We start from the raw sequence: 72,089 nt of genomic DNA on the forward strand, positions 1-72,089 counted from the left end.
TCTGTAACTATCTGTCTCTCTATAGATATAGATGATATACAGGTACACACACACACACAAGTTCATACTGATACATGTGACTAATCCATTACCACACGTATCCATTTAACTTTCTCTCCTCTTATTATTTTTTTTTAATTTATTTTATTTATTTTTGGCTGCATTGGGTCTTCGTTGCTGCACGCGGGCTTTCTCTAGTTGCGGCGAGCGGGGGCTACTCTTTGTTGCAGTGCGTGGGCTTCTCATTGCGGTGGCTTCTCTTGTTGCAGAGCACGGGCTCTAGGCACACAGGCTTCAGTAGTTGTGGCACGCAGGCTCAGTAGTTGTGGTGCACGGGCTTAGTTGCTCTGCGGCATGTGGGATCTTCCCGGACCAGGGCTCGAACCCATGTCCCCTGCATTGGCAGGTGGATTTTTAACCACTGTGCCACCATGGAAGCCCCTCCTCTTATTTTTAATTTCTATCTCTGACAGTGAGAAACCTGGTTCTCCTTTATGCATAATTTATTTACTTATTTATTTAACTCTAGTATATAGTTAAAGTAGTTTCAGAACTTCTATCATGTACTCCTGTGAGAAACAAATTTCTCCACCAGAACATAACATTTCTGTATAGTTCTTTTTGTCTTGACCCTTATAATATCCAGTCACTTTTTCAAAGCAACTTAGGTCAGCTCTTTTTTTCCCCTACCCTTTTTATTGAAGTTATGGCATACATCTATAATACAGGAGATTCATTTGCAACAGTGTGCTTTCCGTCTAGGGCTCCCCTACATCTTGATTTATATATTTTTTTAATGGACATAGAGCAAAAGTCACCCTTTGTGGTGTACAGTTCTGTGAAATTTGAAAACATTCATACAGTCATGTATCAACCACCACAGTACCATACTGAAGAGTTCTATCACTCTAAAATTTCCCTTGTGTGGCCCCTTTGTAGTCAACTACTCCCCCCATCCTCACCCTTGAAGCCTCGTTTATATCTGTGTAGATTAACCTCTACATAATGTCATATAAATGGAATCAGACAATACATATATTTTTGAGTCTGGCTTCTTTCACTTAGCAAAATACATTTGAAATGCATACATGTTGTTGTGTGAATCAGAAGTTTGTTCCTTTTAATTACTGTGTAGTATTCCATTGTACAGATGTATATTAATTTATTTTCAGATGTTAAAGCAACTGAACATTCCTGAGATAAATACCACTTTGTCATAGTGTATGATGATTTTTATATGTTGCTGGATTCAATTTCCTATCATCTCGTTTAGTACTTTTGCATATATATTCATAACAGTTAGTGGTCTGTAGTTTTCTTCTGATGTCTTTGACTGGTTTTAGTATCAGGGTAATACAGGTCTTACGATGAGTTGGGAAGTGTTCCTTCCTCTTCTATTTATGGAAGAGTTTGCTAAGGATTTGTATTAATTCTTCTTTATATGCTTGGTAGAATTAATCAGCACAGTCATCTAGGCCTGGGCTTTGGGGGGCAAATAATTATTTTTTATTATTATTTCAATCTCTTAACTTATTATTATATTGGTTTATTCAGATTATCGGTTTCTTTTTGAGTCAATTTTGATAGGAATTTGTCCATGTCATCTAAGTTATCTAATTCATTGACATACAATTGTTCATAGTATTCCTTTTAATCATTTTTTTCCTGAGAGGTCAATAGTAATGCCCCTCTTTCATTTCTTTCTTTCTTTCTTTAAATTTTATTCATTGTTTTTGGCTGCATTGGGTCTTCATTGCTGCACGCGGGCTTTCTCTCGTTGCAGCGAGTGGGGGCTACTATTCGTTGCGGTGCGCGGGCTTCTCATTGCAGTGGCTTCTCTTGTTGCGGGGCACAGGCTCTAGGCTCACGGGCTTCAGTAGTTGTACCACGCAGACAGTAGTTGTGGCTTGCAGGCTCTAGAGCACAGGCTCAATAGTTGTGGCACACAGGCTTAGTTGCTCCGCAGCATGTGGGATCTTTGCGGACCAGGGCTCGAACCCGTGTCCCTTGCATTGGCAGGTGGATTCTTAACCACTGCACCACCAGGGAAGCCCACCCTCTTTCATTTCTGGTTTAAGTAATTTGAGTCTTCTCTTTGTTTTTCTTAGTTAATCTAGCTAACGGTTTGTCAATTTTTTCGATGTTTTCCAAGAAGAAACTTTGGGTTTAACTGATTGTTTCTCTTCTCCATTTCATTAATTTCAAGTCTAATCTTTTTTGTTTCCTTATTTATGTTCACTTTATGTTTAGTTTGTTATTTTTTTCCAGTGTCTTAAGGTAGAAGTTTAAGTTATATATTTGGGAACTTCTTTTTTAATATAAATATTTACAGCTATATATTTCCTTTTAAGCACTGTTTTACCTGCATCCTATAAGCCTTGGATGTCATATCTTCATTTTCATTCACCTCATTGTGTTTTCTAATTTCCTTTTTAATTCCTTCTTTGACCCAGTGATTATTGAGGAAAGCATTTTAAAATTTCTGTATATCTGTGTATATCCCAAATTTCTTTTTGATGTTGATTTCTCATTTTATTCTACTGTGATCAGAACACATACTTTTTATTATTTCTTTTTTTTTTTTACATTTACTGAGATTTTTATGGCCTATCCTATATGGACCATCCTGAGGAAGTTTCACTGTGTATTTGAGGAGAATGTATATTCTGCTGTTGCTGGGTGGAGTGTTCTATAGATGTCTGTTAGGTCTAATTGGTTTATAGCATTTTTCAAGTCTTTGAATTTTCTTGTTGATCTTCTGCTTTGTTGTTCTATGCATTATTGAAAGTGGAATATTGAACTCTTTAACTATTATAGTTGAATTGTCTATTTTTCCCATCAGTTTTCATAGTTTTTGCTTCATGTACTTTTAGTCCTATTGTTAGTTCCATATATTTGTAATATTGTTTTATCTTCCTGATGGATTGACCGTTTTATCATTATAAAATGTCACTCTTTACCTCTAGTAACCTTTTTTATTTTTAATTCTATTTTGTCTGATAATAGTATTGTTATTGCAGCTTTATTATGGTTGCTATTTTCATGATATACATATTTTTATCATTTTCCTTTTAATCTTTATATGTTTAAACCTAAAGCATGCTTCCTGTAAACACCATACAGTTGGATCTTTTAAAAATCTAATCTGACAATCCCTGCCTTTTGTTTGAATTGTTTAATCCATTTATATTTAATGTTATTATTGATATGATTGAATTTATTTCTGCCAACTTACTTTTTCTTCAAAAAAAATATTTATTTATTTATTTATTTGGCTGCATCGGATCTTAGTTGCAGCACACGGGATCCTTAGTTGTGGCATGTGGAATCTTTAGTTGTGGCATGTGAACTCTTAGTTGCGGCATGTGGGATCTAGTTCCCTGACCAGGGATGGAACCTGGGTCCCCTGCATTGGGAGTGCGGCGTCTTAGCCACTGGACCACCAGGGAAGTCCCTCTGTCAACTTACTTTTTGTCTGTCATATATCTCATGTGTTTTTTGTTCCTCTCTTCTTTTCCTCCATTTTTCTTACATTAATTAAATATATTCTAAAGAAGGATTTTAATTTATTTAATGACTGTTTCATTATATCTTTTAGAGTTATTTCCTTTGTGGTTACCCTAGGACTTGACATATACATCTTAATTTATTGGGTTCTATTTCAGATTTATACTAACTTAATTCCAGTGAGATATAGAAACATCACTCCTATATAGTTCTATTCCCTTTATCCACTTATTGTGGTATTGTTATACATGTTACAACAAAAATGTTATAAACCCATCCACTGTTACCATTATTACTTTACATAACTTTACGTCTCTTATGTAAAATGAAAGAAGGATAGCAAGTATATATTTATAGAATTTATTATGTTAACCTTTTTATTTATCACTTCTGGTTTTCTTCATTTCTTCCAGGGGATTTTAGTTACCCTCTGGATTTGTTTCCTTAGCCTATTGCAGCTTTGCTCCCACCCATCTCCTTTGTGTTTTTATTGCCAAATATATTTCTTTTCTCTGTTATAAGCCCAATAATACATTATATATGTACTGTTTTAATTAGTTGAGAGAAGGAAGGGGAAATAAATATACATTTGAACTGTGTTTTATAATTACATAATTAACTTTATATGTGCTTTTTTTCCCCAGTGGATTCAAATTACTGTCTGGGGTCATTTGCTTTCAGAAGTAGAGAACTTCCTTTAGTATATCTTGTAAGGTGGGTCTGCTAGTGAAAGGTTCTCTCATTTTTTTCTTTATCTGGGAATGTCTTTATTTTGCCTTCATTTTTGAAAGATAGCTTTGGTGAATACAGGATTCTTGGTTGACTGTTTGTATCTTTGAACAGTTTGAATATACTGTCCTACTTCCTTCTGACCTCTATTGTTTTGGTGATAAATTAGCTGTTGATCTTATTGGAGTTCTCTTATAAGTCAGGAGTCATTTTTTTTCTTGCTGCTTTCAACATTTTCTCCTTGTCTTTGGCTTTCAGCATTCTCACTATGTTGTGTCTGTTTGTCAGTCTCTTTCATTTATCCTATTTGAGATCACTGAGCTTCCTGGATATGTAGATGAATGTTTTTCATCAAATTTGGGAAGTTTTCAGACATCATTTCTTTGTATTTTTCCCTGCTCCTTTCACTCTCTTTTCTCTCCTTTTGGTATTCTCATTATGTATATGTTGGTGCAATTAATGGTGTCCCACATTTCTTTGAGACTGTTCATTTTTTTTTTCTTTTTTTAAATTAATTTTTATTGAAGTATAGTTGCTTTACAGTGTTGTGTTAGTTTCTACTGTGCAGCCAAGTGAATCAGCTATATGTATACATATATCCCCTCTTTTTTGGATTTCCTTCCCATTTAGGTCACCACAGTCATTATTTTTTTCTCTTTCTTATTCAGATTACATAAAATCTATGAATCTTAGAGTTCACTAATTCTCAAATCTATTGTTGAGCTCCTCTAGTAAATTTTTCATTTCAATCTTTCTATTTTTCAGAATTTCCACTTGTTTCTTTTTATAATATCTATCTATTGATTGATTGTTTTTCTATTTGGTATAATAGTGTCATCATACCTGCGTTTACTTCTTTAATCATAGGGGTTTTTTCATTCTTTGAACATATTGGCCACATTGAAGTACTTGTTAAATTCTACATCTGGTTACTCTCACAAGCAGTTTCTGTTGCCTGCTTTGCTCCCCACATGTGGGTCATATTTTTCTGTTTCACTACATGTCTTGCAATTTTTTCAGATAATATATTTTAGCAACTCTGAGTACTGATCCTCTCTCTCTCTGGGGCTTATTTTTGTTGTTATTTGCTTGTATTTTAGGGACTGGCTGAATCATTTCAATCATGTCTATTTCCTCCCTGCTATATGATGCCTCTATGTTGATACTCAGAGCGTACAGTATTGGTATGCCCATAGTCACTCTGGGATGACAGTGGTTTTGGCAGTCCTCTCTTTACTGTCTCCTTACCTGAACATACTTGACTGGTTGATTGCTTTATTGTTTTTGACAATACACTGGGGCATAAGTTGCTCCACAGATTCATGGGATTAAATTTGGGCTCCTTTTCAGATATAGGGTTTTTTTGTTTGTTTTTTTGTTTTGTTATTTTTTGCGGTACATGGGCCTCTCACTGCTGTGGCCTTTCCCGTTGTGGAGCACAGGCTCCAGACACGCAGGCTCAGCAGCCATGGCTCATGGGCCCAGCCGCTCTGCGGCATGTGGGATCCCCCTGGACCGGGACATGAACCCGTGTCCCCTGCATCGGCAGGCAGACTCCCAACCACTGCGCCACCAGGGAAGCCCTCAGATATAGTTTTTGAGGTCATTGTTTGACATTTGTTTGGACTCCAAGAAGACTCTACTTAGCTGTCTCTTTTCCTAATTCTCTGGTAGACTAGCTGGCCTAACATTTAGCTTATATCTCTAATGAATCTACTGACCTCCTCTTAATTGTTATTCACTACAACCTCCATTTTTTATAGCACCTTTAGCCTTCAAGTTCACACTGAACAATGTGTGACAAATGAAGTCAGTTCCTTTGGAAAGAGTTTTGGAGCTCTCTGTTTTAAGGCCTGCCTCTCCCCCTGGGAAAATCTCTGATACAAGGCTCTGGAGCTAAGGATGGTGACAGTAGCACAGTTCTCTCTGAGTGACACTGCTACTATAGGAGCTGTACACTTGCCTCAGGATGGGCAGTTCCTTCAGGTCTTCCTGGCTTGCCTCTCCCAGGAAATTGAGTCCCCAGTATTCTTAGCACACTATGCTGAAGGTAGAGCCTCCTTATGATGAATGGGGGAGGAGCAGAGGGAGCTCCCACCTTTCAGCTGCACTCACTTGGAACTTAGCCTGAGCAACAGTCAACTCAAGGCAGGATGAGAAGTTTTGTCTCTCCTGGGAAGATACTGTGACCCTTCAGATGTGATCTGGGGGAGAAGGAGACCTGTGTTTTTGACTGCACCCTTCTGGAGTGGAGCTTCCATCATGCTAAGCTGGAAGTGGGAAGGCAGGAAAAGAATCTTGGTTCAAATGCCACAGATTCTCATAGTTCTTATTGTTATAGTAGATTCTCTTTTAAAAACGTTTCTTCACTTGCTGTATGCCCTTAGGACCATTTCCAAACAATTTAAATGATTGTATTTTAGGAGAATAACTTTTAACAATTTCACTGGGAAATGGTTCCTCAGAGTTCCTCATATTGCCTTGCCAGAAGTGGAACACCGACCATAGTTATTTTTAATTTCCTGTCTGATGGTGTCAAGATCTGTGTCATTTCTGATTATTGCTTTGCCTCTTCAGAATGTTTTATTTTCTTTCCTTTTTGTATTTCTAATAATTTTTACTTGGAAACTGGATTTGTATAAGACAGTAATTACTGAGATAAATGGAGTTTATTATTGGAGATGAGCCTGTCATTCCTACAAAGCTTTTAGTGTGAAGTTTGCATTAATCTAGTTAGAAGTTGGGCTGAGTTTGATGTTTTCTTCCTATTTGGCTCTGAGTCTTTCCACTTGGTTTTGCAGTTTCCCTTTGTATTTCTCCCCAAAAAGAATCTGTTTCTAGCTGTTCTCCACTGTTATTTTTACTCAGTGTTTGTTAGTGTGGTGTTGAGGGCAGGGACGAGCACTCTCTGTTGTTCTGATTGGGTCTTCATCTTAAGCAACCACTGTGAACCTGAGTTTTGGTGGTGTAATCTTCACATGTGTTCATGCCTCTCCTCCAGGTATAATGCTAAGCCTCCCCTCATAGAATTTTTTGTTTTTCTCTTTCCCTTTCCTAGCTGCAGTGGGTTTCTACCAGTGACTTTAGGATATGGGTTTTGTTGTCCGTTTCCCTGCAGATTAAGTCTTTAGTTTACTAGGGGAGATAGGTCTGGTTGGAATTTCAGCAGTGACTGCTATCTCGCTCTCTTAGCTGGCCTTATGGGGAAAGCTCTCTCAAATTCTCCCTGATCTTCCCTGAGAACACCTAGTGGGGTTTCTGGATTAAAGCTTGAAAGAGAGTGCAAGCTCTTTATGTCTGTGGACTTCGGGGACTGAACACTCTCATGCTAGCCTTCAGTCTTTAGAAATTCATTAGAAATTTCAAGCTGAATTTTCCTACTGGTCTACATGGTGATTGGTGGTATCTATTCCAGATAAGCAAATGCTTGGGTCCTATTTCTCCCTACAGGAGTCTCTAGATTTTGGGATAATCATTTGCCCTGTGACCTCAGTTCTCTAAAGGTTTTAAGAAGATTTGTTATTTTGGGGACTTTCCTGGTGGTCCAGTGGTTAAGACTCCATGCTCCCAGTGCAGGGGGCCCAGGTTTGATCCTTGGTCAGGGAACTAGATACTGCATGCCGAACTAAGACCCAGCACAGCCAAATAAATAAATATTTAAAAATGCAAAATGTTATTTTGCATTTATCCAACATTTTTTCCTGTTGTAAGTGTGAGTAGCATTCTTTTCAGCTCTCCATTTGGAGCTGAAACCAAAATTTGCGTTGTTCATTTTACAACTTAAATATAGCATTTGATTTAAAGTTCCTTTTGGTTCCCATAAGCAGTACAATCTCTTTTGCTCTTGTGCCTTGCACTGGACAGGGAGTTGGGGCCTATTTCAGAAACATTTCTCTCATTATCCCAAAAATATTCTTGTGTCTGGGAGGATAGTGAGGGAGAAGCAAGGTAGATATTCCTTATTATATGGCTGTCTTTAGCAACACTGGCCATTGTCTGTTGGCTCAAGGTGAACAGGTGAAAGGTTAAATAGTCTGGAGACTATTCCTATCATTGGAATGATGGGAACTCATAAATTGTCAGTCATAAAGCTTTTCATTTTTTTCCTGTCCTCTTTCCCTTTGAGGTATGAAGGAGAATTTTATAGAGATGGAAATAAAACTCCATAGCCTAAACATGTAAAGAATTTCTCATTTTCAGCTACAAACTAGGACTGACCAGATAATTTTGAATTTAAAGTAGAAGGGTTGAACCCTTCTCTCAGAGTTCAGTGAAGTAGCACCCAGAACAATAGTGATGGTGATGCAGTTGGACAATAACCCCAAACAACCTTGCTCAGACTCCCAGAAGGGCCTTGGTTGTGCCTGGGCCTATTTTAGTGGTTTTGTGGTGAATTCAGTTCTGTATCTGCCTGATGCCGTGCTTCTGATGTTTGATTCAGCCCAGTCCCAGAAGTACAGGAGACAGCAGGCAAAGGGAGCTTACAAAGGTATGTGGTCCTCCAACTCAGGAGAAAACAGGTGTTACCACCTGTTTGAATACCCTCATGTGTTGTAGGCACAGCATCTGATTTGGGTACTAAGGCAGTCAAGCTGTGAACTGGCATTAAATGCCTTTTTAAGGCATTAATGGTGGAAGAAGAAATGCCACTGTGAGCCTTGCTCTTTAGGTCTGTCATCCGAAGAACCATTACTACTATTCAGACATCCTAAAGGATTGGCTGGGCAATAAGGTGAAGATAAAATTCAAATCCTTAGGTTCCAATCTAGGCTCTTCCCCTTACAGGTATGTAACCTTGTATAAATCACATATACTCTTTGAGCCTCAGTTTAGTCACCTATATCGAAGGCACAATAACACCTCTCTCAAAATTGCCTGTCAAAATTAAAAGAGCTAGAAATATGAAAAAATGGACTGTGAACAGTGATGATTTACATCACTTCTAGGCCACAGTGTAGAAAAAGGTGTGTGAGATCTCCGTGTATTCTTTTCCTCTGCTGCAGTGGTATCATGATTAGTTTTGATCTCTGGGAAACTAGGGGGAGCAGAACCTCTCCATCCCCAATTCTCATGAAGTGTGAGAAATAAACCTTTATTGTGTTAAGCCACTGATGTTTTGGGGTTAGTAGCTATCCTATCATAAGCTTAGCCTAACCTGACAAACACACAGATGGTCCTTAGAGTTAAGCAACAGAATCACTGGAATTCTTGTTAAAATACACTTTATATGTGGGAAAACTATATTGGGAGGCAAGTGATTATGATAGTGGTGATTATGATGGTGAGAGAGTACTACTCAAGTATCATATCAGAAAGTCAATAGGTAATAACTAAACAAGTCAAGAAATAGCAGTTGTTAAGTCATATGTCTGATAAGGAACTTGCATCCAGAATAAACAAAGAACTGTTACAACTCAACAATAAAAAGACAATCAACCTAATTTAAAAATGGGTAAAGGACTTGAATACACATTTCCCCAAAGAAGATATACAAATGGCCAATAAGCACATGAAAAGATGCTCAGCGTCATTAGCCATCAAGCAAATGCAAATCAAGGCCACAGTGGGATTCCACTTCATACCCACTAAGATGGCTATAAGAAAAAATACAGGCAATGACAAGCGTTGGTGAGAATGTGGAGAAATCGGAGCCCGCGTACACTGCTGATAGGATTGTCATATGGCACAGTTGCTTTGGAAACAGTTTGGCAGGTCCTCAAAAAGTTAGAGTTACCACATGAACCAGCAGTTTCACTCCTAGGTGTATACTCAAGAAAATTGAAAACATATTTACATGCAAAAAGTTAACACTGCTTTATGATATATATGAAATTTGTTAAGAGAGTAAATCTTGAGTTCTCATCACAAGGAGAAAAATGTTTTTCTTTTTCTTTTTATTGTACCTATATGAGATCATGGGTGTTAACTAAAATTATTGTAGTAATCACTTCACAATATATGTAACTCAAGCCGTTATGCTGTATACCTTAAATGTATACAGTGATGTATGTCAATTACGTCTCAACAAAACTGGTAAAAAAATTAATTAGAAAAAGAAAAAATGGAAAAAAATACTTTGCTTCTTCCAGCAGAAATGATTAACTAGTGTATCAAATACTACATACCTGTGTTTTTTTTGAATCAGAAACAAAACAAATATATAACAGTACCTCTTCATAAAATGAATCAAAGCATTCAAATGAAGTTAAAGCAACTTTGGACATAATCATCAGCATGCTCTGAGGTTATCTACGTAATAAAGTAAGGCAGAACCATCATTTCTGTACTTTAAAATTTTATATTTTGACTTTTCAATAGAGTTTATTTTAAAAGACAAAAGAAAATGTACACGAATGTTCAGTACTGATATGGATGTGGACGGACCTTGAAAACAGTATGCTACATGAAAGAAGCTAGACAACAGAGGCCATGTACTGTATGATTCCATTTCTATGAAATGTCTAGAATAGGCAAATCCATAGAGACAGAAAGCAGATCAGTGTTTGCCAGTTGCCAGGGAGAGGAGGGACTGGGAGCACCATTATGTGCTAACGGGTATGAGCTTTCTTTTTAGGGCAATAAAAATGTCCCGTAACTGAATAATGGTGATGGTTTCAGAACTCTGTTAATATACTGAAAACCACTCAATTGTGCACTTTAAGAGGGTGAATTTTTGTGAAAAAAGAGTGAATGTTGTGATATGTGAATTATATTTCAATAAAGGTGTTGAAAAAAGAAATAGCAGGACTTCCCTGGTGGCACAGTGGTTAAGAATCTGCCTGCCAATGCGGGGGAAATGGGTTCGAGCCCTGGTCAGGGAAGATCCCACATGCCGTGGAGGAACTAAGCCCATGAGCCACAACTACTGAGCGTGCACGCCACAACTACTGAAGCCCACATGTCTGGAGCCCGTGCTCCACAACAAGAGAAGCCACCACAATGAGAAGCCCACGTGCCGCAACTAGAGAAAGCCCACACGCAGCAACAAAGACCCAACCCAGCCATAAATAAGTAAATTAAATTAATTTTTAAAAGAGAAAGAAATAGCAGCATAAGCATATTCTTCTGAAATATGGAGGTAAATACCGGAAGAAATCAAAAACATTTATGGTAGTTGCTTCTGGACAGAGAATGTGGAATGATGAGGCAGACTGCAGTTTTTAATAATATATTATTTTACACTATTGGATTTTAAAATTTAATACATATATCCATAAAAATAAAAATGAGCTAAAAACAAAGGATACCTACACAGAGACATTTTTTAACAACTTTATTAGAGTATAATTGCTTTACAATGGTGTGTTAGTTTCTGCTGTATAACAAAGTGAATCAGCTATACCTATACATATATCCCCATATCTCCTCCCTCTTGTGTCTGCCTCCCACCCTCCCTATCCCACCCCTCTAGGTGGTCACAAAGCACCGAACTGATCTCCCTGTGCTATGCGGCTGCTTCCCACCAGCTATCTAAAATACCATATGCTAATACATATATATGGAATCTAAAAAAAAAAAAAAAAGGTTCTGAAGAACCTAGGGGCAGGACAGGAATAAAGACACAGACGAAGAGAATGGACTTGAGGACACGGGGAGGGGGAAGGGTAAGCTGGGACGAAGTGAAAGAGTGGCATGGACTTATGTACACAGAGACATTTTGAGGAAAAGTCAAAAGAGATTCTGATACATTGGATCTGAGGCGGGAGCCAGGATTCTGCATTTTCAACAAGGTAGGTGTTTTCGATGCAGTAGCTAGCAAACTTTGAGAAACACTACTATATCCAATGTTAAAATTATTTAACAATGGATTGTGGTATAATCCCTCTCTTGCTGTGTTCCTTTTGGAGTGGCAAGTTTCAATTGCTAAAAAATGAAATTACGAGCTCAAGGTTATGTATTCAATCAGGGACAGAACTGGGCCAAGAATTGAGGCCTTCTGACTCAATAATTAATGTATTGATTTTTAAGCTTCTATCATGTGTTGTAGGTACCAAAATGAATAAGATAAATTATTTGCTTTGAATAGGGCAAGTCTAGTGGGCTAATTATAATGCCTGAAAATGCATTAATTAAGATTTTACAAAGCATTTTTGCACATTTCATGTCAGGATTAATAAAACTATAACGTGAGAAGGGGGACCTTCTCCATAGTTCAGTAGGGAACATAGTGGGGTGTAACTCACTAGAGACTCCAGGGAAATCAAAGGGGCTTTGTTACCTTGAGGACTTCAGCTTACCAGCAGCAGTGGGGCCCTTAGGATAGTACAGGACACATGAGAAGGGGGAGAGTGTCCTTCAGACACAGCATTACCTGGGGGAGAGTGACACCCACCTTTCAGCTATCTGGATTTATTTATGGACACATGTGAGAGCTCCCTCAGCCCTCTCCCAAACATTTGATGGGTTTCTGGTCCTGCTAGTGCAGGGGAGAGGGTAGGAACCAGCCTAACACAGTTCACACACTCAGCATCTCATCTGATCTCCACAGCCCTGGAAGGCAAGCTTTATCCCCAATTCACTGATGAGAAGACTGTTCCCTACGGCAGTGCTTCTGTAATAACTGCCAGGTTGATTCCTCCAGCTGCGAGTCCCAGAGATAATGTGTTTTACGCATCATTTCACATCCTGACAACAGGAATTTTAAGTGTCTCCACTACCTTCATAAACTCACTGAGCAGTTGCTTTGATTGCTTGGTATTTTCCTATGTTTCAAATATTTTATTATTTATTTTATGAAAAAAGTAATCTGTGTATTTTAGGAGGAAAAGTACAGGTGAGAGGATAATCTCTACCACCAGCACCCAGAGAAAACCATTATTTTGCTTTTGGTCTACTCAGTTTCAGTTTTCCCTGTACATGGATGTATTGTGTAACTTTTTTGTTTTATTTTTTCAAAAACGGGCGGATGCTGTATATGCGGTTCTGAAAACTGGTGTTTTTCTTTATTGTTATTTTACAGTGTACCATGAACATCTCTCCATGCACGTGGGTGAAAATCCCCTACTGAAACACAGAGAGCACTGTAGTTGGATCAAAAGGCTGCTGGTAACGAGAGTGACACCTAAAGCAAAGTATCAGCTTAAGGTTAAAGCACATAGCATGGCAAATGCCTGCCAGGGAAAGCAGGGTCAGCGACATTCCCATCAGAGGAGTCAGCATTGAAGGCCAAAGGCATTAAAGATATGGGATATCATGTAAGCCCCTCTGGCCCCTACCTCCGCCCCTCATTCCCCTGACACCCCGTTGGCCCCTTGGGGTGAATGGATCCTGTACATCTGTTTGCATCCAATGAAAACCACCCATTTTCTGTCTTTTCCTTAACTCTTCCTGAGCCCTTGACATATCTGCACATTCTCTCATCATCTCCTCACTGCCCAGATGCCTTCCTGTAAGTTGTCCTGATAGTCCTTGGGGGAATCGTCCGTCCCCCTGTCCATTTTTCTTTTTGCTTTATGGGGCACATAGTCTTCAACCGCGCGCTTTTCGGCAGCCCGCGGCTGACTCTCTGGCTTTGCCTGGGATTCAAGCTTGCCATCACCGTGTGGTTTTCCCTCAGCTTCAGACTTGCCCTGCTTTTCTTGCTTCCCCTCGTCTTCTGGTTGTCCCTCGTCTTCTGGCCGTCCCTCATTCTGGAGCTCCTGCTTATGTTCTGACTTCCCCTCCACTTCTGGCTTTTCTTCCTCATCTGACTTTCCTTCATCTTCTGTATCTAGTGCATCTTTTGACTTTCCCTCATTGGGTTTCCTTCATTTTCTGGCTTTCCTTCATTTTCTCTGTAGACCTTCTCCATGTTGAGATTTGCCCTCCTTTGCCTGTCCTAGGAGACAAAGGAGACTGAGGACTTAGGTGCTGAAATACAGGTTCTGCCCATACATTTTCTCCTTTCTTTCCCAGTGTATGCAAGGTTGGCACACATGCTAACATGAGCCCACCTTGCAGACACTTCCACAGGTGCTTCTCCCTACATTTAAGTGGGCTGTGCTGACAAGTGTATAAGAGCAGATTTGTCCCTAAACTTTGCTCTGGCCTTGGCTATGCCAGTAACAATTTTAACTGGGTGGTCCCAACTTAGACTGACCCGCAAGAAACCTGGCCAATTTCTTTTTCCCCTTGTCTACAGTTGTAAGACTTGTAGAACTGCAGATACAACCAGACAATGGCCAGTTCTCAGATATTAGAGATACTCTGTTATCTTCAAGGACTTCACAGATGCCACACCTGCCAACTCTCACTTCCTTGTTCTCCCCACTGTCTTCACCAGCCATAAAGCACCAGGTTCCCTTAGGGTCCTGACAGAGACCATGTATTCTGAGACCGGAATAGGGAGGCTTGGAGGAGGGGTGGCAGGTAGTGAACTCCCCAACTTCTGCTCAGGCTTTAGTCACTCCTACTCCCAGGGGTCCTGGGGCAGTTGCCCTCTTCCATTGACCTGCACTGATACTGCAGGTCTTTCCTTTCCTTGTCTGGGTTGGTGCCTACAACCACAGACCCAAAGACCTGTAGAGAGACAGGAGACAGATGGTGAATGAGGGATTGAGAAGTGAATGAGTGGCAATGAGGATATTGATTCTTTTCCGACTCTAGCTGTCAATACTTTTCCAGCTCCTGCCATACCCTTGCCCTTTCCCTTGCTTCTCTGATCCCCCTGTACAGCTCCTCCCTAACAGCCTCCTTTTTTTTAACCACTGAGAAATGGCAGAGAGAGATTATTTCCAAAGTGTTTCTATGTTTCCCAATCTTCCTTCCAAATTTCTATCTCACTTTTCCTTGTGAGGTTCAGGACAGTGATGTTCAGAAGGCATATCCAGCTTTGCTCAGGTCTCTACCTTCCAAACCCTCACCCCAGGGCACCCAGATAGAACGAGCCCATCACTCATTCTGAAAACGGTGATGGTAGAGTCAGGGAGCATGGCAGAAATGTCCAGAGCATTCCTGCTACCCCTTCCCTTTCCACATACACAGAAAGACCACATTTTCCTGCAATGCAAGAGACAAATTATTTCCAAACTCATTAAAACTTTTGGTCCATGTTACCTCCTCTTGACTCTCCCTAGTTCAGGAGTCACTCTTGCCCTATAGGGAACTGGTCTCCAGACTGAACTTCAGTCCCCCTCCTCTGTAGCACCTCTCCTGCTCCCTTCCCCCTCATTCCCCTCCCCCCACATCCCCCCCTGCAAAAAGGACAAAGGTGGAGACAAGCAGGCCTGGCCCCTTGGCAAGGGGGTTTGCCCTCCCCATCCTGGGTTCACAGACGTTGCCCTCCTCCCTCCACCCTGGAAGGATCAGGCCATTTCCTCTCCATCCCCCTCCGCTAGCCTTTTCCCTCTGTCAGATGTCCCCTGATAACCTGCCTCCTAAGAGATCCCAACTGGTACCCATTCTTATCCTCTGACCCCTCTCCATCTCCTCCCACCAAGCCCTCCATCTCTTGCACCAAATGTATGGGCATCAGGGAAGGGGTAGAGAGAATCTAGTCCTGGACCTGCTCTGGTCTTTGCCTTCTGCCACCCCCACCCCAGGTGTCCACAGGAGACAGTGAATTTGTGACCATCTCAGGGAGATGCCTCCTTCTCACATTTCTTGCTGCCATAAGCCAGTACTTATCCGGGGAAATAAGAGATGGTACCCAGACCTCTCCCCCAATACTCACACAATTTTCTGCGCCAAAACAAATAAGGGTGGGAGGAGGGTGACATCTGGAAAGCAGACCAGATCCTGTGTAGCCTCTGTCTGTTACCCCTACCTCAGGTGTCCCCTTCCCCACTCCGGCTAGTACCGACCTGCGACCTTGTGGGGCTATAGGGCAGTTGTCCCCTTGGTCCATCAGTCTGAAATCTATCTTCCTCCACGGAAATAGGGAGCTGATATCTGGAAGAGAGGGACTTCTGCACGCGTTGGCTCCCGATCACATGAAGGAAACGTCACCAGTGGGCTCAGGTCCCTAGTTCTCCCTCCTGTAGGAAGTTCCTCAGGAGTCAGCCCACTTCTTCCCTTCATTGGCCCCCTCCCACCTCACCCTTCTTCAGTAACCTCCCCTGACCGCTTGAGGCCCTGTCACTCATTTTGATTGTGGCTAATCCCAGAGGTCAAATGGGGCCCCTTCTTCCTGTGGTATGTATTTGTTCTTCTGTCTTATCAGGGGCTGCGTCTTCTCCCAGGGCTACTGGCCCCACTGATCCATCTCTGAGGAATTTCTTTCTTTCTCTCGTTTGATCTCAAAGCGCCTACCCCCTCCATCTACTTCTCCACTCTGACACTGGTGCTCACTCCTGACTTCCAGACCTTCACATAATAGGTACAGGGTGCATTGGTAGGTAGGGAAGCAGGTAGTTGAAATAGGGATTTTATTTTCTTCTAAATAATTTTTTTCAGTTTTATTTAACTTATTTCCCTCACTGTGCGTTATTTTTATAAGCAAAAAGTTAAATAAAGCTATTTTCATTTGGGAAAAAGAACATGTTTAAGGTAGAGGAAAAACCCAACATCCCCAAATTGTGAGAGCAACTTAAGTTCCTAATATTAATTTTTACTAGAAAATGGATTTGATTGTCTACTTATAAAAGAATTCCTTAAGTTTTCATAAATAGCTGGTTCTGTCATGTTCTACCGAAAATACATGTATTTAATGTTCCCAAACAACAGCTGAGTGGTAAGTGCACTTGCTGGAACATGATGGCTAACACAATATCAGTCTTGAAAATTTGGTCCATGGCTATTTTCATTCAGAGGTTTAGCTGTGCGGCAAGGCAGCTGAGGATCTGAGGGGTGCCGACATGGTCTGATCTTCCTTGCCCTATCAAGAGGGGAGGAATATGGTGTCCCGACCCCTTCTCACCTTTCAGAGCCTCTCATCCTTTGCATTCAGGCACCTGACTGTTGCTTACCCAAAAATATACATGGAGAGGTGACCAAGGTGGTGACTTCAATAAATGCTTTTGGCTCCTTCCCTCCATCCCCCAAATTCCCACAGAGATTATGCAACTCCAGCAGAGATGGGAATGCTGTTCTGACAACCGGAAACCAAAACAGATCCCTTCTAGACCCCTGCAGCAGAGGGTTTCCATAAAGCCTGTAGAAGTGATTGTTGGGGGAGAGCCTCCAGACCTGCTTGCTGTCTACCCTTATTCCCAGTGCCCAGGTGGAAACTTCCTTGACCCTGTCTACTGCTTACCACCTAACTAAGGAGATGCAGCCTGCTGGGTCTTTCAACTCTATTATCTCTACCTCCAGGGCACCTAGGAGGAGCCTAGCCACGCTGAAGAGTTGCTGCCTGCCAGTCCACACCCACCCTGGTGCTTTCGCAGCCAGATTTAGACCAGTGTCTAAGGAACTCTGACAGGCTGACCATACTGATTGACCTAGACCAGGTGTTTTCAGCTGAGGAAGTCTGTGGACCACCTGAAATAATATGCAAGGTAGCATATGCTTAGAAGGTAGTAGAGTATGTAGACTTATGAAAAGAAGAGTTGTACCCTAGGAGCCTCAGAAACCCTGATACATGAGCAGGTTGACATCATGAAGAAGCAGAAGCTATGAGGTAGAGAAAAGACAGAAGAAGAAGGAGCTACTTGGGAATGAGACAGGAAGGAGAAGAGACAAATAGCAGCTGAGCTATGTTAGAGGGAGAGCACTTACTCCTTGGGTTCAGGCATTCTTAACTAAAGAAACCCCTGGAATTATGTTCAAAATAATGTGCATGTGTGTGGGGTGGTAGGGTATACACATTTTTACTGGGTGTGTACATTTGCCTAGGATAGGATCCATTGCTTTCATTAGATGCTTAAAGGGGTAATAATAAAAAAAAAGGGGGAGGAGGTCAACTGGCCTAGAAAATATATTTTCATACACATCTTTTTTTTCAAATAAGACTATGTCTATTTCTTAGGAGAAATTAACAAAACAATTAGCCATTTTAAAGTGTACAACTCTGGCATATAGTACATTCATGATGTTGTGAATCTATCACCTCTATCTAGTTCCAAAACATTTTCATCAACTCCATACCCATTAAGCAGTCACTCCCAATTCTCCTCTTCCCCTAGTACCTAGCAACAACTAATCTACCTTCTGCCTCTATGGAATTATCTACTTTGGATATTTCATATAAATGGAATCATTCAATATTTGACCATTTGTGCCTGGCTTCTTTCACTTAGCATAATGTTTTCAAGGTTCATTCACATTGTAGCATGTACAGTATTTCATTCCTTTTTATGGCTGAATAATATTTCATTGTATGTCTATATCATATTTTGTTTATCCATTCAAACATTGATGGATATCTGGGTTGTTTCCACCTTTTGACTATTGTGAATAGTGTTGCCTTAAACATTTGTCTATAAGTTTTTATGTGGATGTATGTTTTTATTTGTCCTGGGTATATGCCTAGGAATGGAATTGCTGGGTCATATGGTAATTCTATATCTAACTATTTGGGGAACTGCCAAACTGTTTTCCACAGTGGCTGCAACATTTTGCATTCCTACCAGCAATGTATGAGGGTTCCAATTTCTCCACATTCTCCAAAGCAATTGTTAATTTCCATTTTTAATTTTTATAATCCTAGTGTGTGAGAAGTGTCTTTGATTTGCATTTTCCTAATGACTAATGATATTGAGCATCTTATCATGTGTTTATTGGATATTTATATATCTTCTTTAGAGAAATATATATTCAACTCCTTTGCCCTTTTTTTTTTTTTTTTTGCAGCACGCGGGCCTCTCACTGTCGTGGCCTCTCCTGCTGCAGAGCACGGGCTCCGGACGTGCAGGCCCAGCGGCCATGGCTCATGGGCCCAGCCGCCCTGCGGCATGTGGCATCTTCCCGGACCGGGGCACGAACCCGCATCCCCTGCATTGGCAGGCGGACTCTCAACCACTGCGCCACCAGGGAAGCCCCTTTGCCCATTTTTAATTGGGTTGTCTTTTTGTTGTTGAATTGTAGGAATTCTTCATATACTCTGGATACTTATCAAATATATGATTTCCAAATATTTTCTCCCATTATGTGGATTGTCTTCACTTTCTTGATACTGTCTTGTGATTCGCAAAACTTTTAAATTTTTATGAAGTGCAATGTATCTGTTTTTCTTTTGTTGTTCATGCCTTTAATGTCATATCTAAGAATCCACTGTCAAATCCAAGGACATGAAGATTTATCACTTTGTTTTCTTCTAAGAGTTTTAAAGTTTTGGCTCATATATTTAGGTCTTGGGTCCATTTTGAGTTCATTTTTTTAATACGGTTTGAGTTCATTTTTCTTTATGGCTTTATAAGATTTAAAGATCCTTTTGATGGCAGTGCACAACACACTGTCACGCAAATGAATAAAAGGCATTTTTACAAAAAAAATATATTACAATTTACCCCCTTGATGTCTTGACACCTGTTTTAAGTTCAGTTATTTGGGATATTTGATGGCCAAAATAGTACAGGATATTTACAGAGAGTAGGGAATAAGTTGCCCTAAACAGCATAGAAAACATTTTATTGTGAGAATTAACAGAAGGAAAACAAATAGAAGAATGAGGAGTCTTTGTAGGCCAGCCATAACCAAATTCCCTATTTATATGGCATTAGCCAAGAAAACAGATCTGAAGTTTTCAGGGTCTCTAACAATATTTTTGGTAGACTTGAAAAGTGTTATAAATATGAATTATATATTTTATGACAAAAAAATCTTGGTGACAAGTTCAGTAGTTATGTTGTTGGAGTGTACAAACTGATAGTTTAGTAAGACATATAGAAAAAGTTAGTGGTATTTATAGCCAAGGAGAAGGGGTAGTTGTGTTCATGGTCAGAGACGTAAGACAGGAGATAGTGGTGGAAAGTTGGAGTGGGGGAGTAGGATAAAGTGCTAGAGAGTGGGAGGTCCTCTTCCTAGGTGGTTGAGGAGCGGTCTAGGAGGTAGTTGTCCCCTGAGGAAAGCAATAATCTCCATTAATTTTTATAATGGCATTAATAGTACTGTAGTAACCTCTATAAGATTTCCCTTTAGGCATAGGAGTATAGAGGTGTACACCTTTTGGCAGAGAGCAACACATAAACCAGGGTCATTGGCTAAGTAAATTATGAACTCAGGACATGTAATAAAATCGCTAAAATCAAAGGGAGGAAAGCAATAAATTTATTGTGTCCAATTTGTCAGTGTCTTAGGAAAAGAAGCACATAGGCATTGCCAGGACTCTAGTCTTAGTGACTGGCATGAAGTCTTTCCCCATTGAATGATCTTGGCATTCTTGTCAAAATTCATTTGACTTATATGTGAGAGTTATTTTGGGGCACTCTATTCTTTTTTTTTTCTTTAATTTTTTAAATTAGTTTCTGCTTTATAACAAAGTGAATCAGTCATACATATACATCTGTTCCCACATCCCTTCCCTCATGCATCTCCCTCCCTCCCACCCTCCCCATCCCACCCCTCCAGGCAGTCACAGAGCACCGAGCTAATCTCCCTGTGGGGCACTCTATTCTATTCCATTGGTCTATATGTGTCTTTATGCCAGAATTACACTGTTTGATTACTGTAGCTTTATGGTAAGTTTTGTAATCAGGAAGTGTGAGTCCTCCAAACTTGTTCTTCAATTTCAAGGTTGTTTTGGCTATTTAGGGTCCCTTGAGATTCCATATGAATTTTTTTTTAATTTATTTTTGGCTGCGTTGGGTCTTTGTTGCTGCGCTCGGGCTTTCTCTAGTTGCAGAGAGCAGGGGCTACTCTTTGTTGTGGTGCACTGGCTTCTCATTGCGGTGGCTTCTCTTGTTGTGGAGCGTGGGCTCTAGGCATGCGGGCTTCAGTAGTTGTGGCACATGGGCTCAGTAATTGTGGCTCACAGGCTCAAGAGCACAGGCTCAGTAGTTTGGCGCATGGGCTTAGTTGCTCCACGACATGTTGGATCTTCCTGGACGAGGGATTGAACCCGTGTTCCCTGCATCGGCAGGCAGACTCTTAACCACCACGCCACCAGGGAAGTCCTCATATGAATTTTAAAATAGATTTTTCTATACCTGAGTAAAACATCGTTGGGATTTTGATAGGGGTTGCACTGAATCCTGTAAATTGTTTTGACTAGTATTGACATCTTAACAATACTGTCTTCAATTCCACAAACACAAGATGTCTTCCCGTTTATTTGTGTTTTGCAATTTTCAGTGTAAAAGTGCTTTTCACTCTTGCTTAAATTTATACCAAAATATTTTATTCTTTTTGATGCTATCGTAAAAAAATTATTCCCTTAATTTCCTTTTCAGATTGTTCACAGTTGGTGTATAGAAACACAACCAATTTTTATGCATTGATTTATCTGCAACTTTGCTGAATTCATTTCTTAGTTCTAACAGTTTTATTGAGGACTCTTTAGGGTTTTCAACCTATAGGATCATGTCATCTGTGAACAGAGATATTTACTTCTTCCTTTCCAATAGAGCATGGAATTTTTTCTCACCTAATTGCTTGGGCTATGCCTTCCAGTACTATACTGAGTAGAAGTGATGAAGGTGACTTCCTTCTCTCATTTCTGATCTCAAAGGAAAAGCTTTCAATTTTTCACCACTAAGTGTGGTGTTAGTTGTGGGCTTTTCATAGAAAGCATTTACTATGTTGAGGTAGTTTCCTTCTATTCTTAGTTTGTTGAGTGTTTTTATCATGAAAGAGTGTTGAATTTTGTCAAATGTTTTTCCTGCAACAATTGAGATAATCATGTATTCTTTCCTTCCTTCTCTTAATGTGGTTTATTACATTAATATATTTTTATATGTTGAACAATACTTACATCCAGGAATAAAGCCCACTTGGTCGTGGTGTATAATCATTCTAATGCACTGCTGAATTCCATTTGCTAGTACTTTGGAATTAATATTCATATGGGATATTAGTCTGTAGTTTTCACTTCTTGTAGTGTCTTTGTCTGGATTTAGTATTAAGATGCAGCTGGCTTGACAGAATGAGTTATAAAGTATTCCAAATTTTTTGGAAGCATTTGAAAAAGACTGGTGTTAGTTCTTCTTTAAGTATTTGGTATAATTTACCAGTGACACCATCCTGTTCTGGGCTTTTCTTTGTTGAGAACTTTTTGATTATTGATTCAATCTCCTTACTCATTACTGTTCTGCTCACATTTTATATTTCTTTAGTATTCAGTCCTGGTAGGTTGTGTATTTCTAGGAATTTGTCTATTTCATCCAGGTTATCCAATTTGTTGACATACAGTTGTTCACAGTCCTCTCTTTTAATCTTTTTATATCTGTAAAACTAGTAGTAATGTCCCCTCTGTAAGTTAATTTTAGGTACATAGATATTCTTTTTCCCTACTCAACCTAGCTAAAGATTTTTCAATTTTGTTGATCTTTTTGAAGAACTAACTCTTGGTTTCATTTTTTTTCTCTATAGCTTTTCTATTATCTATTATATTTGTCTCTGCTCTAATCTTTATTATTTCATTCCTTTTAATAGCTTTAGGTTTAATTTGCTATTTTTTTCTACTTCCTTGATATGTAAAGTCAGCTTTTCATGTGAGATCTTTTTTCTTTTTTAATGTAAGTGTTCATAGCTATAAGTTTCCCTCTAAACTCTGCTTTCACCGCCTCCCATAAATTTTGGTATGATGTGTCATTTTCATTTGTCTCAGATATTTTCCAAGTTCTCTTGTGATTTCTTCTTTGACCCATTGGTCAAAGTTTAATAAACTTTTCTTGAGTTCCTTTGGAACCCAAGATCTCTGGGCAGTCCATCTTCATCTTTCTATCTTCCAGTGTTTTCCTATGCTTTTTGTTGTGATATATCTATGGTTTTTCAGTTGTAAGATGAAAGGTGCAGAAGGGATGGTGTGGCTCTATCTTATCCAGAACTGGAAGTCTGCAGGTCAGATTTTTGCTGTTTAATAAAGTTGAATCCAGCTCAGGTCTGGCTATGGTCCTACAGCTTCTAAGATGTATGGCAAGACACTTGTACTCTCTTAGCCTGTGTCCTTATTTATTGTTGTAGAGAGAGTTCTTAGGATTTCTAACAATCTGTCTCTATCCATCTCTGAGAATCAAAATGTCTTTTGACGAGAAAGGATACATTTTGATGAGGTCCAATATATTGATCTGTTTTCTGTTAGAGTTTGTTTTTTTGAATTCTAATTTCAAATTTTTTACAAACTCAAAGTCCCTAAGAGTTTCTCCTATTTTTTTTCTAGAAATTTTATGTTTTACCTTACATTTAGGTCTTTGACACAGTTTGACTCAACTTTTTATATGATGTGAGATAAAGTTATTCTAATTATGATGATAATGATGGTGATCATGATCATGATCACTAATAAAGGTTCAATTGGAACTAGTTGTTCCAACACCAATTATCAAAAAGAGTGTCTATTCCACCATCAAATTGCCTTGGAATCTTTGTCAAAAGCTTATATGTGTGAATCTATTTCTTGACTATTCTGTTCCATTGATCAATTTGTCTATATTTATGCTGATACCACACTGTTTTGATTATGGCACCATTATTATAACTCTTGCAATAAGGTAGTGAAAGTTTTCCAAAATGTTTCTCTTCTCAAAGTTGTTTGGACTATTCTCAGTCCTTTGGATTTTTTAATGTAAATTTTAGAATCAGATTGTCAGTTTCTGTTAAAAACTGTTGTGATTTAATTTATGTCATGAATGTTTTATAGTTTTCAGTGTGCAGATCTTACACATCTTTTGTCAAATTTATCCCTAAATAATTCATATTTCTGATATTACTGTAAATGACATGTTTTAAATTTTATTCTGGCTATTCATTACTTGCAGAGAGCTGAATATTTTTCCTTAAAATTCATGTTCACCCAGCACTTCAGAATTTGACCTTATTTGAAAATAGGGTCTTTGCAGACATAGTTAATTAAGAATTGAGATGAGAGCATATTGAATTAGGATGGGCCACAAGCCAAGGAATGCCTAGGGCCACCAGAGCTGGAAAAGGTAAGAAAGCATTTTTCCCTAGAGCCTTCAGAGAGAACTTAGCATTACTGACACTTTGATTTGGACATCTGGTGTACTGAACTGTGAGAGAATAAATTTCTCAGTTTTTTTAAAGTCACCAAGTTTATGGTTATTTGTTAACAGCAGTCTCAGAAAACTAGAAATACAACTAAATTTGTATACTGATCTTTTATCCTGCAACCTTTCTAAACTCACTTATTAGCTCTAGCAGTTTTTGTATATTACATAGTATTTTCTACATGGACTATCATGTTTTCTATGAATAAAGATTTTTCTATTTTTTGCTTTTGCAATCTGTATGACTTTTTTTTTTTTTTTTTTTGCGGTACACGGGCCTCTCACTGTTGTGGCCTCTCCCGTTGCGGAGCACCGGCTCTGGACGCACAGGCTCAGCAGCCATGGCTCACGGGCCCAGCCACTTCGCAGCATGTGGGATCCTCCCGGACCGGGGCATGAACCTGCATCCCCTGCATCGGCAGGCGGACCCCCAACCACTGCACCACCAGGGAAGCCCTCTGTATGACTTTTATTTCTCTTTTTTATCTTATTGTACTAGCTAGAACTTCTAATACAGAGTTGAATCTAATTTGTGAAAGTGTCCATTTTTGCCTTGTTTCTTACCTTAGGGGGAAAACATTTAGCCTTTAGGCACACATCATTATGTAGGTTTTTCATAGATGTATTGTATCAGGTTGAGGAAGTTCTCTTCTATACCTGGTTGCTGAGTATTTTAATCAGTAAGAGATTTTAAAATTTTAGCAAATGTTTTTTTCATTCTCCCTTGAGATGATCATATGTTTGTTTCTCTTTTATGTCAATATGGTGAATTATGATTTTCAAATATTAACCTTGCCTTGAATCCTTGGGATAAACCTTACTTGATGATGGTGTACTGTAATTTTTATATATAATTGAATTAGATTTTACTAAAGTTTTGTCAAGAATTTTTACATATATGTCCATGAAGGAGATTGATTTGTAGTTATCTTTCCTTGTAATATAATTGTCTGGTTAGTTATCTGGGTAATTCTACCCTTGTAGGATGAGTTGGGAAGTATTCCATCCTCTTCAGTTTTCTAAGGATTTGTCATATAATTGGTGTTATGTCATCCTTAAATGTTTGGTAGAATTACCAGTAAAGCCATCTCGACCTATAGTTTTCTTCAGAGGAAGTGTTTTAAATGAAATTTCCATTTACTTAACAACTATAGGCCTTTCTTCTATTCTAATATAAATGTTTATACTATAAAATTCCCTGAGTGCTACTTTTGCCACATCCCACAAATTATTATATGTTGAGTTTTCATTTTCACTCAGTTCAAAATATAATTTCCCTTTTATTTTCTTCTTTGAGTTATTTAGATCTATATTATTTCATGTTAATTTAAATATTTGGGGATTTTTCAGAGATCTTTCTGTCATTAGCTCCTCGTTTAATTCCATTGTGCTCAAAATAGCATACATGTTATGATTTGAATCCTGTTAACATTATTGAGGCTTATTTTATGGTCCTGAATATGGACAATCTTGGTAAATATTCCACGTGCATGTGAAACAAATATACATTCTATTGTTGTTGGTGGCAAGTTCTACAATTGTCAACTAGGTGAATTGGTTCATAGTGTTGTACTTGCTGATTTTCTGTCTACTTGTTCTATCAATATTTTAGAGAAGGTGACTGTAATTGTGGATTTGTCTGTTTATCCTTGTAGTTCTATCAATTTGGGCTTCATGTATTTTGAAGCACTGCAATATATGAATGTTTATGATTGTTTTGTCCTCTTGACAAACTCACCACTTAAAATTATGTAATGACATTCTATGACCATAATTTCCCTGGTATTATTCTTTTCTCTGAAATTTATTGTAACTGATATCAATATAGTCACTCAAGCTTTGTTCTGACTGGTGTTAAGATTGTACATCTTTTTCTATTCTTTTACTTGTAATCAGTTTGTATCTTTAAATTTAAATTAAGTTTCTTATAGGCAGTATATATTTGTGTCTTGCTTTTCTATACAATCTGACAATGTCTGCTTTATAATTGAGGTCTTTAGACCATTTACATTAATGTGATTATTGGTATTGACATGTTTGGGTTTTAATCAAGTATCTTGCAATTTGTTTACATTTGTCCCATCTGTTCTTTGTTTTCTTTTCCCTCCAACATTTTTTTGATTGGATATTCTTAAGATTCCATTTTATCTCATATGTTGGTAATATACATTTTTAACATTTCAGAACCTACCTTCAAGTGATATTAAGGTATAGAATAAGAACTTTAAAATTGTGTACTTCCATCCCCTATCTCCTGGCCTTTGTGCTACTATTGACATACATTTTACTCCCACATATTATAAATCCTACAATATACAGTTGGGGGCAATCCGAAGGCTCATGTTGTTTCCCCTCCCTCAGAGAACTTTTCCCTCCACTGTCTGATGTTCAGCAACTGAAAATTGTTATTTTATATATTTTGTCCTGATTTTAGTTGTTTTAGTTAGGGAAGTAAATCCAGTCCCTGTTACTCTATTTTCATTTGAAGCATAAATGTGGCTTGATGTCTCACGTGATGGTTAATTTTGAAGGCTTTATTTCACTTCTAACCAAAGTGCATTTCCTATGTATCTCGACTCCCTGGAAGAGTCCCGTGTCTGTGCACTCTTCCTCTGGCTAGAAAATTCAAACTGCATTGCTTTCTTTGGTCACAAGGTGGCCCTTAAGTTTATTTTCTGAATTTCCTTCAATAGAATTGGATTTTTTTGTTTTTTTGTTTTTTAAAGAAGATGTTGGGAGTAGGAGTTTATTAATTAATTAATTAATTTTTGCTGTGTTGGGTCTTCATTTCTGTGCGAGGGCTTTCTCTAGTTGTGGCAAGCGGGGGCCACTCTTCATCGCGGTGCGCGGGCCTCTCACTATTGCGGCCTCTCTTGTTGCAGAGCACAGGCTCCAGACGCACAGGCTCAGTAGTTGTGGCTCATGGGCCTAGTTGCTCCGTGGCATGTGGGATCCTCCCAGACCAGGGCTCGAACCTGTGTCCCCTGCATTAGCAGGCAGATTCTCAACCACTGTGCCACCAGGGAAGCCCAGAATTGGATTTTTAAAGAAAAAAAATCAGCAATTATTTGTATTCAACTGTTATATTATCTGCATTATTATTTCAATTTTGTTAGAAATACATAAGGATTCAAATATGTATCCTTGTTTATCATTTGCTGAATATCACTAAATCTATACTTACTCAGTTTTTCATTCATCAGATATCTACTAGATATGTATGATGTGCTAAAGCTCCAATGACCCAATCCATATCTACATCTCAAAACTTTCTTGAACACCGTTTTTCTTTGATAACAAAGGGAACACTCTCTAATCTCACTGCCTTCTCTTTGCTACATTTTTTAGGCATTTATGGGAAGAATTTGTCTATCTCTTTTGTGGAGAATGGCCACTGTGAGGGAGAAAAGGATGCTCAACACATAGAAATGATGTCAACAGGCAAATGCAGCCAGACCTTAGATATAGCTGTTTTCCTCAAAGGAACTTCATGCCCTGCTCCTTTATTGTCTTTTGCTCACTTTCTGCTGGTTGTTTGTTGCCCAAGCATTTTACATGGAGCCTGACCACTCACATACTACTCCCTTAGATGCACTTTCAGATCCAAACACTCTGTTAAGAGCCAAGGGAAGCTGGTTAGCAGAAAGCATTCTGTCCAGAGACTAGAATCCTAAACTCATCATTCTCCGAGGTTGACAGGGCACCTTGAATCTACCTATATACGAAGAGATGTACATTTTTCTGGGCATATGCATGTCTAACCTATCAAGGTATACCATGGATTCACTCACATATGAGCTTCCAATTTATTTTCATGAAGGAAATGCTGAATATCCTTAGGCCAGGAAAGCCAGAATGCTTCTGTTTTCCATAGAAGCTGGTGCAAATATTGGCAATCAAGAGCGGTAAGTCTGGGAGACTTCCCTGGCAGTCCAGTGGTTGAGACTCTACACTTCCACTGCAGGGGGCACAGGTTTGATCCCTGGTCAGGAACTAAGATCCCGCATGACGTGGCTAAAAAATAAAATGAGAAAAAGAGTGAGAAGTTTGGTAGGGCATAAGCTTCTCAGTTCATCAATTTTCCTGTCTTTTCAACTTTAGCCTTTCCCTCTATAAACTTTTGTCTCACATGAATGTAATACCTTGTGTCTCAAGCACCTGGAGGAAGGAGGGCTTTGAAATTGATTAGGCATCTGATTCATGATGTCTGTGATTTGCTGTGTTACATGTCATTTTTACCCGCCTAGCCACTTTTCCCTTTGGTTTCCTAAGTGCTATTGTGATGTTATATTCTAGAGCAGGGTTACCAAACTTTTTCTGTTAGGGCCAGATAATAAATATGTAGGCTTTACAGGTGGGCCATACCATTTCTTTCACAACTACTCAATTGGCCAATGTAGGTCAAAACCAGCCATAGATAATATGTAAATTAATAAACATGTCTGTATTCCAATTAAACTTTATGGACACCAAAATTTGAATTTCATATGATTTCTACATGTCACAAAATATTATTGATTTTTTTTCATCCATTAAAAAACATAAAATTTATTCTTAGCTCATTGGCCAAAAAAATAAGCAGTAGGCCAGATTTGGCTCATGGCCTGTGGTTTGCCAACTTCTGTTCTAGAATTCTAAGTTTATTTCCACAAAAGAAATAATATGCGGGCTTCCCTGGTGGCGCAGTGGTTGAGAGTCCGCCTGCCGATGCAGGGGACACGGGTTCGTGCCCCGGTCTGGGAAGATCCCACATGCCGCAGAGCGGCTGGGCCCGTGAGCCATGGCTGCTGAGCCTGCGCGTCCGGAGCCTGTGCTCTGCAAGGGGAGAGGCCACAACAGTGAGAGGCCCGCCTACCGCAAAAAAAAAAAAAAAAAAAAAGAAATAATATGCATAATATGTATTTCACCTACTTAACACACTGCAAGGCAACTTTTTTTCCCCAAGTTCTACTGGAACACTTAAACCCAAGAGTCCTCCAATCAGTCTTCTCATAAAGATCTCCACATTTGGGTATCCACTGAATTCACTGACATGATCTCCTGGCAACCAACTCAATATAGGATAATTTTTCACATTCATAGGCTTCACGGGGGTGGTGTGAGGAGGCACTGTCTCAAATTTTAAGTGAGCTGTTCCCTCACACATCTTGTATAGTCTCACGAATTATGGAGGTTTCTTGGGAAAGAACTACACCTAAGAAAGACCCAGACAGGCCAGGTCTTTCCATGAAGCTAAACGGGGAGAGGGGATTTATCCACAGTTTATAGAACAGAGTGAAGATTCAATTCATTGGGAATTCCAGAAACATAGTGGGACTTTCTCACCTTAAGGATTCCTGAACATCAACAACCTGTGGAGATGGTGAGAATAGGGCACAACAACAGAGGAATGGACTTACCTACCCCTTAGCCTATTGGACTTGTTTGTGAGTATAGGGAAGACCTGGCTTTGGGAACTTCCCCAAATAGCTGAAGGTAATATCTACAGGGTTGGGTCATGCATATGCCACTGGGAATGAGCTTAAAGAAAGCTTACAAACTTATTGCCTCAAGTGCACACAAAAACCTTGGGAGGTGATTATTATCTTCATCTTGCTGATAAACATAATGATTTTTAAAGAGGTATGTCTCATCATTATTAGGTTTATACTTCTAAATAAGACACCAAGGTAAGCTAAAACCAAGATTCTGTGACGTTCTTAGTAAGTGCTCACATTGCTTTTATCAGGTTGTCAAGCTCTTTCATTAAGTAGTATGTGTTGTTTTGAAAAATGAGAAAATAGAGGGAGTGCCCTGGCAGTCCAGTGGTGAGGACTTGGAGCTCTCACTGCTGTGGCCCAGGTTCAATCCCTGGTCTGGGAACTAAGATCCCACAAGCCGGGCAGCGTGGCCAAAGGAAAAAAATAAGTACATGGAGGATATAATGTGTGGGTTGCCAGGACCTCAAATCCTGAAAATGAGGATGCCCTCTGAGAGTTCTAAATGGATGAATCTGATAGACAATGAACATGGCTTTCCATCTCTGTGAATAACACAATAAATTATCTGTGGATGTGATACTGAAAACGTTGGGAAGATCTAGTACTCCAATCAGCATCATTTGGGAGTTGTCCAATGCAGGTAAAAAAAGCAAAGAGCGAGAAAATAGAGATAAGAAAATAAAAATCATTCATAATTCTACCGTAAAGAGATACTTTTACTTTATATATCCTTAGACTATCTATTCGTATATAAAATATATACGATTTTAAGGGAAAAAAACAGAAAATGATTTTTTAAACTGCTTTATTAACGTCACAATATATAAAGAACATCTCTCCATGCAATAGGTAAAACTTTCCTGCTGACAGAAACTTACAGATTGGGTCAGAAACACAACATTCAATTAGAAGCTGGTAATAGGAGACCCACAAGAAACAAGTAACACCAAAAGGTTTACAACAAAGGTACGTCACAAACATGTAAGTTTAGGAAGCAGGTGTGTCTCCCTACTAACTTCAGGGACAACATCAGGATTCAAGGCATAAGGCAAAACTCATCATGATGGTCATGGTGAGGGGGGTCAGTGCTAACTGCCCGCAGACTATGACTCGACTGCTTTTCCCTCAGCTTTTCCATCAGCTGCCTCACCTCCTCCCCAATCCTTTCCATATTCTCTTCTCTCATCCTTGCCTGTGGCTCTTCAAGCCTCTGAGTCATGTCCCATCTATACTGCAGGATGGGCTGCCTAACACGTAACCTCCTACGATTTCCTCTAGGTACACAATATTCACCAGCTTCCAAAGGGAGGGCGAAAGGCTCTCCTTTATTAGCATCCTGCCCCTTTTCATCCTTGTTTTCATTCTCCTGGTTGGCATTTTCCATGTAGAGATTTTTTACTGCTTGTTCCTCTTTGGACGCCATTGCTCCTAGGAGACAAAAGAGAGAAGGAACTATTTTCTGGGTGGACTGATCAGCACCGAGGACAGAGGCCCTACTAAGCACCTCTCAAGACTTCCAGCCCCGGATGTAAAGGCTCTTCAGATTTTCGTTTTCCCACCTGAGAGGCTCCTTATGCCCTCTAGGGGGCCCCCAGTCCAAGCTCTCCCCCCTCCCTCGCCCAAAACCCACCATTTTCCCTGCCTATACATGCCCACGTCTCTGCAGGCACCAAAATGGAGGACGGGGTAGGGGGGAGTATTTGGGGGGGTCTTAGGGCTATCCACACGTTCCCCCCACAGCCCAACTGTCCCCCGCACAGACCTGGGCCTATCCTTACGGTCTCCTGCTCCTCCCGATTCTTGCTGCAAGTGAGCCGCCGCGACACTTTGACTCGCAGACCTGCAGAGAGTAAGGGTGGGGGAAGGGGGGCTGCTGCATCCGGACGCTCGGCCCCTTCTCAGCCCCGCATCTCCCACCCCCGGCCACCCCCACCCAACGTCCCCCGCTCCCATCCTCAGCCGCCCCCGCACCGACCACCATTTTCTACCCCGAGAAGAAAGTGGGCGGGGCGGGGGTGTCGGAAAAGCTTGCCGTGTGGCGAGAAGCAGGCAGCCGCCTCAGGGCCGCGCGGCCCGCCACCAGAGAAGGCCTACCGTTTTCTGTGGCCAAACGCCAGGCCGCAGGGGGCATGGGGGCTGCGGTCTCCAACCCGGGGCAACCGGATCCCCGGGGAGGGGTCCGCAGGCTGTGTCCGCTCGCCAACACCACCTCTGGGGACCCCCCTCTGGGTTCCTTACCTGCTGCCCCCGCGCCTCCTACTCTTGGGGGCCGCCCCCGGCCCGCACTCCCGCAGGGACCGAGAAGGCAGTGAGTGACAGCTTGATGTACCGTCAGAGCGCTGCGAGCGCCAGTCGGCGCTGGCCGTTCACGTGGGGCCTCCGTCACCGGGGGACGCCACGCCCTTGCCACGCCCTCTCCTGCCCCTTGGGGTCGCGCAGAGCCGGCGGTGCTCACCTCCCCCTGCCCCCCGTGTCACTTGTCCAAGCACCGGCCTGGGCCCCGAAGCTCTTCTTTCTTTGTGTGTTCCTGGGCCTTTCTCTAATGGCCACAGAAGTGCAGTATCTTTCCGTGGGGCGGGGGGCCGTTGGCCATTACCGGTGCTCTTCTGGGGACTTGCTTTTGCCCTCCTCTGCTCCCAGGACACGCCTCCTTCCACCTGCTGTGCTTTCTGCTACCAATCTCTCCCTTTTCCTTCTACTAAAATGCATAGAAGAAATGTGTCCGGAAAAGAGCCCAGGAGAGAGGATTTTTAAAAATTCTTTATATCTCTCTGTTTTGTTCCTTTTATTTTAGTCAAAAAAAGTCAATATACTTTTTAAAAAGGAAGTAAATCTTTTTTATTTGAAAAACAGCGTTAAAGTTGGAAAAAAGACCAACCACCTGTCTCTTCTGCGAAGTCATTATATAAATATAGACTCTACAGGCAGCTACGTTTTTAGAATTTGGAAAAGGATAAGGCAGCTGATGGCTCCTCTTGTGGGTGGCCTCTAGATACATGAGGCCCTTCCATGAGGTGAGCCAATAAGTGTGTAGTGCAGCAGAGCCTTGTTTGTTTTTCAGAACTAAAACAACAGAAACCCTTCACAAATTTCTGATTCAAAAGGCAGCAAGTATGCCTATTTGCAAATCGCATGATCATGTATTGATAGACTCCTAAGGGATCTACAATAAACCTACTGTAGAAGTAAGAATTTAATTTAGCAGGGTTGTAGTTATGGATAGATATACAAAAACTCAGTTGTGTTCCTGTATGCTAGCAATGAACCATTGGAAATTGAAATTTTGTGTGTATGTATGAAATGTAGGATAGGTTCCAAAAACGTGAGATACTTAGGGATAAATTTAAGAAAACATGTAGAAAACTTATACATTGAAAACTACAAAAGACTGCTGAAAGAAGCTAAAGATCAGAATAAATGTGAAGGTAAACCATGATCCTGGGTCAAGAAATTCAGTACTGTTAAGATATTAATTCTCTCCAAATTGATCTATAAATTCAGTGCAGTCAAAATAAAACTTGCAGCAGGCAACTTCATGTAAACTGATAAACTTAACCCCAAATTTATATGGAAATGCAAAGTGCCTAGAATAGACAAAATAATTTTGAAAAGAAAACCACAAATCTGGAAAATTGCATTATCTGAGTTCCAGACTTATGTTGTAGTAGTAAAGGTAGTGTAGTAGTGGCAATTACAGACATTGGGCTTATCAAAAAAAAAAAGTCTGCTCTTTGAAAGATATGGTTAAGAAAATGAAGTGGGAAGCTGGGAGAAAATACTTATAATATGTGTAACCAACAAAAGGTTTATATCCAGAAGATATATAAAGAACTCTTAAATTTCAAAATAAGAAGGCAAACAATGCAATTAAAAATGATCAAAAGGAATAATACATGAAAAACATTAAAAAGAAAACTAAAAACCAAAAATGATCAAAATGAACAAAAATTTCACAAAAGTACATATGCAAATTACCAATGAGCTCATGGAAAGATCCTCAATCTCATTAATCATCAGGAAAATGCAAAAAAAAGACAAAACAAAACCCTGAAGTAAGTATCACTGCACACTCATCAGAGTAGCTAATATTTAAAAGTCAGACAATCCTAAGTATTTTTTTAAATAGCAGTCTCTTTTGCATGTTTTTACGTCACCACTTATTTTTTAAAGTCTTTATTAAATTTGTTACAAAATTGCTTCTGTTTTATGTTTTGGGTTTTTTGGCCACAAGGCATGTGGGATCTTAGTTCGCATCCCCTTCATTGGAGGGCAAAGTCTTAACCACTGGACCACTAGAGAAGTCCCCAGTCCTAAGTATTTTTGAGGATATGGAACAACTGGAACTCTCATTCACTGCTGGTAAGAAGTTCAACCACCTTGAAAGACTTAAACAGTCCTTGAAAAGTTAAACTTACACTTACCATATGTCCCAGAAATTCCACTCTTAGGAATTTTCCTAAACAGAATTTAAAACATTTCCTCAAAAAGATTTGCACAGGAGTGTTCATAGCATTTCATTTATGATAGGCCCTAAGTGGATACAATCCAAATGTCCATCAAGAAATGAATAGAGAAACAAATTTGATGTTTTCATGAATTAGAATACTACTAAGCAATAGAAAGAGGCAAACTACTGGTACAAGCAATAACAGAGATGCATCTCAAAAAATATTATACTTAGGGAAAGATACCAGACACAAAAGAGTACATTCTGCGTGATTCCATGTATATAGAGGCAAAACTAAATTATATTGATATAAATTTAATCAAATCAATGTTTGCCTGGCTTGAAGGTTGTGATTTTTCTGACTGTAAAAGGGGCAAAACAGAACTTTCTTAGCTGAGGGAAATGTTCTGTATCGTGACAGAGTAGTGACTCCACTGGAAAATACATTTGTTGAAATCATTGAACTCTATAGTTAAAATGTATGTATCTTATTGTATGTAAATTATACCCCAGTAAAGGAAATTAAAAATCAAATTATCTAGGAATAAATCTAATTAAATACTTATAAGACCTCTACACTGAAAATTATAAAATAATTCTGAGAAACATTAAAGAAGACCTAAATAAGTATAGAAATATGGGTTGAAAGACTCAACATTTTCAAGTTGTCAATTATTCCCAAATTGATATATAAAGTCAATGCAATTCATATGAAAATCCCAGCAGGTTATTTTTCTGTGGGCAAGCAGATTCCAACTATGTATATGAAAATGCAAAAAAAGAGCCAAATATAGCCAAGACAACTTTAAAGAAGAAGAGAGCTCCAAGATTTCCATACTAGATACCAAACTTAATACAATGCTATAGTGAATAAATAGTATGACATTGTCTCAAATATTAACATATATGTGTATACACACAGAGACAGACACACACGTATGGACCTGTGAAACATACCTACACATACTGTCACTTGATTTATGGCAAAGATGACAGTGCAGTGGAGAAAGGATTTAAAAAAAAGTCATAGCAGATCAAATGAATATCCATGGGTGGAGAATATTTGTTAACTCCACCTAAGTAACACACAAAAATAAATTCCCAGAGGACTGCAGATCTAAATGGGAAAGGTAAAAATGTCATTCCAAAGCAAAATGCACAGGAAATCATCTTCATGACTTTGGAGTAGGCAGTGTTCTTAAAGAGGGCACAAAAAGGACTAATTACAAAGGATAAAAAAGATTATAACTTATACTTTATTAATATCAGAAACTTCTATTCATCAAAAGACATATCAAAAGAATAAGGAAGCAAGCCACAAACTAGAAGAAGATTTTTCGACCACACATATCTGAGAAATGATTTGTATCTATAAAGTATAAAGAACTCTCAAAAATGAATAAGAAAAAGACAATCCAATAGAAAAATGGGCAAACACTTTAAAACAGCAACTCAAAAAACTGAATATCCAAATGTCTAGTAAATTTGTGAAAATATGCTCAACTTCATTAGTGTTCAGAGAAATGCAAATTGAAACCAAAATGTGATACCACTAAACACCACCCAGAATGTCTAAAATAATAAAGACAGAAAATATCAAGTGTTTTACAAGTACAATTAGAACTGGTACTATCACTTTGGAAAACTATTTGTCAGAATATATAAAGGTAAACATATGTATACTCTATGACCCACCACTCTCACTCTAGATTCACCCATAATAAAAATGTGTGCATTGGTTTACCAAACAACATTTACACCTATGTTCATAATAGCACTTTTATTTTTATTTTTATTATTTTTTATTAGTTTCTGCTTTATAACAAAATGAATCAGTCATACATATATATGTGTTCCCATATCCCTTCCCTCTTGTGTCTCCCTCCCTCCCACCCTCCCTATCCCACCCATCCAGGCGGTCACAAAGCACCAAGCTGATCTCCCTGTGCTATGTGGCTGCATCCCACTATCTATCTACCTTACATTTGGTAGTGTATATTTGTCCATGCCTCTCTTTCGCTTTGTCACAGCTTACCCTTCCCCCTCCCCATATCCTCAAGTCCATTCTCAAGTCATAATAGCACTTTTTAAACTGCCCAATATTACCAAGTACCCAAATGTTCTTCATCAGGAAAATGTACAGGTTAATTGTGTATTAACACAGTGTATTATTCGGCAATAAAAATGTACAAATTAGAGGACCTTCAAGATGGCAGGGGAGTAAGACATGGAGATCACCTTCCTGACCACAAATACATCAAAAATACATCTACATGTGTAACAACACCTACAGAACACCTACTGAAGGCTGGCAGAAGACCTCAGACTTCCCAAAAGTCAAGAAACTCTCCACATACCTGGCTGTGGCTGACAGGGATTTGGTGCTCTGGCCAGGTGTCAGGCCTGAGCATCTGAGGCGGGAGAGCCGAGTTCAGGACAGAGCTCCACCAGAGACCTCCTGTCCCCACGTAATATCAATCAGCGAGAGCTCTCCCAGAGATCTCCATGTCAACACTAAGACCCAGCTCCACTCAACAACCAGCAAGCTCCAGTGCTGACACCCCATGACAAACAACTAGGAAGACAGGAACACAACCACATCCATTAGCAGAGAGGCTGGCTGAAATCATACTAAGTTCACAGACACCCCAAAACACACCACCAGACTCGGTCCTGCCCACCAGAAAGACAAGATCCAGCCTCATCCACCAGAACACAGGCACCAGTCCCCTCCACCAGGAAGCCTACACAACCCACTGAAACAACGTTAGTCACTGGGGGTAGACACCAAAAGCAACGGGAACTATGAACATGCAGCCTGCGAAAAGGATACCCCAAACAGATTAAGTTAAGCAACATGAGAAGACAGAGACACACAGCAGATGAAGGAGCAAGGTAAAAAACCCACCAGACCTAACAAATGAAGAGGAAATAGGCAGTCTACCTGAAAAAGAATTCAGAGTAATGATAGTAAAGATGATACAAAATCTTGGAAATAGAATGGAGAAAATACAAGAAAGTTTTAAGAAGGACACAGAAGAACTAAAGAGTAAATAAACAATGATAAACAACACAATAAAGGAAATTAAAAATTCTCTAGAAGGAATCAATAGCAGAATTACTGAGGCATAAGAATGATTAAGTGACCGGGAAGATAAAACAGTAGAAATAACTACCACAGAGCAGAATAAAGAAAAAAGAATGAAAAGAATTGAGGACAGTATTCAGAGACCTCTGGGACAGCATTAAATGCACCAACATTTGAATTATAGGGGTCCCAGAAGAAGAAGGGAAAAAGAAAGGGTTTGAGAAAATACTTGAAGAGATTATAGTTGAAAATTTCCCTAATATGGGAAGGGAAATAATCAAACAATTCCAGGAATTGCAAAGAGTCCCATACAGGATAAATCCAAGGAGAAGTACGCCAAGACACATATTAATCAAACTATCAAAAATTATATATAAAGAAAAAATATTAAAAGCAGCAAGGGAAAAACAACAAATAACATACAAGGGCATTCCCATAAGGTTAACAGCTGATCTCTCAGCAGAAACTCTACAAGCCATAAGGGAGTGGCAGGACATATTCAAAGTGATGAAGGGGAAAATCCTCCAACCAAGATTACTCAACCCAGCAAGGATCTCATTCAGATTTGACAGAGAAATTAAAACCTTTACAGACAAGCAAAAGCTTAGAGGATTCAGCACCACCAAACCAGCCTTACAACAAATGCTAAAGGAAATTCTCTAGGCAGGAAATACAAGAGAAGGAAAAGACCTACAATAACAAACCCAGAACAATTAAGAAAATGATAAAAGGAACATACATATTGATAATTACCTTAAATTTAAGTGGATTAAATGCTCCAAATGAAAGATATAGACTGGCTGAATGGATACAAAAACAATACCCATATATATGCTGTCAGCAAGAGACCCACTTCAGACATAGGGACACATACAGACTAAAAGTGAGGGGATGGAAAAAGATATTCCATGCAAATGGAAATCAAAAGAAAGCTGGAGTAGCAATTCTTATATCAGACAAAATCAACTTTAAAATAAAGACTATTAGAAGAGACAAAGAAGGACACTACATAACGATAAAGGGATCAATCCAAGAAGAAGATATAACAATTGTAAATATTTATGCACCCAACATAGGAGCACCTCAAAACATAAGGAGAATGCTAACAGCCATAAAAGGGGAAACCGACAGTAACACAGTAATAGTAGGGGACTTTAACACCCCACTTTCACCAAAGGACAGATCAACCAAAATGAAAATAAATAAGGAAACACAAGCTTTAAATGATACATTAAACAAGATGGACTTAATTGATATTCATACGACATTCCATCCAAAACAACAGAATACACTTTCTTCTAAAGTGCCCGTGGAACACTCTCCAAGATAGACCATATCTTGGGTCACAAATCAAGCCTTGGAAATTTAAGAAGATTGAAATCGTATCAAGTATCTATTCTGATGACAACACTATGAGACTAGATATCAATTACAGGAAAAAAAACTGTAAAAAGTACAAACACATGGAGGGTAAACAATACACTACTAAATAACCAAAGCATCACTGAAAAAATCAAAGAGGAAATCAAAAAATACCTGGAGACAAATGACAATGAAAACACGAAGACCCACAACCTATGGGATGCAGCAAAAGCAGTTCTAAGAGGGAAGTTTATAGCAATACAATCCTACATCAAAAAACAAGAAAAATCTCAAATAAACAGCCTAACCTTACACCTAAAGCACTTAGAGAAAGAAGAACAAAAAACTCCCAAAGTTAGCAAAAGGAAAGAAATCATAAAGATCAGATCAGAAATAAATGAAAAAGAAATGAAGGAAACGATAGCAAAGATCAATAAAACTAAAACCTGGTTCTTTGAGAAGAAAAACAAAATTGATAAACCAGTAGCCAGAATCATCAAGAAAAAAAGGGAGAAGGCTCAAATCAATAGAATTAGAAATGAAAAAGGAGAAGTAACAACTGACACTGCAGAAATACAAAAGATCATGAGAGATTACTACAAGCAACTCCATGCCAATAAAATAGACAACCTGGAAGAAATGGACAAATTCTTAGAAATGCACAACCTGCCAAGACTGAATCTGGAAGAAATAGAAAATATGAACAGCCCAATCACAAGCACTGAAATTGAAACTGTGATTAAAATCTTCCAACAAACAAAAGCCCAGGACCAGATGGCTTCACAGGCAAACTCTATCAAACATTTAGAGAAGAGCTAACACCTATCCTTCTCAAACTCTTCCAAAATACATCAGAGGGAGGATCACTCGCAAACTCATTCTACGAGGCCACCATCACCTTGATACCAAAACCAGACAAGGATGTCACAAAGAAAGAAAACAACAGGCCAATATCACTGATGAACATAGATGCAAAAATCCTCAACAAAATACTAGCAAACAGAATCCAACAGCACATTAAAAGAATCACACACCATGATCAAGTGGGGTTTATTCCAGGAATGCAAGGATTCTTCAATATATACAAATCAATCAACGTGATACACCATATTAACAAACTGAAGGAGAAAAACCATATGATCATCTCAATAGATGCAGAGAAAGCTTTTGACAAAATTCAACACCCATTTATGATAAAAACCCTCCAGGAAGTAGGCATAGAGGGAACTTTCCTCAACATAATAAAGGCACATATGACAAACCCACAGCAAGCATCGTCCTCAATGGTGAAAAACTGAAACCATTTCCACTAAGATCAGGAACAAGACAAGGCTGCCCACTCTCACCACTCTTATTCAACATAGTTTTGGAAGTTTAAGCCACAGCAATCAAACAAGAAAAGGAAATAAAAGGAATCCAAATCGGAAAAGAAGAAGTAAAGCTGTCACTGTTTGCAGATGACATGATACTATACATAGAGAATCATAAAGATGCTACCACAAAACTACTAGAGCTAATCAATGAATTTGGTAAAGTAGCAGGTTACAAAATGAATGCACAGAAATCTCTGGCATTCCTATACACTAATGATGAAAAATCTGAAAGTGAAATCAAGAAAACACTCCCATTTACCATTGCAACAAAAAGAATAAAATATCTAGGAATAAACCTACCTAAGGAGACAAAAGACCTGTATGCAGAAAATTATAAGACACTGATGAAAGAAATTAAAGATGATACAAATAGATGGAGAGATATACCAAGTTCTTGGACTGGAAGATTCAACACTGTGAAAATGACTCTACTACCCAAAGTAATCTACAGATTCAATGCAATCCCTGTCAAACTACTACTGGCATTTTTCTCAGAACTAGAGCAAAACATTTCACCATTTGTATGGAAACACAAAAGAACCCGAATAGCCAAAGCAATCTTGAGAACAAAAAACAGAGCTGGAGTAATCAGGCTCCCTGACTTCAGACTATACTACAAAGCTACAGTAATCAAGACAGTATGGCACTGGCACAAAAACAGAAAGATAGAACAGTGGAACAGGATAGAAAGCCCAGAGATAAACCCACGCACATATGGTCACCTTATCTTTGATAAAGGAGGCAGGAATGTACAGTGGAGAAAGGACAGCCTCTTCAGTAAGTGGTGCTGGGAAAACTTGACAGGTACATGTAAAAGTATGAGATTAGATCACTCCCTAACACCATACACAAAAATAAGCTCAAACTGGATTAAAGACCTAAACATAAGGCCAGAAACTATCAGACTCTTCAAGGAAAACATAGGCAGAACACTCTATGACATAAATCACAGCAAGATCCTTTTTGACCCAACTCCTACAGAAATGGAAATAAAACCAAAAGTAAACAAAAGGGACCTAATGAAACTTCAAAACTTTTGTACAGCAAAGGAAACCATACACAAGACCAAAAGACAACCCTCAGAATGGGAGAAAATATTTGCAAATGAAGCAACTGACAAAGGATTAAACTCCAAAATTTATAAACAGCTCATGCAGCTCAATAAGAAAAAAACAAACAACCCAATCCAAAAACGGGCAGAAGACCTAAATAAACATTTCTCCAAAGAAGATATACAGACTGCCAACAAACACATGAAAAAATGCTCAACATCATTAATCATTAGAGAAATGCAAATCAAAACTACAATGAGATACCATCTCACACCAGTCAGAATGGCCATCATCGAAAAATCTAGAAACAGTAAATGCTGGAGAGGGTGTGGAGAAAAGGGAACACACTTGCATTGCTGGTGGGAATGTGAATTGGTACAGCCACTATGGAGAACAGTATGGAGGTTCCTCAGAAAACTGTAAATAGAACTACCATATGACCCAGCAATCCCACTACTGGGCATATACCCTGAGAAAACCATCATTCAAAAAGAGTCATGTACCAAAATGTTCATTGCAGCTCTATTTACAATAGCATGGAGAAGGAAACAACCTAAGTGTCCATCATCAGATGAATAGATAAAGAAGAAGTGGCACATATATACAATGGAATATTACTCAGCCATAAAAAGAAACGAAATTAAGCTATTTGTAATGAGGTGGATCGAACTAGAGTCTGTCATATAGAGTGAAGTAAGTGAGAAAGAGAATGACAAATACCATATGCTAACACATATATAAGGAATCTAAGAAAAAAAATGTCATGAAGAACCAAGGGGTAAGACAGGAATAAAGACACAGACCTACTAGAGAATGGACTTGAGGATATGGGGAGGGGGAAGGGTAAGCTCTGACAAAGCGAGAGAGTGGCATGGACATACATACACTACCAATCATAAAATAGATAGCTAGTGGGAAGCAGCCACATAACACAGGGAGATCAGCTCGGTGCTTTGTGACCACCTAGAGGGGTGGGATAGGGAGGGTGGGAGGGAGGGAGAGGCAAGAGGGAAGAGATATGGGAACATATGTATATGTATAACTGATTCACTTTGTTATAAAGCAGAAACTAACACACCATTGTAAAGCAATTATACCCCAATAAAGATGTACAAAAGAAAACAACACGAAGTTAGCAGAAGGAAAGAAATCATAAAGATCAGATCAGAAATAAATGAAATAGAAATGAATGAAATGGTAGCAAAGATCAATAAAACTAAAAGTTTGTTCTTTGAGAAGATAAACATAATTGATATACCATTAACCAGGCTCATCGAGAAAAGAAGGGAGAAGACTCAAATGAACAGAATTAGAAATGAAAAAGAAGTAACAACTGACACTGCAGAAATACAAAGGATCATGAGAGATTACTACAAGCAACTATGTGCCAAGAAAATGGACAACCTAGAAGAAATGGACAAATTCTTAGAAAAACACAACCTTTTGAGACTGAACCAGGAAGAAATACACACTATAAACAGCCCAATCACAAGCACTGAAATTGAAACTGTGATTAAAAATCTTCAAACAAACAACACCCCAGGACCAGATGGATTCATAGGCAAATTCTATCAAACATTTAGAGAAGAGCTAACACCTACCCTTCTCAAACTCTTCCAAAATATAGCAGAGGGGGGAACATTCCCAAATACATTATACAAGGCCACCATCACCCTGATACCAAAACCAGACAAAGATGTCACACAAAAAAGAAAACTACAGGCCAATATCACTGATGAACGTAGATGCAAAATCCTCAAGAAAATGCTAGGAAACAGAATCCAGCAGCACATTAAAAGGATCATACACCATCGTCAAGGGGGGTTTATCCCAGGAATGCAAGGATTCTTCAATATACACAAATGAATCAGTGTGATACACCATATTAACAAATTGAAGGAGAAAAACCATAAGATAATCTCATTAGATGCAGAAAAGGTTTCAACAAAATTCAACACCAATTTATGATAAAATCTCTCCAGAAAGTGGGCATAGAGGGAACCTAACTCAACACAATAAAAGCCATATATGATAAACCCACAGCCAACATCATTCTGAATGGTGAAAAACTGAAACCATTTCCACTAAGATCAAGAAGAAGACAAGGGTGCCCAATCTCACCACTATTATTCAACATAGTTTTGGAAGTTTTAGCCACGGCAATCAGAGATGAAAACAAAATAAAAGGAATACAAATTGGAAAAGAAGAAGTAAAACTGTCACTGTTTTCAGATGACATGCTACTATACATAGAAAATCCTAAAGATGCCACCAGAAAACTACTATAGCTAATCAATGAATTTGGTAAAGTAGCAGGATACAAAATTAATGCACAGAAATCTCTTGCATTCGCATACACTAACGATGAAAAATCTGATAGAGAAATTAAGGAAACACTCTCATTTACCACTGCAACAAAAATAATAAAATACCTAGGAATAAACCTACCTAAGGAGCCAAAAGACCTGGATGCAGAAAAATATAAGACACTGATGAAAGAAATTAAAGATGATACAAGCAGATGGAGAGATATACCATGTTCTTGGATTGGAAGAATCAACACTGTTAAAATGACTATACTACCCAAAGCAATCTACAGATTCAATGCAATCCCTATTAAACTACCACTGGCATTTTTCACAGAACTAAAACAAAACATTTCACAATTTGTATGGAAACACAAAAGATCCCGAATAGCCAAAGCAATCTTGAGAAAGAAAAACGGAGCTGGAGGAATCAGGGTCCTTGACTTCAGACTATACTCCAAAGCTATAGTAATCAAGACACTATAGTATTGGCACGAAAACAGAAATATAGATCAATGGAACAGGATAGAAAGCCCAGAGATAAACCCACGCACATATAGTCACCTTATTTTTGATAAAGGAGACAAGAATATATAGTTGAGAAAAGACAGCCTCTTCAATAAGTTGTGCTGGGAAATCTGGACCGCTACATTTAAAAGAATGAAATTAGAACACTCCCTAATACCATACACGAAAATAAACTCAAAATGGATTAAAGACGTAAATGTAAGGCCAGACACTATAAAACTCTTAGAGGAAAACATAGGCAGAACAATATCACATAAATCACAGCAAGATCCTTTTTGACCCACCTCCTAGAGAAATGGAAAAAAACCCAAAAATAAACAAATGGGACCTAATGAAACTTAAAAGCTTTTGCACTGCAAAGGAAAGTATAAACAAGATGAAAAGAAAACACTCAGAATGGGAGAAAATGTTTGCAAACGAAGCAACTGACAAAGGATTAATCTCCAAAATTAGCAAGCAGCTCATGCAGCTCAATAGCAAAGAAAAAAAAACCCAATCCAAAAATAGGCAGAAGACCTAAATAAACATTTCTCCAAAGAAGATATACAGATTGCCAACAAACACATGAAAGGATGCTCAACATCACTAATCATTAGAGAATTGCAAATCGAAACTACAGTGAGGTATCACCTCACACCGGTCAGAACGGCCATCATCAAAAAGTCTACAAACAGATTGCCTCTTGTTCAGACAAGAGGCAAGTGTATTTCTCTCATACAAAATAGTCCAGAGATAAGAAGGGACTTTTGGGCAGGTGAATTTGTCTGCTGTATGAGGTCAGGTGCCTTCTATTCTGTTGCTCTGCTATCTCCTAGAGTGTTGTCTTTATACTTCGTCTGAGTTCTAGGACACAGGAAGCAGGAAAGAGAAAGTGGTAGGCAAACAATTCCCTTTTAAAAATTGATACAGAAGTTGCACGTTCCACATCTGCTCATATTCTATTGCAAATAACTTGAACAAAAGACATACTGTACTTGGCTGCAAAGGAGGCTAGGGAATGTTAATTTCTTGTTGAGTGATCAAGAGTTCTTCTAAAACATTGGGAAAGGAAATCCTGTTACTTAGAGGAAGATAGGGAAAATTGTCACTGGGGGCAATTAGCAGTCTTGGGTAAAAGTGATGGCAATAAAGTTAACAATCATCAGCCAAACTTTGGTAAAGTTGATCATCTGAGATACTACATCCACACACAATTCCATTTAGTTCAAAACAAAGTTTTCTCTATGTCTAAGAAAAATCAACTGGGTGAATAGCCGTGTGGTGTACAGAGACCCTGATCATCCATATGTACTATAACTTTGTCATAGTTAAATTTTTGTGAACATTACTGATTATTTCCTTAGGATGGATACCTAGGAATGAATTTGTGGGCCCAAGGAGCACCCATATTTTAAATGTAAATGCCTGAGTTCTATACAGAAAGGTAGAGAAATTCATATTCCATTACCTGGAAATAAGTGAGAAAGCCCTTGGGGGAGTGTAGAGTACAGACTTCCTGATTTTGTGTCATAAAGAGCTTGCACTGAACCCACTTTGAGACCATAGACACCATCAATAGACTTAAGTACCTCTAAAGGAGGACTAAGTAGACTTGTACTCACAAGGCAGCATGAAACAGGCCAGAGTAATTAGTGATAAGCATAGTGGGCCTGGCTTCAGTCAGACAGGTCTCCTCTTTCCCACCCTACTTCTAGGTCGTGCCCATGTTCTGAGGCCCAGGTCAAGGTCCTTTTCCTCCTCGAGGCTTTCTCTATTTTGAGCCAACCTGGCCATTGCTATCTCCAAGCCCCTATTGGCCTGACTGTTCACCCTTTCCTTTAGCTTTCTCCAAATGGCCTCATATGTCGGGGTATTTGGCCTACCCAGAGAGAGTATATCTTTCACCAGCGTAGTATCCTCCTCTGAGACCTAGCCCTTATCATTCAGAGCACACAGGGCAGGGCTTGGGCATCTGAGGAGGTCCCCAAAATATCTATTGACTCAACCATGAACAAAGGGAAGAAATTGAATGGAGAATATGGGAGAGGACATAGGGTTATATTGAGACAGTCTTCATTCTAAAACCTGGACTGGTTCCCAGACTCAACACTAACCAGCTGTGTAACCTTGGACACCTTACTTAAACCTCTCAAAAGGAGAGAGAGAGAGAATGGAGGGAAGAACACCAGAGAAGAGTGTGCCATAACAGTTCTGATGCAAGCTCAGAAGGGCCTAAACCAGCATAATAAGTTCAGCTGTCACAATAAAGAAAGATGGAGGCTTACTGGCTATCAAAGGGGGTGAGAGTCAGACAAGGCTCTGAAATTTCAAGACAGAGTGACTAGACAAGTTGATATGGTAGGTTGGGTTAATTAATGTTAAAGGCACACGATCTCACTCAAAGATGACTATAAAATATCAGTGGAAGACCTAAATGTCAATTTGGCCCCCATGGACCTGTAGTCACCAAATGATATCAACTGGGTAAGGGCAAACTGTTGGAGTTAATATTTTAATCTCCTAGATATAGCTGCAAATTTGCAGGATTAGAGGAAAGAGGATCAGGTTGAACCAGAAATAGGTAGTTAGCAAAATCCAGACTGTGAGAAACCCTACAAGTGAAACAGCCCAAGTTCTTCCACAGATAATTTGTAAGGAAAAGAAAGAGATGGAGGAAAAAGCCATACATTAATGGAGGCTTCTGGGGTAGCTGAAAAAGTTCTATTTATTGATCTGAATTATGGTTATGGGAGTGTTCACCTCACAATATTTCACTGCCCTATACATTTTAAATGTTTCTAGGTTATATTTTATAATAAAAATGCTTTAAAACTTACAAGCTTTCTTTTTTTACATGAGTTTCAAGAATCATAACATGATAACAAGGGTAGTGATAGTGATGTTTCAGGGTCTCCTAATGACCTCATAATAAACAAGATCAGGGTTGTTAAGAATTCTACCTACGTGAATTGACTCAGTGATTTCCCAGTTTATATAACTAGTCCTGCATTTCTTTGTTCTACAATTGCATGCAATTATTGAAAATATCACTGTGGTTTTCACTCAATCTGCAGGCAATGTCCATCTAGGATAAAACTGCTACAAAATTATGACAATTGAGGGGCTCCTGTATAGCCTTTCACAAATTGATTTCCTTGTTTTGCAGAAGCGTTAGGTTCACCTTGTGGTGATTTTGTTTTGATCACTTTTCTAACAACTGTTAGAGATATAATTTACAGACATTAAATTGTACACATATGAAGAATACATTTCTAATGAGTGGTGATTACTGAAAAGTGTATACTCCCACATAATCACTACTGCATTTAAGATATAGAACATTTCCATTACCTCAGAAAGTCATGCCCCTTTGCAGTTAGTACCCCAATAAACTTTATTCAAGGAAACAAATAAACTGACTTCTATGACTATAGATAGGTTTTACCTTCTCAGGAATGTTGTATAAATGGAATCATATTGTACATATTCTTTTGTGCCTGTCTTCATCCATATTATTGCTGGAATCAGTTTGTTCCTTTTTATTGTTCTACTGTTTGTGTTTGGTATTGCAACATAACAAATAACCCCAATACTTAGGGGCTTAAGACAACAAACATTTATTTTTTGATTAACCTCCATGATGTTTTCTATAGTGGCTGTACCAATTTACATTCCCACCAACAGTGCACAAGTTTTCTCCTTTCTCCACATCCTCTCCAACACTTATTTGTAGTCTTTTTGTTAATAGCTATTCTGACAGGTGTGAGGTGATACCTCATTTTGGTTTGATTTGCATTTCTCTGATGATTAGTGATGTTGAGCATCTATCCATGTGTCTGTTGGCCATCTGTATGTCTTTCAAAAAATGTCTATTCAGGTCCTTTGTCCATTTTTTAATTGGGTTGGGTTTTTTTTTGATGTTGAGTTATATGAGTTCTTTGTATATCTTGGATATTAACCACTTATCAGATATACTGTTTGCAAATATCTTCTCCCATTCAGTAGGCTGCCTTTGGTATTGTTGATAGATTCCTTCACTGTGTATAAGCTTGTTAGTTTGAGGTATTCCCATTTGTTTATTTTTGCTTTTGTTTCCCTTGTCTGAGGAGACTATATCCAAAAAAATATTACTGAGACCAATATCAAATTGCTCAATGTCTACGTTTTCTTACAGGAGTTTTATGGTTTCAGTTCTTATATTTAAATTCTTAATAAATTTTGAGTTGATTTTTGTATATGGTGTGAGAAAGAAATCCAGCTGATTCTTTTGCATATAGCTGTCCAGTTTTCTAACACCATATATTGAAGAGGCTATCGTTTCCCCATTGTATATTCTTGCCTCCTTTGTTGTAGATTAATTGACCATATATAAGATTGAGTTTATCTTTGGGCTTTCTATTCCCTTCCATAATATCTGTGTCTGTTTTTTGTACCAGTACCATACTGTTTTTGATGACTGTAGCTTTGTAGTATAGTTTGAAAGGGGGAGGATGATACCTCCAGCTTTGTTCTTTTTTCTCAAAATTGTTTTGGCTATTTGGGGTCTTTTATGTTTCTATACAAATTTTAGAATTATTTGTTCTAATTCTGTGAAAAATGCCATTGGAATTTTGATAGGGCTTGCATCAAATCTGTAGATTGCCTTGGGGAGTATGGTCATTTCGACAATATTAATTATTCCAATACATGAACAAGGAATATCTTTCCATTTGTGTCATCTTAAATTTCTTTCATCAACATCTTATAATTTTCTGAGTATGTGTCTTTTACCTCGTTGGTTAGACATAGTTGTAAATAGGATTGTTTTTCATAATTTCTTTCTGATAGTTCATTGTTAGTGTATAGAAATGCAACAGATTTCTGTATATTGATTTTGTACCCTGCAATTTTACTGATTTCATTTATTAGTTCTAATAGTTTTATCATGGCATGTTTAGGATTTTCTATATATAGAATCATGTCACCTGCAAAGAGTAACAACTTTATTTCTTCCTTTCCAATGTTGATTACTTTTCTTTTGCTTTCTTGTCTAATAGCTGTAGCTAGGACTTCCAACAAAATATATATTTTATTGGAATATATCAAATACATATCAAATAAAAGTGGTGAGAGTGGGCATCCTTGTCTTGTTCCTGGTCTTAGAGGAAATAATTTCAGTTTTTCCCAATTGAAAATGATGTTGGATGTAGGTTTGTCATATGTGGTCCTTATTATGTTGAAGTATGTTCCCTCGATGCCCACTTTGTTGAGATTTTTTATCATAAATGGATGTTGAATTTTGTCAAAAGATTTTTCTTCATCTATTGATATGATCATATGTTTTTATTCTTCAATTTTTAATGTAGTATATCACATTGATTTATTTACAGATAGTGAACCATCCTTGTATCCCTGGGATAAATCTCACTTGATCATGGTGTATGATCCTTTTAACTATTATTGAATTCAGTTTGCTAACATTTTGTTGAGGATTTTTCCATCTATGTTTGTCAGTGATAGTGGCCTATAATTTTCTTTTTTTATGGTCTCTTTGTCTGATTTTGGTATCAGACAAAGGGTGATGCTGGACTCATAGACTGAGTTCAGAAGTACTCTTTCCTCTTTAATTTTTTGGAATAGTTTGAGAAGGATAGGTTTTAACTCTTCCTTAAATATTTGTTAGACTTGACCCATTAAGCCATCTGGTCCCAGACTTCAGTTTGTTGGGAGTTTTTTGTTTTTGGTTTTTTACTGATTCAGTTTCATTACTGGTAATAGGTCTCTTCATATTTTCTACTTCTTCCTGATTCAGTCCTGGGAGATTGTACAGTTATAAGAATTTATCCGTTTCTTCTAGGCTGTCCATTTTACTGGCATGTAATTGTTCATAGTAATCTCTTATGATCCTTTGTATTTCTACAATGTTGGTTTTAACTTCTCTTTCATTTTTTAATTTTATTTGGGCCCTTTTTCTTTTTTTCTTGATGAATCTGGCTATAGGTTTATCAATTTTGTTTGTCTTTTCAAAGAACCAGCTCTTAGTTTCATTGATTTTTCTTGGGTTTTTTAGTCTCTATTTAATTTATTTCTGCTCTGATCTGTATTATTTCTTTCTTTCTAGTAACTTTGGGTTTTATTTGTTTTTCTTTCTCTAGCTGCTTTACGTGTAAGGTTAGGTTGTTTCTTTGAGATTTTTCTTGTTTCCTGAGGTAAGCTTGTATCATAAACTTCCCTCTTAGAACTACTTTTGCAGTGTGTGTTCCATTAGGTTTGGATCATGATGTTTCCATTTTCATTTGTCCCCAGGTATATTTTTTATTTCCTTTTTTATTTATTCAGTGACCCATTGGTTGTTTTTTTTTTCATTAGTTTCTGCTTTATAACAAAGTGAATCAGTCATACACATACATCTGTTCCCACATCCCTTCCCTCCTGCGTCTCCCTCCCTCCCACCCTCCCCATCCCACCCCTCCAGGCGGTCACAAAGCACCTAGCTGATCTCCCTGTGCTATGTGGCTGCTTCCCACTAGCTATCTACCTTACGTTTGGTAGTGTATATATGTCCATGCCTCTCTTTCGCTTTGTCACAGCTTACCCTTCCCCCTCCCCATATCCTCAAGTCCATTCTCAAGTAGGTCTGTGTCTTTATTCCTGTTTTACCCCTAGGTTCTTCATGACATTTTTTAAAATTCCATATATATGTGTTAGCATATGGTATTTGTCTTTCCCCTTCTGACTTACTTCACTCTGTATGACAGACTCTAGGTCTATCCACCTCATTACAAATAGCTCAGTTTCGTTTCTTTTTATGGCTGAGTAACATTCCATTGTATATATGTGCCACTTCTTCTTTATCCATTCATCCGATGATGGACACTTAGGTTGTTTCCATCTCTGGGCTATTGTGAATAGAGCTGCAATGAACATTTTGGTACATGTCTCTTTTTGAATTATGGTTTTCTCAGGGTATATGCCTAGTAGTGGGATTGCTGGGTCATATGGTAGTTCTATTTTTAGTTTTTTAAGGAACCTCCATACTGTTCTCCATAGTGGCTGTACCAATTCACATTCCCACCAGCAGTGCAAGAGTGTTCCCTTTACTCCCATTGGTTGTTTAGTAGCATATTGTTTAGCTTCCACATGTTTCTGGTTTTTGCAGGGTTTTTTTTATTGTACTTGATTTCTACTTTCATGCTGTTGTGGTCAGAAAAGATGTTAGATATCATTTAAATCTTTTTAAATTTATTGACTTGTTTTTTGGTGTAGCCTGTGATCTGTCTTGGAGAATGTTCCATGTGCATTGGAAAAGAATGCATATTTTGTTGCTTTTGGATGGAATGTTCTACATATATCCATCAAGTCTATATGGTCTAATGTGTCACTTAAGGCCAGTGTTTCCTTATTGATTTTCTGTCTGAATGATCTGTCCTTTCATGTAATTGGGGTGTTAAAATCTCCTAATATTATTGTGTTACTGTAAATTTCTCCCTTTGTGTTTGTTCATATTTGCTTTATGTATTTAGATGTGAATGATAGTACACTTGATTTTGTCCCAGAGGCCTCTTAAACTCTCATTTTTTAAAAATTCTTTTTTCCCTTCTGCTTGGGTCATTTCCACTACTCTGTCTTCTGGTTCTCTGATTCATTCCTCTGTATCATCTAATCTTCTGTTGATTCCTTCTACTGTATTTTTATTTCAGTTATTGTAGTCTTCAGCTCTGTTTGATTCTTTATATTTTTCAACTCTTTTTTGAAATTCTCACTGTGCTCATCCATTTATGCTCATCCATTCTCCTGAATTCAGTGGGCATCTATATGATCATTACCTTGAACTCTTTATTGGGTAGATAGCTTATTTCCACTTTGCTTAGTTCTTCTCCTGGGGTTTTGTCTTGTTCCTTCGTTTGAAACATATTCCTCTATCTCCTCATTTTGCCTAATTCTCTGTGCTCATTTCTATGTATTAGGCAGGTTGGTTATATTTCCTCATCTTGGAGAAGTGACCTTATGTAGGAGATATCCTGTTGGGCCCAGTACCACACTCCCTTTTCATCACCAGAGCCCTATGCTCCAAGGATGCCCCCTATGTGGGCTACATGGACTCTTCTATTGTGGTGGAGCAGACTACTGTGGGCACAGTGGTAGATTGGGTTAGCCCCCAGCCCAGTTGGTTGCCAGGCTCTACCTCTTGTCATGGTTGCCAATCTGCTCATGGATGGGCCTGGGTCTTGGGGCAGCTGGCTGTGCAGCTGGAGGGCCCAAGACTGGTGCCAGCCTGCTGGTGGGTAGGTAAGCTCCTGTTGCTATAGACTAGAGGGAGGACTCCAAAATAGTGCTTGCCAGTACCAGTGTCCTTGTGGTAGAAGGAGCTCCCCAAAATGGCTACTGCCAGCATCTATGGCCCAGAGGGAGTCCCAGTTGTCTCCTGACTCTCTGGGAGGCTCGCCAAGATCAGCAAGTGGGTCCAAACCAGGCACTATGACTTAGAGCTTGTTAGATTTTGTGTGCACTCTTTAAGAACAGAGTTTCTGCTTTCCACAGCCCTCTAGCTCTCCCATACACAAGCTCCACTGACTTTCAAAGAAGGTTTTCTGGGAATTTGCTTTCCTGGTGCAGGAACACTGGACTGGGGAGTCTGATGTGGAGCTTGGACCCTTCACTCCCTGGGGAGACCCTCTGTGTTTGTGATTATCCTCTCATTTGTGAGTTGCCTACCCAGGGGTGTGGGTCTTTACTATACCATCACTCCACCCCTCCTACCTGTCTCCTTGTAGTATCTTCTTTATATTTTTAGTTATGGAAAATCTTTCCTGTTAGTCTACAGGTTATTCTCATAGACAGTTGCTCTGTAAATAGTTGTAATTTTGGTGTGCCTGTGGGAGGAGGTGAGTTCAGGGTCTTCCTACTCCACCATGTTGGTCACACCTCAACCATTTTTAATTGTAGAATTCAGTGTCTTTTAGTACACTCACAAATGTACAGTTATCAACACTATCTAGCTCCAGAATATTTTCTTCATCCCAAAAGGAAACCCCAGGCCTCTTAAGCATTCACTCCCCATTATCTCCTCTCTTAGTCCCTGGAAACCGTTCATTTGCTTTATGTCTTTATGGACCTGCCTATTATGGATATTTAATATAAATACAATCATACAATATGTAGCCTTCTGTGTCTGGCTTGTAACTCACTTGTCATTCTTTGCCCAGCCTCATGAAGTTTCACTTTATGTATGTGCAGCTTAATATATAGCAACAGGCTCAAGGGAAACATTTAAAAGACTTTTGGAGAATGTTTTTCTGCACTAATCCATCATCTCTGGTATTCTTCCTCACAAACTTCAGCCACCTCTACTTCCAATCTCTTTCTTGTCAACTCAGGAAGGCAAATGCTCCTCCTCTCTATGCCACAATCCATAGGATGCCTTTAGTCAAAATCCAAAGCAATCATAGGGCTCATCTTGATTGCTTCTCTTCTCTCAGGGACCACACCCTTGTGCTGCCAATTGTCTAGAGTCTAAAAACATTTGTAGTTGTTTGATATATTTGCCCAGTTATCTAGTTCTTCAAGGCAGGAGGATATGGTTAATCCAAGTTTTTCCATCATTTGTCATTTGGTTTATTTGAACATATTTTGCACAATTCTAGGACTATTTGCTTATAGAGTCCCCTCAACCTGTGTGAAGCCATACTGGAAAAGGAACCAGCAAGTCAGCCTGGTGTCTACCTAACACACAGGAAAATTCACCCCTCCTTGCCATAGCAAAGGGGAGAGGACACTATCTGTCTATCTTCACCCTGCTATCTCTTTTGGATCAACAGAATAATCAGTGATCTAACTAAGAACTGTACACCAGTACCTTGTTCTTGCAGACCTCTCTCTGTATGTAATTCTCTTAGAGCTTCCACCTCCACTTGGTTTAAAAGAGGAAAGAACTATGCTCTCCCTTTCATCCACGAGAAAGGGATAGAATTGTCTTTCACCATGTGCCAACCCTGGAGTCAGAATACCTTGGTTAAAATTCTATCTCCACTATTTACTGTGTGACTTTGGGCAAGCTACTTAACCTCTGTACTCCTTAGTTTGCTAATAATAGCATTGTGAGTAGTAATGAATAGTAATTCCGTTAGTATATGTAAAGTGCTTAGAAGAGTGCCTGGTACATTACAAGTATTATATAAGTATGAAGTACTATCGGTGTTGTTGTTGTTATTGTTGTTATAATGAACGACACTGAACTCCCCACAAAGTCTATGGCTCCCACAATTCTTTACCTGTCACCCTTACCTGTCTCCTTACACTGATTTGGGAGAAGGAGGGCTGGGACACTGTTGTAGATACACGGGTCAGGCGGGATTGGGTAAGGTCTTATGAAGGTATCAGGTCCCAATTACTAGACTTTTTTCATGATACATAATGCCTCTTTGTCCTCACCTATGAGTCCCATCAACCAATAGTAGGGAAACAAATTAAATCTAACTCAATATCTTACTTTGCTTGCATTTGCATGTATTTTTATAACAGCTTTTACTTATAGATGGAGATGTATTCTGTGAAATGTTTAGATAAACTAAAGCTGTCCAGATCTAATAGAATTTTTGGAGAATGAAGTAAAATAAGGCAGGGCAGTGACATGATCATATCTGTTATTTAGAATCTTCATTTTATTGGAAGGTGGCAAGATGTAAGGTAAAGAGGCCAGTAAATGTTGTTGTAGTGGTCGGAGTTTATGGTTGCTTGCCTTTGGGAAGTGGCAGTGAAGCCAGAATGGGAATTGGAAGGATTCCTGAGATACTTTGGAGGTAATCATTGAGACCTGCCACTTATTGGAGCACTTGGTATTTGTCAGTCATGAAGACAATGAAGAAAAAGACCACGCATTTTACAGAAAGTGGAGATGCTGGCAACAGGGAAGACCAGAAAAGCAGGCTTATTAGAAGGATGAACTATGGTATTTGCCATCATTTTTGTAATCTGGTCAGTTAATAAAGAATGGCTGCTTTCAAATTGGAAAAAAACACATAAATCTAACGATCTGCATGAAAAGCCGTTTACAGAGGATTCAGGATTTCTCCACCCCAACAACAAATCTTTTGCTTCTATCACAACTAACCATTCCTTAGTAACTGTGATAACAATGCCCTACTCTTTTTAAGATCTCTTCTCTTTCTCTTCTTAAATATTTTCTGGAACCATTTACTTCATAGTGGTTAGTGGCAACTTTGCATTTATAATGAGCCACTCTTTTCCTAAAAACAAATACTAAGAACACATCCCTGGGAATTCCCTGGGGGTCCAGTGGTTAGGACTTCTGTGCTCTCACTGACTTAGAGGACCCAGGTTCAATCCCTGATCAGGGAACTAAAATTCTACAAGCCGTGCAGTGCAGCCAAAAAAAAAAAAATTAAAAAAAATGTTAAAAGAAAGAACATATCCTTCTTTCTGTTGCATATATTTCAAGCTAACCAATCAACAACAGATTCACTTAGATTAGTACCAAAAGCCTTAGCAACAAGAAGTTTTGTGTGGTAAGTGACTAAATGGGGCCAATTTCTGTTAGTGCTTCTAATTCCACAGTGTGGCTGAGTAAGGTCTAAGGAAACATATATGGGATAGAGGTGTGTGGGAGAAATGAAAAACTATTGGATTCTAAATAAGAGTGTTGAGGAAAGGTGGGATCTTTTAAACGCAGTATTGAGGGAAATACAAGGGTATGGTACAAACTGGGAGACAGAGGGCATGATACTGAGATCGAAGTAGTAAAATTTTATGATTGACTTTTGAGATCTGAAAATCTCAGTATGTAGGATTATGGACTCAGGAACTCACCTAATGAAAAGGCCTCACATGCTCAGGAGTGCCTCAAAAAGGTAGTCTCCAATTGCCCTGTACATCTTAAACTTACAAAAATGTGTCTGCTTGGAGGGTCTATATTTATCTTATGACTCAGCAACAGAAACAGGTGGCTGGGTCTTTTTATCCTCCTATCTTGAATCTTTTTTCCAAATGTACATACTGTTACTGTATTTCTGGTTATTAAAAGAATATAATATGTTTATGGGGGAAAAGGGGGAAAGAATAGGAAATTATCAGAATGAAAGTAAAAACCACAATCCCAGTCATTACTTCCTTCCTTTATTTACCCCACCCCCTCCAATTTGGTTGCAAGAACTGAAGTGCAAGGAAAATGGTGGCTATTAGTGACTGGGGAGAGGGTGGGGGGAGGGAAGACTGCTCCCTTTCTGTTCCTGTATTTTAGAAGAGGATGAATAATCCTCTCTCTCCACACAACCATTAAAAAATTGTTAATATGACTATGGGAAAATGCAGCCCTTCTCTGGTAATCAGAGAAAGGCAAATTCCAACTACAGGGAGAAGGGGCCACTTTTGACCTCTGGAATTAGCAATGACAAAAATGAGTGACAGGGCCTGGTGGGGGGTGGTGGGAGGTTGGTAAGCAGTTCCATTTCTGCAGCACAGCTGGTGGGAGGGGAAAGTGGGGACCAGAGTTGGAGGATGACATAATCCTCACGTGATCAGGAGCTGACGTGAAGTCCTCATATTCCCGGGCTTCTTTCTCCTCTGGGTACCAGTTCCTTACTGCCCTGCAGGCGTTCGTGATTGTGGCCAAGAGAAAGAGGACGTAAATTCTTTAAATCCCAGAAGGTTGGTGTGAGGGAACCACTGGGACTCTTGGGGTGGTAGTGGCTGAATCTAGTGCCTGGAACATGTCTAGGATTGCTTTCTCCAAACCCGTGCAAACTCGTCGGAGATAATTATATTTTTGAAGGGGGGTGGGACTGGAGTAGGTGGAAGTCTCCTGAGAGACACCAGAGGTTTAGTGTAGTTTAGAAATAATCAGCTTCTCTCAGACTAGCAAGATTTCCCTTTATCCTTCTTCTCTTTTCCCAACTCTGCTGGAGGAAATGAGGTGTGGGCTGGTGTGTGGAGAAAGGCTGGAATCCTGAGGTGGAGACAGAGAAATTTAGAGATAATTTGAAAACAGTTCGCCTCATTCAATGCTAGCCTGTGAGAGGGATGCGGAGTAGTGGGGAGGGAGGGGACAGGGCCCTCGCGGGACTAGGCCTGAGGGTGAGGGGTGGGGGTTGGGGGCAGAAATTCGGTAGGAAGGGATAAGAACAGGAGGGGAAACAGGAGGTAGGAAATTTGGGGCGACACGGTGATGAGGATCCTAGATTCAAGATAATAACGTGTGTCTTGTCTCTGGCGCTGGTCGATCCACAGAGAACTCCCTCCTTCCCGCCCCTTCCTTTCTGTCTGCAGGTCTGAGGGTCTGTGTTCACAGACATCTCCAGGCAAGTAAAAGAGGAGGAAACTATCCCGAATCGTCTCAGGGAGGGGAGCACTCAGACGGGGGTCTCTGAGGGTGGGAGTTGGGAAGGGCGAGAGCTGGGTAAAATTTGTGGCGGCCCCACAGCTCAACTCCCTGTCTGCTCCCCTCCTGCCGCCCATCAGAGAGACCATTAGCCTTGTCTACTGGAGAAATGGTGGGCTGCTGAGGGAGGGGAAAGGTGGCAAGAAGGGGTAGGGGAGGGAGGGGGCGCATCTCGAACTTCGGAGGGCTGGACCAGTGAAGTAGGGGTGGGAGATTAGGCGAATATCTAGCTTCAGAGAGAAACTGACAATCTTGAATGAAAAGAAATGAAGCAATCTTACTCTACATGTTCTCCCTGGACTTAAGCAGGAAACAACAACAGCATGCAAAAATCCTGCAAAGAAAATGAAGGAAAGCCCAAGTGCAGCGTGCCAAAGAGGGAGGAAGAACACCCCTATGGAGAATTCGAACGCCAGCAAACAGAAGGGAATTTTAGGCAAAGGTTGCTTCAGTCTCTCGAGGAATTTAAAGAGGACATAGACTATAGGCATTTTAAGGATGAAGAAATGACAAGAGAGGGAGACGAGATGGAAAGGTGTTTGGAAGAGATAAGGGGTCTGAGAAAGAAATTTAGGGCTCTGCATTCTAACCATAGGCATTCTCGGGACCGTCCTTATCCCATTTAATGCATTTCTCCCCTGAATTCAACTATTTTCTGTTATTAATATTACAGCATTGGTTCCCTTTGTCAGCGTTTTCTTGCTAAATATTTGCTACTATTTTATTCCAATCCTTCAGTGTTCCTTTGATTTACATATGACTCGTTACCATTTCATCTTTTAACCCAATCTCACTCATTTAATAGGGTGGTTTCATTCATTTGCATGGGAAGATGCTCATTGTTTATTGTAAAGTGAAAATAATATGTTGCAAAATGATATATATAGATATGTCTATCTATATATATCTTATATGTACATTTATACATGTCATAATGCAAAAAGTGTCTGAATTATTACACACCAAAAGGTTAACAGTGAATCTCTGTGATCTGTATTTTATTTTATTTTTTGCCTATCTGCATCTTCTCATTTTCCAAAAAATGAATAATATAAATGTGTGTACATGTGTGTATTACTTGTGTCACAAAAAATTAAAATAAACAGACACAATAAAAGAACTTGTCAATCACCTTTGAAGGACAATGAAACACTTAATAAACTCTTAATAACAGAACTATAAGAAAGAAATGTAAACTTCAAATTATCTCTGGATCTCTTAGCCAGAGAAATAAAACTGGCAATTAGTGTAGATACACTTGCTTAAGACTCAGTCTTTTCAAGGGAAAACATTTGCCTCACAGGGCTGCTGTGGGGAAGAAATGAGGTGACTCTGAGCTGTGCTTGGTGGGATCTTGTTCCCACCTATGCATACAGAACCCCAACCCACTACAGGACATCAGTTTTGAGGGAGGGAGGGTCCTGGCATGACTCAACCTGCGCTCAGGAACAAGTCCAATAGGCAGGGAGGTGGGGACTTCCATGCCAGGCCTCTGCTGCTGAGCCCCACCCCTGGCTCCTCTGGGTCCTGCCAGGCCTGATGGGCACTGCTGCCTTTTCTGCTGGGCCCTTTGCTCTCTGCTGGCCCTGCTGCTGGTGGTGCAGTGGAGTCCTTGAGTGCCAAAGCCCCACTGAGTTTCCTGGAGTCCCCAGTGTGTTGAATCCCCACTCTGTCTTCTAAAGCTTCTCTCTCTGCTTTATAGTGATGCTTAACACAGGTGGGGACTGTTCCAGGATTGCTTGGGCCACAGTGTTTAGCAGAATTTTTAGTAAAACAGCCCCTTCCATTTTCAGCCACAGGCCACTTCCTCCATAGGAGTCAGACATGATGAGTCCATTTTGGGGGTTGGACCAGGGTTAAAATTTGAGCAAAAGATGTCATGCTATAGTCAGGGTTGCTGCTCGAAGTCTAAGAACTGAGGTTTTGTCTTTCTCTTGTGGGATGATTTCTCCCTGAAGGCTCCTGTCAGGTCTGCCCTCCTGGCTCAGAAGACTCTCAGGAGACATGTGTAAATTGTACAAAGTAATGCAGGAAATAGATCTAGGGAAACAATCCCCTTCTCTCTATCCCTTCCAATCCTGAAACATATGTAAGAATTCTTTGTAAGACTAATATATACACATATATAGAAATATAGGTATTTATACCTTTTAGTGTATATATGTACATATATCTTTTATGTATATGTATATATGTATACTTAAGCGTTATTTCTTAACTGGACTTTTTGCATTTTCCATTTCAAAGTAAACACTATTATATTTCATTATATTTTATCATTTCATTATATTTCTATTGATTACTGCTGTGACTTACACATAGTGGGTACTTAACAAATGTTTACTTAATTAGAATTCTAGTGTTCTTGGCCCAGTTTTACTTCTGATTGCATAAAATTGGAAATAATCTATTTCTCTAGAAACTGTAACTTACATTTTCAAAAAGAACCCAGTAAGAAAGGGATTATTCCCCAAATTCAGTCTATAAAACTATTCTATATAACCTTGTATAATTAATTGATGTCTCTCAAAAAGTCAGCTCCTGACATTATAATCTTCTAGAGTGCTTATTACACATACAAATTTATGACTAATAGCTCCCCATACACACACATATTCTTACAAAGTCAGAATTTCTGTGCATATGGCCTTGGAATCTTCATTTTGGGGTTCCCATGAAATCATGTTCTTCAAAACTGCTTCATAAATACTCACTATAGACCCTGTTTCAGCTGAGCAGTGCAGAAGGAGTCTTCTTATAACCAAAGAGCCTAATTGTTTACAATTCGTAATTAAGGGCTCCTGAAAGTCAAAATGGTTGGTACCATAGCCTGAAAATTGAGGGTACCCATCAAGTAAATCTATGTGGAGAATAAGCATTATTCAACCTTAGTAGAAGGCAAAAAGACAAATGAAAAATGAATAAAATTAAAACAAGTTGTTATCTACCTATCAAATGGACAAATGATTACTTATAATACTCAGTTTTATTGAGGATGTAGGCATTTTCATACTCAATGAGAGAGTAAATTGCTATATTCATTTTTTTTTGCTTCTATTCACAATAAGTACCAAAAGCTCTATACTCTGCATACTCCATGACTCCCAAATTCTACTGCTTGAACTTTGTCCTAAGGAAATAGTCACAGCAGTGAGCAAATATTGAGCTATAAGCATTTTTATTTAAAGATTTTACACATTTTCAAGGAGGTTTTTTAACCTAAGAATCAAGTACATGGACTATCCAATCAGAAGAAAATGAACATAGATTCCTACTAGCCACATACACAAAAATACATCCTAGGTGGATTAAAGATGAAAATGTGAAAAACAGAAATAAAATATTGCAATGAAAATTAAGAGAAAAACTATATAGTCTTGTAATGTGATTATCTTCTTAAACATGAAAGAAAATCCAGAAGTTGTAAAGGAAAAAAATATTAAATATCCAAAAACAAGAAATAGCCTGGGAAAAAAATATTTGCAATATCATAACAGATAACAGGAAAATATCTCTAATACCCCAATAGCTTTTACAAATGGAAAGGAAAAACATAAACAAACACATAAAAATATGCACATACCATATTACCCAGAATTCCACTGCTTTGTATTACAATAGAGATATATGTACACATGTGCCCAGAACGCCTAGATGGATGTTTATTGTGACATTGTAAGAGCCAAAATATTGGAAATAGCCTAAGTCTTCAAAAGGGAAAGGTCAGGGCTTCCCTGGTGGCGCAGTGGTTGAGAGTCCGCCTGCCGATGCAGGGGACATGGGTTCGTGCCCCAGTCCAGGAAGATCCCACATGCCGTGGAGCAGCTGGGCCCGTGAGCCATGGCCACTGAGCCTGCGCATCCGGAGCCTGTGCTCTGCAACAGGAGACGCCACAACAGTGAGAGGCCTGCGTACCACAAAAAAAAAAAAAAAAAAAAAAAAGGGGAAAGGTCAAATAAACTGTGGTCTAGCTATACCAAGAAAACTACATGGTAGTTAAGAAGAATGAGATTCTTATATTGAAGCCTCTCCAGGAATAATTGTTAAATAAAGACATTATATATCTTTATGTTGTTACTGTCACAAATAATGAATTACCTAGTTCATCTTAATATACTGCTTTAACCACACATCCAATTTCAACCTTCCCACAATTAAACACTTACCAGTTTTATGGATATCCATCTAGAAATTTATATATTTCTGTTTTGCATTTTATCTAAATATTATGATGTTACATTATGACTTTCAGCAGCTCTTAATTATGAATTATAAACCAGTAGGCTCTCTGATTATAAGAAGACTCCTTCTGCACAGCTCACCTGAAACAGGGTCTATGGTGAGTGTGCATATTAACATAACTTTACAATTATTGTTTTATGCATTTGTCTTTTAAGTCACATAGAAGAAAAAGAGGAGTTATAAACCAAATATACAAAACTGCTTGCTTTTTTATTTAGCTATGTATCTACCTTTACCATTGTTGTTTATGTCTTCATATGACTTTGAGTTACGCATTTACCTTGTGTCTCTTTATTTCAGCTTGGAAGTCTTATAGGACTTTCCAAAGGTCAGTAAATACAAACGCAAATGAATCTACTTTCTCTAGTATGACTATAACTTATGTTATTCAAACCATTCCCCTGTAAACTAACGTTCAAACTATTTCTATATTTTGCCCACTAAAAGAATTGCTGTCTGCAATGAGCATGCTTGTACAGATATTCAATTCACTGGTGCTTTTATTTCTATAGAATAGATTCTGGAAAGTAAGATTGCTTGATCAAAAAGTACGTGTTCTGGGAATTCCCTGGCTGTCCAGTGGTTAGGACTCTGCACTTTCACTGCAGAGGGCGTGGGTTCAATCCCTGGTCGGGGAACTAAGATCCAGCAAGTTGGGCAGCAGGGCCAAAAAAACAAAAAATTTCGTGTTCTTTTCATTTCCCAGCCTCCCTTGCACATATATTGGGGCCATCAAATGTAATATAAGACACATCTAAGGCTTATAAACACTGCGGGGTGACCTCTCCACACTCCTTTCAGTAACTTTGGAAACCATGTGTGTCATCTGGAACACATAACTGTGAGATGAATGCAGGCTAGATACCCAAATAATCCATGGAGCAGAGCCATGCTGTAGAGCCAATAACTCTCACTGAACTGACATGAAGAAGTAATAAACCATTTTAAAGTCACTGAGATAGCCTAGTTCATCTTAATATACTGCTTTAACTACACCTTAACACAATTTCAAACCCCTCCCCACAATTAAACACTTAACAGCTTGACAGCTATCCATCTAGAAATTCATATATTTCTGTTATACATTTTAACTAAAAGTTATAAAATTACATTTACTGTCCTACTGTTTTTTACTTAACAATATTCCTGGAGATGCTTCAATAAAGAATCTCATTCTTTTTAATGACAATGTAGTTTTCTTTGAGGATAGTTTACTTGACCTTTCCCTTTTGATGACTTGGGCTATTTCCAACATTTTGACTCTTACAAACAGTTCCACACTAAAAATCCATCTATGCATTTCTGAGCATGTGTGTATATATATCTAGGTAAATCAAAGCAGTGGAAGTGCTGGGTCATATGGTATGTGCATAATTTTACTTGTTTGTTTATTTACCATAGTGTATGGCAGAAACATATACCTCACCTCAAAAGTCCTGATGAATATTGATGCAAAAATCCTCAACAAAATGCTAACAAACTAAGCCAGCAGAATATTGAAAGGATTTTACATCATGATGAATTGGGATTTATGCACAAAATGAAAGGGTGATTCAATATATGAAAATCAATTAATGTAATATATATTACATTAATATAAGAAAGGGAAAAAAACACATCATTTCAATTTATGCAAAAGAAAGCATTTGGCAAACTCCAACAGTGTTTCATAATAGAAACACTCATCAAACTAAGAATATAAGAGGATTGTCTTACATGATAAAGGGCATTTATGAGAAACTCAATGCTAAATAATACTCAACAGTGAAAGATTGAAATCTTTCCATGTAAGATCAGGAATAAGACAAGGATACCTGCTTTCATCAATATTGTACTGAAAGTTCTAGCCAGAGAAATTAAGCAAGAAAAAGACATTAATCAAATCCAAATTGAAAAAGAAGTATCTTTATTTGCAGGTGGTGTGATACTATATATAGTAAATCCTAAAGAATATACAAGAAGGCTACTAGAGCTAATAGATGAACTTGGCAAATTGCAAGACACAAGATCAGCCATCCAAATTCTGTTGTATTTCTATATACTAGCAATGAGCAATCCAAAAATGAAATTAAGAGAACAATTCTATGTACAATAGCATGAAAAAGACCAGAATACTTAGTAATAAATTTAACTAAGGAAGTTCAATATATGTACACGGAAAATTTAAAAAAACTACTGAAAGTAATTAAATAAGACCTAAGTAAATGGAAAGATACCCCATGCTCATGAATTAGAAGACCTAATATTGTTAAGGTGGCAATAATTCCCAAAGCAATCTACAGATTCAGTGTAATTCCTATCAAAACAAGAACAATCTAATTTCCAGAAATGGAAAAGCTAATAGTAAAATTCATATGGAATTGCAAGAAATCCCAAATAGGTAAAAAAGAAACCTTGGGCACCAAAACAAAGTAAAAAGACTCACACTTTCTTATTTCAAAGCCCTATAAATTTCTAGTAATCAGAAGAGTGTAGTACTGTCATAAGGATAAATATATAGATAAATGGAATAGAACTGAGAGTCCAGAAATATGTCTACGGTCAATTGATTTTTGACAAGCGTGACAAGTCCATTCAATTGGAGAAAGAATAAGCTGTTCCACAAGTGGTGATGAAACAACTGAATATCCACATGCACAAGAGGGAAGTTAGACCCCAACTCACATTATATCCAAAAGTAAACTCAAACTGGATTACAGACCTAAATATAGGAGCTAAAATCATAAAACTTTCAGAACAAAACATAGGAACAAATCTTCATAACCTTGTATTTGGCAATGGATTCTTAAAAATTACACCGAAAACATGAGCAAAAAAAAAAATAGATACATTGGACGTCATCAAAATTAAAAACATTTGTGCATCAAAGGACACTACCAAGAAAGTGAAAAGGCAACTTACAGAATGGAAGAAATATTTATAAATCATATATCTGATCAGGGTCTAGTATCTAGAATATATAAAGAACTCCTGCAACTCAACAACAAAAAGACAAACAACTCAATTAAAAAATTAGCAAAGGACTTTAATGTAGACTTTTCTCCAAAAAAGATATACAGTTGATCAAAAGTAACATTAAAATATGTTCAACATTATTAGTCATTAGGGAAATGGAAATCAAAACCACAATGAGATACCACTTACACCCACTAGGATGGCTCTAATCCATAAAACTGAAAACAGCAAGTGTTGGTAAGGACATGAAGAAATTGTAATCCTTATAGATTGCAGGTGGGAATGTAAAATGTTACAGCCCCTGTAGAAAAAAGTTTGCCAGTTCTTCAAAAAGTTAAACAGAATTACTGTATGATCCAATAATTCCACTCCTAGGAATGAACCCCAAAGAATTTAAAATAGGTACTCAAAAAAACTGCTGTACAGAAATATTCATAACAACACTATTCACAATAGCCTAAAGGTGGAAACAATCCCGATATCCATCAAATGATGAGTTGATAAACAAAATGTGTTATGCCCATACAATGGACTATTACTCAGTCCTAAAAAGGAATGAAGTACTGATACATTCTACAACATGGATGAATCTTGGAAACATTATGCCAAGTGAAAGAAGGCAAACATAAAAGGTCACATATTGTATGATGCCATTTGTATGAAATGTCAAAATATGTAAATACATAAAGACAAAAAACAAATTAGTTGTTGCCAGGGCTGGGGACAGGGCAGAATGGGGAGTGACTGTTTAATGGGTACAGGGTGTCCTTTGGGAGTAATGAAAATATTTGGGAACTAGATAGAAGTAACAGTTGTGCAACTTTGTGAGTATACTAAATGCCACTGAATTGTACACTTAAAATAGTTAATTTTATTTTATGTGAATTTCACTTCAATACAAAATTATATGCATTTTAATTATTAGAAATATTTCCAAATTTTGCTCCTAAGAGTTTGTACCAATTTACAGTAGCATCAGCAATGCATAAGACTGTCTATTCCCCTCACATCACCAGGACTGTGTTAAAAACCTTCTTGATCTGTAGTCTTTTCAGACTACCCCAGCTCTTGAAGACTGCCACTTTCTCTAAGCTGTTTTTGACCTTCACATTTTAGTCCATAATCATTCTCTAAATATGCTCATGTCAATGGGTTTTACCTACTTAGCCAGAGCACCATTTCCAACAGGTCAGTTGTGTCCTCTTAAACCTATCTCAATGTTAGAAATAAAGTGCTTTGCGTTAGTGTTTTCTACATTTAGATCCATGGACTTAAAACTATGTTATAGATATTATGCTAATTTTACAGATAAAGAAACTGAGGTTCAAAGTTTTTATGTAATACTTTTTAACGCTGAAGTGTGTCAGGGCTGGGATTCTAGCTCCCAATCTACTTATCATTCCGTGTGTCCTTCTTATGAATTGATGAGACCAGTTTATCAGCTTCTACACATTCACATTTTAATGGCCATACTATATAATGCATATATGTAGGTTCACTTAATTACACTCCCTGATGAAGATGAGAATGGCAGTGAACTTCTGTTCTTCAGGCTGAGAAGTCTGGGACTGAGGACCATATGGATTTTAAAGGCTATCTTTATTACATTCTAAAAGCCAAGTTGTTTCTAGATCTGTTTCAACTTTCAAATGCTATTCCTTAGCTATTTTCTTTATTCTTGGGCAGTAACTTTAAAAAATTTATTGTTAATTTATCTGGCAGCACAGTTTGCTTTTACTATTTGTTTTCATCAATTTGTGTATTTGTATGTGTATTTGTAATTTGTGTATGTGTATTTATAATTCAGAGGAATTTTTGAGCAACATTTTCAAGTTCCAAAACAGATTTCTTGTAATTTGAATTGAAATTAATTTATATAAAGGAATTTATGCATAATTTTCATTTTTTTACAGTAGTTGTCCCACATAAGATCTTGGACTCCTATCTTCTAAATAATCCAAAGGTGTACTTATTGTCTATCCTCTCAGCATTCCATGGTAACAAGGCTGCGAGCTGCTAAAAACTTATATGTAAATAAGTAACTCAAAGTTCCTTTTTATCTTGGAGAAGGTAGTGGTTTCTACCCCACTACATCATCCTCTTAAAGAACATTTCTCCAAAAGTACCTATCTCACAGGACTATGGGAGGAAGAAAAAATAAGATACTAAATAGCAGTGATTTTATAAGATTTCATATTTGAAAAAAATGAATCCATTAAACAGGAACAATATATGATGTAGGAATGCCAGCAAGTAAGCTTTCACGGTATTCCAGGAAAAATATAACTGGGTATCTTGAACCTGAACCATGGCAATAACAGGCAGTAGGTTTGGGAAGAAGTAGGCAGAGGCAAAAGATAATTAGAAGGTTGAATTCTCAAGGAATTGGTCATTGATGAGATTGAGGGAAGTGAGGGAATAAAAGGAAAGGATAATACCCACGTTTCTGATTTGGCATTTAAAAGTATGTTGGCATTATTTATTTAGACGGGAAACATGGTGGTAGCTTAAATGTGTGTAGTGGTAGAAGAGTTGGATAGAAAAACTAGTTCTAGAGGCATATTAAAAAGTGAGATCCCAATCAAAATCCCAGCAAGTTATTTGGTAGACATCACAAAATATTCTAAGGTTTATATGGAGAGGTAAAAGACCCAGAATATCCACCACAATATTGAAGAGCAATAAAATTAGAGGACTGGAACTACAACCCAAATGCAAGACTTACCATAAATCTACAGTAATCGTGATAGTGTGGTATTTGCAAAAGAATAGAAGAATAGATCAATGGAACAGAATAGAGAGCTCAGAAATAGACCCACAGAAATAGAGTCAACTGACCTTTGAGAAAGGAGCAAAGGCAATACAATAGAGCAAAGATGGTCTTTTCAAAATATGGTGCTGGGACAACTGGACATCTACAGGCAAAAGAATGACTGTAGACACAGACCTTACACCCTTCATAAAAATTAACTCAAAGTGGATCACAGACCTAAATGTAAAATGCAAAATTATCAAACTACTAGAAGGTTACATAGGAGAAAACCTAGGTGACCTTGGGCATGGCAATGACTTTTTAGATACGACATCAAAACCATGATACATGGAAGAAATACTTGACTAGATGGAGTTAATTAAAATGGAAAACTTCAATTCAAGGGAATGAGAAGACAAGCCACAGACTGGGAGAGAACATTTGCAGAAGACACATCTGAGAAGGGACCATTATCCAAAATATACAAAGAACCCTTAAAATTCAACAATAAGAAAACAAAAAACCTGATTAAAAAATGGGCCAAAGACTTTAACAGATACCTCACCAAAGAAGAGATACAGATGGGAAGTAAGCATATGAAAAGATGCTCCACATCATATGTCATCATGGAAATGCAAATTAAAACAACAATGAGATACACTATACATTTATTAGAATGACCAAAATCCAGAACACTGACAACACCAAATGCTGGCAAGGAAGTGGAGCAACAGGAACTCTCATTCATTGCTGGTGGGGCTGAAAAGTGGTTTAACCACTTTGGAAGACTGTTTGGCAATTTCTTACAAAAGTAAACATCCTCTTACCATATGATCCAGCAATCATGCTCCTTAATATGTACCCAAAGGAGTTGAAAACTTATGTCCACACAAAAACCTGCACACAGATGTTTGTAGAAGTTTTTTTCATAATTGCCAAAACCTTGAAGCAACCAAGATGACTTTTACTAGATGAATGGATAAATAAACTGTGGTACATCCAGACAGTGGAATATTTTTCAGCACTGAAAAGGAATGAGCTATCAAGCCATGAAGACATGGAGGAAACTTAAATGCACATTACTAAGTGAAAGAAAGCCAATCTGAAAAGGCTACATACTATATGATTCCAACTATATACATGACATTTTGGAAAAGACAAAACTATGGAGACAGTAAAAAAATCAGTGGTTGCCAAGGGCTGGGGGTGGGTACGAATAGGTGAAGCACAGAGGATTTCTAGGGCAGTGAAAACACTCTGTATGATACTATAATGATAGATGTTGTACATTTCTCTGAACCCATAAAATGCACAACACCAAGAGTGGACCCCAAGATAAACTATGGGCTTTGGGTAATTTTTTTTTTTTTTGCGGTACGCGGGCCTCTCACTGTGGTGGCCTCTCCCGTTGTGGAGCACAGGCTCCAGACGTGCAGGCTCAGCGGCCATGGCTCATGGGCCCAGCCGCTCCATGGCATGTGGGATCTTCCCGGACCGGGGCACGAACCCGCGTCCCCTGCATCGGCAGGCGGACTCTCAACCACTGCACCACCAGCGAAGCCCTGGGCTTTGGGTAATTTTGACGTGTTGATTTAGGTTCATGAATTGTAACAAATACACCATTCTGTTGAGTAATGTTGATAAAGATGGGGGCTATGCAAGGGGTATATGGGAAATCTCTGTACCTTCCTCTCAATTTTGTTGTGAACTAAAATTTTTCTTTTAAAAAATGCTTTTTAATATTACTTTAAAAAAATTATACACAAATGGAATCATATCCCCCCAAATGTTACATTCTCCAGGACTTGTGGATTGATTGATTGTATGGGATGAGAGAGAAGGTATTGTTTGTATGTTGGCACCAATCACCATAGGGCTCATGAGAAAAGGAGGAGGAATCAGGTAAGGAAAGTTATAAGGGCAAGGGGAAGATGGCAAGATCATATTTGGATAGATTGAGTTTGAGGTGTCTATGGGATATCCAGGTGGGACTGTTTGATACACTGTAAAAAGAGAAGTGAAAATATAACAGGATCTTAAGAAACACCATTTGGGAAGCAACAGAACTTAATGTCTAGGACCACATGCCATGTAGTCCAGCAACCTGGATATAAATGCCAGATCTGACTCTTCATTTAGCTGTGTGAACTTAAGCATGTTATATAACCTCCATGGACCTCATATCTACATATTTTGACTAGAACGACCTCCCTATAAAAGTGCATATAACCCTGCTTATAACATGTGTGCGCGCACACACACACACACACACACACACACACTCAGAGGAAACTTGGATGCAATTTTGGGTAGTCTACAGACTTCTCCAGTGAGAGTACCCAGTCTAGGTTAATCAATCTGGTCAGAAGGTAAGAGTTCCTTGGAAACTGACCTGTCTGGTTGAGAGGCCACTGGGAAGATGGTCCAGTAGGAAGCAACACTTCAGTAAGCCTAGGCTCCTCCCAGGGCTCTAGAAATGGTAATTTGGGAGTGAAAGGTGCAGCAGACTGCACCACATAATCCATGTGGGATAGAGTAGACAGGGTCCAGGGCAGCTTCCACCTGGGCACTGTGAATAAAGGCAGAGAACAGGCAGGCCTAGCGGGGATAGAGGCGGTAGTACAGAGCTTTCCTGGTAATCAGAGAATGGTAAACTCTGGTCTTTGGGCCCCTTGAATAGGAGGATGGTTGAAAGGTCCAATGAACTAGGGTGGGGTGTGGGTGAAGGGGACAGTATACTCATGCTCCAGATCAGAAGCATCTATTTTAAAACGCTGAAAACTTTTATTATGTATGTAGCCAAACAAACACACTTTGTACTTGGTACAAATTAGTGCAATAAAGGTAATGTTGTATTTCTACTGAAACAAATAATTTTCTTTAAGAAACGTATTTTTTCCTAACTTGAATGTTTTCTTTCGTCAAATAAAAAACCTTTATTAACTTTTCTGATTATCAGAATAAGAGAAGTTTATGGGAAAAGGGGAAAAAAGAAAAAATATTAAGAAGAAAAATCCCTCCTTAAAGTCTATTCATCCCATCTTGACACCCTGCTCTGTATTAATTTCATGCGTTTTCAAAACACAGGAAAAATGAATATCAGTGAATGTTGAGGAAAGAAGTGGACTTAGGAGATCTATGCCTGGGGAGCAAAGGAAAGAAAGAAAATATGTCAGAGAACTTGTGCCAGTGGCCAGTAGCCGTAAGGGAAACTGTAGTCCCTTTCTGTTAAACAGAGAAAGGGAAATGAATACCACAAGGAGAAGAGAACACTTTTGACCTCTCAGATTGGCAAAGACAAAAATGTGTGATGTGATGATGGGGGAGAGTGAAATAAGAGGGCAGGGATAGAGTGAGGGGAAATTGGTGACTGGCATTCACTGGTGACATAGCCCACCCATAATGAACAACTGAATTGTATTGAAGTATTTCTATTCCTATAAAGTCTTTCAGTTACTAGTTCCCTGTTGCCCTGGAGACAAGAAAAGGAATGGAAAGAGCAAATAAGTGTTGTGAAACCCTATGGATAATGTCAAAAATATTAATTATAATAATACACAGAAAGGGTACAGAGAAACAAATAAAAATATTCACTGTTGTTTGAACATTGTATTCAAAGAATGAACATAATTAACTTCTGTTTATGAGTTCTAAGCCTTGCAGGTTTTTCATATTTTAGCATTTCTGAAATTGGAACGTATTTTACATGGAATGTTTACCCTTATATTGTTTATCCTGAAAAGAGTATTGAAATTAAGTGATGCAACTTACAGTTGAGGATGTTTTTGGTTCAAGGAAATATAAAATATTTTTAAATGAGTAAAATAAACATAAAAATGACTAACATTTTTTGTAAGTGTGGTTAGGGATAAGCTGGTGAAATAAAATTTTTGTTTTCAAAAATTCAAATTGAGGAAATATGGACAAAATCAGCTACTTGTGATAAGAGATGAAAAATAGATTAGGAATGAGGATCAAAGTTTTCTTTGATTATTTTTTATTTTTGATATAGCTGGATGTTTTGTAAATATTGTTATTTCCATTGAGATACATCAATTTGAGGAGTTTGTCACCTTTTGTCTATTTATACATTTATGTATTCATTTACATAAGTATTCATTAAGTTCTCTCAATAATATTTTGTAGTTTACTGTGTAGAGGTCTTGCACATCTTTGTTAGATTTACTCCCAAGTATTTAATATTCTCTTACACAATTGTAAATGGTAAATTTTTGTTTCTTTTTAAATTGTTTGTTAATGATACATAGAAATACAATTCAATGTTGAATATTGACATTGCACCCAGCTACTTGATAAATTTACTTATTAATATATATTAATTAATATATTAATAATTATTAATATATATATTATGTCTGTAGATTCTTTTGGATTTTGTATATAACAATCATGTTGCTTGCCAATAATGACAGATTTATTTCTTCCTTTTCAATTCTTAAACTTTTTTCTTACCTTACTGTATAGGCTATGACTTACAACACATTTTTTTAGTAGAAGTGATGAAGAGAATCTTTGTCTCCACCATGCTATCAAGGGGTAAACCCTCCATTTTGTACCATTAAAGTATCAGGGTTGTTGAAGGTTTATTATTTATTATTTAAGGTTCTATTTATCACATTAAGGAAGTTACCTACTGTATTTAGTTGATTAGGAGTTTTTTAAATTATAAATGAGTGGGTTGTTGACTCACATTCTGATTGTCTTTGAAGCACAAAAGTTTCATTTTGATGATGTCCTGTTTGCCTATTTTTTCATTTGATCCTTGTGCTTTAGAGATCATATCTAAAGAACCATTGCCTAGTCCAAGGTCACAAAGATGTACACCTTTGTTTTTTTCTAGGAGCTTTATTGTTTCAGCTTTTACATTTAGGTATT

The 72,089-nt window shown here is 38.4% G+C and overlaps 3 protein-coding genes across 3 annotated transcripts; 1 reads left to right on the plus strand and 2 right to left on the minus strand.

Annotated features, from left to right (window-relative positions):
• Positions 1-13,231: 13,231 nt before the first annotated feature.
• TCEAL5 (transcription elongation factor A like 5) lies at positions 13,232-14,610 on the minus strand. The gene is given in 4 exon segments (XM_081222252.1): positions 13,232-13,622; positions 13,625-13,981; positions 13,984-14,053; positions 14,455-14,610. Coding segments are annotated over 3 exon segments (612 nt in total). The 5' UTR covers positions 14,027-14,053; positions 14,455-14,610; the 3' UTR covers positions 13,232-13,410.
• Positions 14,611-30,528: 15,918 nt separating this feature from the next.
• Positions 30,529-32,082, minus strand: LOC308608916 (protein BEX1). The gene is made up of 3 exons (XM_081222272.1): positions 31,976-32,082; positions 31,500-31,577; positions 30,529-31,165 (listed from the first exon to the last, which is right to left on the minus strand). The coding sequence occupies exon 3, from the start codon at positions 31,158-31,160 to the stop codon at positions 30,774-30,776; it is 387 nt and encodes a 128-aa protein (XP_081078398.1). The 5' UTR covers positions 31,161-31,165; positions 31,500-31,577; positions 31,976-32,082; the 3' UTR covers positions 30,529-30,773.
• A 25,485-nt stretch (positions 32,083-57,567) lies between these two features.
• TCEAL7 (transcription elongation factor A like 7) lies at positions 57,568-57,993 on the plus strand (the record flags this gene model as incomplete). The annotated part of the gene is made up of 1 exon (XM_081222269.1): positions 57,568-57,993. One exon carries the CDS (start codon positions 57,568-57,570, stop codon positions 57,868-57,870), a length of 303 nt encoding a protein of 100 aa, XP_081078395.1. The 3' UTR covers positions 57,871-57,993.
• Between the last annotated feature and the right edge of the window lie 14,096 nt (positions 57,994-72,089).

Source organism: Mesoplodon bidens, assembly GCF_964165515.1.
Source record: "Mesoplodon bidens genome assembly, chromosome: X".
Taxonomy (NCBI): domain Eukaryota; kingdom Metazoa; phylum Chordata; class Mammalia; order Artiodactyla; family Ziphiidae; genus Mesoplodon; species Mesoplodon bidens.

Bases quoted from the DNA above. Each gene is read 5' to 3' on its own strand.
- LOC308608916 (XM_081222272.1), bottom strand. From the start codon at position 31,160: ATGGCGTCCAAAGAGGAACAAGCAGTAAAAAATCTCTACATGGAAAAT.